The 72,089-nt window shown below is 38.2% G+C and overlaps 1 long non-coding RNA gene across 6 annotated transcripts; it reads right to left on the reverse strand.

The window, feature by feature from the left end:
* Positions 1–15,923: 15,923 nt before the first annotated feature.
* Positions 15,924–58,717, reverse strand: LOC128232608 (uncharacterized). Of its 6 annotated transcripts, XR_008260552.1 has the most exons (7): positions 57,819–58,072; positions 54,718–54,798; positions 52,641–52,764; positions 41,478–41,585; positions 39,452–39,555; positions 37,133–37,292; positions 36,512–36,735 (listed from the first exon to the last, which is right to left on the reverse strand). It is a non-coding gene; the product is annotated as an uncharacterized LOC128232608 (long non-coding RNA). The 6 variants fall into 6 exon arrangements; XR_008260558.1 differs by lacking the exons at positions 36,512–36,735; positions 37,133–37,292 and adding an exon at positions 15,924–19,025; XR_008260559.1 differs by lacking the exons at positions 36,512–36,735; positions 37,133–37,292 and adding an exon at positions 15,924–19,037.
* Between the last annotated feature and the right edge of the window lie 13,372 nt (positions 58,718–72,089).

Consider the following 72,089-nt stretch of genomic DNA (forward strand, 5'->3'; position numbering starts at 1 on the left):
CCAATCGCCGCTATATCACCTTATTTTTCTGAGTTAATTATCAATTATGGTTGTTAACCTGATTCACATATATAGACTATAGTAGTGTTTTGAAATGGATGTGTGAATTTTTGTCAAAAAATTACAACTGTTTTACGTTTTCGCAGTACAATTTACGATTGCAATGGTATTGTTTCATATCTTTCCAATTATAATTAAAAATAAAAAATATTATTATTTTTAGCCAACTTCACGCCGCTAGGCCGCTATATGCCGCTGAACTGACAACGTTTTGGAAAAATGTTGAAAATCGCTTGAGATTTATAATTTGTGCATTAAAACAATTAATTTATCATTGGTTTAGAAGAAAACGCACATAAAAAATATTCTGAATAGAAAACCATTTATTGCCGCTATGTTAATATATGAATAAAACATTGATTTATCATTGTCTTCCAAAAACAAAAAACGCATGAACAATTGCTTAAAAATAGGAAATAATTAGGCCTCTTGGCCGCTAGGCCGCTAACTTCACGGCGCTAAGCCGATTGGCCGCTAACTTCACGCTGCTAGGCCGCTAACTTCACGTACATCAATAATCATGTCTTTTTTATCCTTCATCGGAAAGGTATTTTATTTCGCTTAAATTATTGAAGGAAGCTAAGCACTTTCTGCTGGCAAATTTTCAGTACATTTAGAAAATATTTCATTTTGACGTCGAAATTTTGTTAAGCTACGAATCCCACAACATTAATCATTAAGTACTTACTTCAGGTCATCTAACTGACTTAGAATGCAACCTGATTGGCTGATACAGTGACAACGCAATATCTGACACAGGGAGTGTGTATAGTGACAACGCAATATCAGACACAGAGAGTGGGTATAGTGACAACGCAATATTCGACACAGGGAGTGTGTATAGTGACAACGCAATATCCGACACAGGGAGTGTGTATAGTGACAACGCAATATCCGACACAGGGAGTGCGTACAGTGACAACGCAATATCCGACACAGGGAGTGCGTACAGTGACAACGCAACATCCGACACAGGAAGTGTGTATCGTGACAACGCAACATCCGACACAGGGAGTGTGTATCGTGACAACGCAACATCCGACACAGGGAGTGTGTATCGTGACAACGCAGTATCCGACACAGGGAGTGTGTATCGTGACAACGCAGTATCCGACACAGGGAGTGTGTATAGTGACAACGCAATATCCGACACAGGGAGTGTGTATAGTGACAACGCAGTATCCGACACAGGGAGTGTGTATAGTGACAACGCAGTATCCGACAAAGGGAATGTGTATAGTGACAACGCAATATCCGACAAAGGGAATGTTTATAGTGACAACGCAATGTATAGTGACAACGCAATATCCGACACAGAGAGTGTGTATAGTGCCAACGCATTATCCGACACAGAGAGTGTGTATAGTAACAACGCAATATCCGACACAGGGAGTGTGTATAGTGACAAAGCAATATCCGACACAGGGAATGTGTGTAGTGACAACGCAATATCCGACACAGGGAGTGTGTATAGTGACAACGCAATATCCGACACAGAGAGTGTGTATAGAGACAAGGCAATATCCGACACAGGGAGTGTGTATAGTGACATCGCAATATGTTACACAAAGAGTGTGTATAGTGACAACGCAATATCCGACACAGGGAGTGTGTATAGTGACATCGCAATATCTTACACAGAGAGTGTGTATAGTGACAACGCAGTATCCGACACAGGGAGTGTGTATAGTGACAACGCAATATCCGACAAAGGGAATGTGTATAGTGACAACGCAATATCCGACAAAGGGAATGTGTATAGTGACAACGCAATGTATAGTGACAACGCAATATCCGACACAGAGAGTGTGTATAGTGCCAACGCATTATCCGACACAGAGAGTGTGTATAGTGACAACGCAATTTCCGACACAGGGAGTGTGTATAGGTACAACGCAGTATCCGACACAGGGAGTGTGTATAGTGACAACGCAATATCCGACACAGGGAGTGTGTATAGTGACAACGAAATATCCGACACAGGGAGTATGTATAGTGATAACACAATATCTTACACAGGGAGTGTGTATAGTGACAACGAAATATCCGACACAGGGAGTGTGTATAATGACAACGCAATATCTGACACAGGGAGTGTGTATAGTGACAACGCAATATCCGACACAGGGAGTGTGTATAGTGACAACGCAATATCCGACACAGGGAGTGTGTATAGTGACAGCGCAATATCCAACACAGGGAGTGCTTTTACTGACAACGCAATATCAGACACAGGGAGTGTGTATAGTGACAACGCAATATCCGACACAGGGAGTGTGTATAGTGACAACGCAATATCCGACACGGAATGTGTATAGTGACAACGCAATATCTGACAAACGGAGTGTGTATAGTGACAACGCAATATCCGACACAGGGAGTGTGTATAGGGACAACGCAGTATCCGACACAGGGAGTGTGTATAGTGACAACGCAGTATCCGACACAGGGAGTGTGTATAGTGACAACGCAATATCTTACACAGGGAGTGTGTATAGTGACAACGCAATATCTGACACAGGGAGTGTGTATAGTGACAACGCAATATCTGACACAGGGAGTGTGTATAGTGACAACGCAATATCCAACACAGGGAGTGTGTATAGGGACAACGCGATACCTTACACAGGGAGTGTGTATAGTGACAACGCAAAATCCGACACGGAGAATGTGTATAGTGACAACGCAATATCCGACAAAAGGAGAGTGTATAGTGACAACGCAATATCCGACACAGGGAGTTTGAATAGTGACAACGCAGTATCCAACATAGAATGTGTATAGTGACAACACAATATCCGACACAGGGAGTGTGTATAGTGACAACGCAATATCCGACACAGGGAGTGTGTATAGTGACAACGCAATATCCGACACAGGGAGTGTGTTTAGTGACAACGCAATATCCGACACAGAGAGTGTGTATAGTGACAACGCAATATCTTTCACAGGGAGTGTGTATCGTGACAACGCAACATCCGACACAGGGAGTGTGTATAGTGACAACGCAATATCCGACACAGAGAGTGTGTATAGTGACAACGCAATATCCGACACAGGGAGTGTGTATAGTGACAACGCAATATACGACACAGAGAGTGTGTATAGTGACAACGCAATATCCGACACAGGGAGTGTGTATAGTGACAACGCAATATCTTACACAGGGAATGTGTATAGTGACAACGCATTATCCGACACAGGGAGTGTGTATAGTGACAACGCAATATCCGACACAGGGAGTGTATAGTGACAACGCAGTATCCGACACAGGGAGTGTGTATAGTGACAACGTAATATCCGACACAGGGAGTGTGTATAGTGACAACGCAATATCCGACACAGGGAGTGTGTATAGTGACAACGCAATATCTTACACAGGGAATGTGTATAGTGACAACGCATTATCCGACACAGGGAGTGTGTATAGTGACATCGCAATATCTTACACAAAGAGTGTGTATAGTGACAACGCAATATCCGACACAGGGAGTGTGTATAGTGACATCGCAATATCTTACACAGAGAGTGTGTATAGTGACAACGCAATATCCGACACAGGGAGTGTGTATAGTGACAACGCAATATCCGACACAGGGAGTGTGTATAGTGACAAAGCAATAACCGACACAGGGAGTGTGTATAGTGACATCGCAATATCTTACCCAGGGAGTGTGTATAGTGACAACGCAATACCTTACACAGGGAGTGTGCATAGTGACAACGCAATATCCGACACGGGGAGTGTGTATAGTGACAACGCAAAATCCGACACGGGGAGTGTGTATAGTGACAACGCAATATCCGACAAAAGGAGAGTGTATAGTGACAACGCAATATCCGACACAGGGAGTTTGAATAGTGACAACGCAGTATCCAACATAGAATGTGTATAGTGACAACGCAATATCCGACACAGGGAGTGTGTATAGTGACAACGCAATATCCGACACAGGGAGTGTGTATAGTGACAACGCAATATCCGACACAGGGAGTGTGTATAGTGACAACGCAATATCCGACACAGAGAGTGTGTATAGTGACAACGCAATATCTTTCACAGGGAGTGTGTATCGTGGCAACGCAACATCCGACACAGGGAGTGTGTATAGTGACAACGCAATATCCGACACAGAGAGTGTGTATAGTGACAACGCAATATCCGACACAGGGAGTGTGTATAGTGACAACGCAATATACGACACAGAGAGTGTGTATAGTGACAACGCAATATCCGACACAGGGAGTGTGTATAGTGACAACACAATATCTTACACAGGGAATGTGTATAGTGACAACGCATTATCCGACACAGGGAGTGTGTATAGTGACAACGCAATATCCGACACAGGGAGTGTGTATAGTGACATCGCAATATCTTACACAGAGAGTGTGTATAGTGACAACGCAATATCCGACACAGGGAGTGTGTATAGTGACAACGCAATATCCGACACAGGGAGTGTGTATAGTGACAAAGCAATAACCGACACAGGGAGTGTGTATAGTGACATCGCAATATCTTACCCAGGGAGTGTGTATAGTGACAACGCAATACCTTACACAGGGAGTGTGTATAGTGACAACGCAATATCCGACACGGGGAGTGTGTATAGTGACAACGCAAAATCCGACACGGGGAGTGTGTATAGTGACAACGCAATATCCGACAAAAGGAGAGTATATAGTGACAACGCAATATCCGACACAGGGAGTTTGAATAGTGACAACGCAGTATCCAACATAGAATGTGTATAGTGACAACGCCATATCCGACACAGGGAGTGTGTATAGTGACAACGCAATATCCGACACAGGGAGTGTGTATAGTGACAACGCAATATCCGACACAGGGAGTGTGTATAGTGACAACGCAATATCCGACACAGAGAGTGTGTATAGTGACAACGCAATATCTTTCACAGGGAGTGTGTCGTGACAACGCAACATCCGACACAGGGAGTGTGTATAGTGACAACGCAATATCCGACACAGAGAGTGTGTATAGTGACAACGCAATATCCGACACAGGGAGTGTGTATAGTGACAACGCAATATACGACACAGAGAGTGTGTATAGTGACAACGCAATATCCGACACAGGGAGTGTGTATAGTGACAACGCAATATCTTACACAGGGAATGTGTATAGTGACAACGCATTATCCGACACAGGGAGTGTGTATAGTGACAACGTAATATCCGACACAGGGAGTGTGTATAGTGACAACGCAATATCCGACACAGGGAGTGTGTATAGTGACAACGCAATATCTTACACAGGGAGTGTGTATAGTGACAACGCATTATCCGACACAGGGAGTGTGTATAGTGACATCGCAATATCTTACACAAAGAGTGTGTATAGTGACAACGCAATATCCGACACAGGGAGTGTGTATAGTGACATCGCAATATCTTACACAGAGAGTGTGTATAGTGACAACGCAATATCCGACACAGGGAGTGTGTATAGTGACAACGCAATATCCGACACAGGGAGTGTGTATAGTGACAAAGCAATAACCGACACAGGGAGTGTGTATAGTGACATCGCAATATCTTACCCAGGGAGTGTGTATAGTGACAACGCAATACCTTACACAGGGAGTGTGTATAGTGACAACGCAATATCCGACACGGGGAGTGTGTATAGTGACAACGCAATATCCGACATAGGGAAAGTGCATAGTGACAACGCAATATCCGACACAGGGAGTTTGTATAGTGACAACGCAATATCCAACATAGAATGTGTATAGTGACAACGCAATATCCGACACAGGGAGTGTGTATAGTGACAACGCAATATCCGACACAGGGAGTGTGTATAGTGACAACGCAATATCCGACACAGGGAGTTTGTATAGTGACAACGCAATATCCGACACAGGGAGTGTGTATAGTGACAACGCAATATCCGACACAGGGAATGTGTGTAGTGACAACGCAATATCCGACACAGGGAGTGTGTATAGTGAAAACGCAATATCCGACACAGAGAGTGTGTATAGAGACAACGCAATATCTTACACAGGGAGTGTGTATCGTGACACGCAACATCCGACACAGGGAGTGTGTATAGTGACAACGCAATATCCGACACAGAGAGTGTGTATAGTGACAACGCAATATCCGACACAGGGAGTGTGTATAGTGACAAAGCAATATACGACACAGAGAGTGTGTATAGTGACAACGCAATATCCGACACAGGGAGTGTGTATAGTGACAACGCAATATCCTACACAGGGAATGTGTATAGTGACAACGCATTATCCGACAGAGGGAGTGTGTATAGTGACAACGCAATATCCGACACAGGGAGTGTATATAGTGACAACGCAATATCCGACACAGGGAGTGTGTATAGTGACAAAGCAAAAACCGACACAGGGAGTGTGCATAGTGACATCGCAATATCTTACACAGGGAGTGTGTATAGTGACAACGCAATATCTTACACAGGGAGTGTGTATAGTGACAACGCAATATCCGACACAGGGATTGTGTATAGTGACAACGCAATATCCGAAACAGGAAGTGTGTATAGTGACAACGCAATATCCGACACAGGGAGTGTGTATAGTCACAACGCAATATCCGACACAGGGAGTGTGTATAGTGACAACGCAATATCTGACAGAGGGAGTGTGTATAGTGACAACGCAATATCCGACACAGGGAGTGTGTATAAAACAACGCAATATCCTACACAGGGGGTGTGTATAGTGACAACGCAATATCCGACACAGGGAGTGCTTTTACTGACAACGCAATATCCGACACAGGGAATGTGTATAGTAACAACGCAGTATCCGACACAGGGAGTGTGTATAGTGACAACGCAATATCTTACACAGGGAGTGTGTATAGTGACAACGCAATATCTGACACAGGGAGTGTGTATAGTGACAACGCAATATCCGACACAGGGAGTGTGTATAGTGACAACGCAATTTCCGACACAGGGAGTGTGTATAGGTACAACGCAGTATCCGACACAGGGAGTGTGCATAGTGACAACGCAATATCCGACACAGGGAGTGTGTATAGTGACAACGCAATATCCGACACAGGGAGTGTGTATAGTGACAACGCAATATCTTACACAGGGAGTGTGTATAGTGACAACGCAATATCCGACACAGGGAGTGTGTATAGTGACAACGCAATATCCGACACAGGGAGTGTGTATAATGACAACGCAATAACTGACAAAGGGAGTGTGTATAGTGACAACGCAATATCCGACACAGGGAGTGTGTATAGTGACAACGCAATATCCGACACAGGGAGTGGGTATAGTGTCAACGCAATATCCAACACAGGGAGTGTGTATAGTGACAACGCAATATCCGACACAGGGAGTGTGTATAGTGACAGCGCAATATCCGACACAGGGAGTGCTTTTACTGACAACGCAATATCCGACACAGGGAGTGTGTATAGTGACAACGCAATATCTGACAAACGGAGTGTGTATAGTGACAATGCAATATCCGACACAGGGAGTGTGTATAGGGACAACGCAGTATCTGACACAGGGAGTGTGTATAGTGACAACGCAGTATCCGACACAGGGAGTGTGTATAGTGACAACGCAATATCTTACACAGGGAGTGTGTATAGTGACAACGCAATATCTGACACAGGGAGTGTGTATAGTGACAACGCAATATCCGACACAGGGAGTGTGTATAGTGACAACTCAATACCTTACACAGAGAGTGTGTATAGTGACAACGCAATATCCGACACGGGGAGTGTGTATAGTGACAACGCAATATCCGACAAAAGGAGAGTGTATAGTGACAACGCAATATCCGACACAGGGAGTTTGTATAGTGACAACGCAATATCCAACATAGAATGTGTATAGTGACAACGCAATATCCGACACAGGGAGTGTGCATAGTGACAACGCAATATCCGACACAGGGAGTGTGTATAGTGACAATGCAATATCCGACACAGGGAGTGTGTATAGTGACAACGCAATATCCGACACAGGGAGTGTGTATAGTGACAACGCATTATCCGACACAGGGAGTGTGTATAGTGACAACGCAATATCCGACACAGAGAGTGTGTATAGTGACAACGCAATATCTTACACAGGGAGTGTGTATCGTGACAACGCAACATCCGACACAGGGAGTGTGTATAGTGACAACGCAATATCCGACACAGAGAGTGTGTATAGTGACAACGCAATATCCGACACAGGGAGTGTGTATAGTGACAACGCAATATACGACACAGAGAGTGTGTATAGTGACAACGCAATATCCGACACAGGGAGTGTGTATAGTGACAACGCAATATCTTACACAGGGAATGTGTATAGTGACAACGCATTATCTGACACAGGGAGTGTGTATAGTGACAACGCAATATCCGACACAGGGAGTGTGTATAGTGACAACGCAGTATCCGACACAGGGAGTGTGTATAGTGACAACGTAATATCCGACACAGGGAGTGTGTATAGTGACATCGCAATATCTTACACAAAGAGTGTGTATAGTGACAACGCAATATCCGACACAGGGAATGTGTATAGTGACATCGCAATATCTTACACAGAGAGTGTGTATAGTGACAACGCAATATCCGACACAGGGAGTGTGTATAGTGACAACGCAATATCCGACACAGGGAGTGTGTATAGTGACAAAGCAATAACCGACACAGGGAGTGTGTATAGTGACATCGCAATATCTTACACAGGGAGTGTGTATAGTGACAACGCAATACCTTACACAGGGAGTGTGTATAGTGACAACGCAATATCCGACAAGGGGGTGTGTATAGTGACAACGCAATATCCGACAAAGGGAAAGTGTATAGTGACAACGCAATATCCGACACAGGGAGTTTGTATAGTGACAACGCAATATCCAACATAGAATGTGTATAGTGACAACGCAATATCCGACACAGGGAGTGTGTATAGTGACAACGAAATATCCGACACAGGGAGTGTGTATAGTGATAACGCAATATCCGACACAGGGAGTGTGTATAGTGACAACGCAATATCCGACACAGGGAATGTGTGTAGTGACAACGCAATATCCGACAAAGGGAGTGTGTATAGTGACAACGCAATATCCAACACAGAGAGTGTGTATAGAGACAACGCAATATCTTACACAGGGAGTGTGTATCGTGACAACGCAACATCCGACACAGGGAGTGTGTATAGTGATAACGCAATATCCGACACAGGGAGTGTGTATAGTGACAAAGCAATATACGACACAGAGAGTGTGTATAGTGACAACGCAATATCCGACACAGGGAGTGTGTATAGTGACAACGCAATATCTTACACAGGGAATGTGTATAGTGACAACGCATTATCCGACACAGGGAGTGTGTATAGTGACAACGCAATATCCGACAAAGGGAGTGTGTATAGTGACAACGCAATATCCGACACAGGGAGTGTGTATAGTGACAAAGCAATAACCGACACAGGGAGTGTGTATAGTGACATCGCAATATCCGACACAGGGAGTGTGTATAGTGACAACGCAATATCTTACACAGGGAGTGTGTATAGTGACAACGCAATATCCGACACAGGGATTGTGTATAGTGACAACGCAATATCCGACACAGGAAGTGTGTATAGTGACAGCGCAATATCCGACACAGGGAGTGTGTATAGTGACAACGCAATATCTTACACAGGGAATGTGTATAGTGACAACGCATTATCCGACACAGGGAGTGTGTATAGTTACAACGCAATATCCGACAAAGGGAGTGTGTATAGTGACAACGCAATATCCGACACAGGGAGTGTGTATAGTGACAAAGCAATAACCGACACAGGGAGTGTGTATAGTGACATCGCAATATCCGACACAGGGAGTGTGTATAGTGACAACGCAATATCTTACACAGGGAGTGTGTATAGTGACAACGCAATATCCGACACAGGGATTGTGTATAGTGACAACGCAATATCCGACACAGGAAGTGTGTATAGTGACAGCGCAATATCCGACACAGGGAGTGTGTATAGTCACAACGCAATATCCGACACAGGGAGTGTGTATAGTGACAACGCAATATCTGACACAGGGAGTGTGTATAGTGACAACGCAATATCCGACACAGGGAGTGTGTATAGTGACAACGCAATATCCGACACAGGGGGTGTGTATAGTGACAACGCAAAACCCGACACAGGGAGTGCTTTTACTGACAACGCAATATCCGACACGGGGAGTGTGTATAGTGACAACGTAATATCCGACACGGAGTGTGTACAGTGACAACGTAATATCCGACACGGAGTGTGTATAGTGACAACGCAATATCTGACAAAGGGAGTGTGTATAGTGACAACGCAATATCCGACACAGGGAGTGTGTATAGGGACAACGCAGTATCCGACACATGGAGTGTGTATAGTAACAACGCAGTATCCGACACAGGGAGTGTGTATAGTGACAACGCAATATCTTACACAGGGAGTGTGTATAGTGACAACGCAATATCTGACACAGGGAGTGTGTATAGTGACAACGCAATATCCGACACAGGTAGTGTGTATAGTGACAACGCAATATCTAACACAGGGAGTGTGTATAGTGACAACGCAATATCCGACACAGGGAGTGTGTATAGTGACAACGCAATATCCGACACAGAATCTGTATAGTGACAACGCAATATCCAACACAGGGAGTGTGTATAGTGACAACGCAATATCCGACACAGGGAGTGCGTATAGTGACAACGCAATATCCGACACAGGGAGTGTGTATAGTGACAACGCAGAATCCGACACAGGGAGTGTGTATAGTGACAACGCAATATCCGACACAGAATGTGTATAGTGACAACGCAATATCCGACACAGGGAGTGTGTATAGTGACAACGCAATGTATAGTGACAACGCAATATCCGACACAGGGAGTGTGTATAGTGACAACGCAATATCCGACACAGGGAGTGTGTATAGTGACAACGCAATATCTAACACAGGGAGTGTGTATAGTGACAACGCAATATCCGACACAGGGAGTGTGTATAGTGACAACGCAATATCTGACACAGGGAGTGTGTATAGTGACATCACAATATATTGACAACGCAATATCTTACACAGGGAGTACGTATAGTGACAACGCAATATCTGACACAGGAAGTGCGTACAGTGACAACACAATATCAGACACAGGGAGTGCGTACAGTGACAACGCAATATCTGACACAGGGAGTACGTATAGTGACCACGCAATATCTGACACAGGGAGTGCGTACAGTGACAACGCAATATCAGACACAGGGAGTGCGTACAGTGACAACGCAATATCTGACACAGGGAGTGCGTACAGTGACAACGCAATATCTGATACAGGGAGTGCGTACAGTGACAACGCAATATCAGACACAGGGAGTGTGTACAGTGACAACGCAATATCAGACCAAATGGAGTGGGTTTGAAATCATCCTCTTCTAGAATGGCTTCATTATGTTTTTACATAACAAAGGACACGTGACTTCACAAGCTGTTAGTCGAATTCTGCAAAAAGCAATAAGAATCAGATACCACCCAGATAACGAGTATGCGCAAGTCAATTGTTACTAGGTCCGGGGAATATCGGGGACTTTGATTTTCGGTCCTCCCGGATCGGCGGGGCCAACTGGAAGGTAAAAACACGTCCGATTTCCCCGGATATCCTCTCGGACCTGTTGGGGGCATGGTAACGATTGACTGGTGCATTACGACCGCAGTACTTATAACCCTTTTTGAATATAAATTATTGTTTTTAATCACAATTCCAATATTGTCGTTTTATATGACCTGATAATAATAACGCTTGAAATATCACTTCATTAAAAAAACGCTATATGACCTGTCTGTGTTAAGATCGGAAACAGGATATGTCGTCATTATATATATCATGCGCAATCGCAACAGCTCGGCTAGTATCAAACAGAAGTTTGCCGGAATTGGTCGAGTTGTTACGAAGAATAGCATGCGGTTTCATGAAATAAAACAGCTTTTGTCCCGGCCAAGGATTTCTTGGTCGATATGACATGATATTTCACAGTTAATAATTGCACATTGAACTACACCGATTAAAATTCGGTCAAAATTATCAAAAACTAAGGAATACAGTGCATGGACGTCCAAATGCGTTCGTGTTCGTGTGCTTTGAGCGACTGATATGGAAGGCATAGAAATGATGACCTTATAAAGAAATGACTACATATGGGCTGTGACAGTTCCAGGTCAACCTGGTGCATAACCTTCAAACTCATTGATGATACGGGTATTACCTTTCAGGAGAACTCTGTAAAATATTAGTCGACGTCTTTAAATCTGCAGATTCGTTCCATACACACAGATTCGTCTGTGCACATCAGGACTTCTGTTGGGGGAAGTTTGGAAGTATAATACTCCATAGAAAAGTACATTCGAGAGACTTCAAACTTTCAGTATTCATACATCCAGTTTCAAATACAAAATGGAAGCTTTGCACACATTTCCCAAGCATTTCCTTGATAACAATTGGTCGTTTAAGTCTAGACTCGGACTCTTATAATACTGTAAAAAATACTTTTTTTGAAGAATAAACAAATCTTTAATCCATTTTCTATTACATAAATATATGTAATTTATAATAACACATTCAAATAGCAACATAATTCAGCAGCCTTGAACATTAGAAAATGATTGTTCGGGTAGCACTCAAAACACGTAACATAAGGAAAGGATAAGCTAGCGAAACAAACAACATTAGAATGTGGTGCTGACTCGCAATTGAGTTCAGTCGAGCCCCGTTTGCATACATCGCGGTCTGTGATTCGAACCAAACTAGAACGCTTAAAGCACATGTACATCAGATTGGCACAAAAAAGTTTTTGTAGGGAATCTCAGGAGAATTATTAGATTAAATGTTTTACTCTTTGATATCATAATTGTAAACAAGAGGGCCATGATGGCCCTATATCGCTCACCTGAGAGAAAGTGTTTGACCTTTGTACACATGGTCCAAATTGTAGCTTAAGAATAAGAAAGTAGGTCAAAAGGTCACCTGCCGATGTCAATATTGATGTTTGCTTTCATAACAAGAGTTATGCATGGAATTCAATTCTTTGAACAATTTTCAAAGGGGACCACCCAAGGAACATTCCTGTGAAGTTTGGATGAAATTGGCTAAGCGGTTTATGAGGAGATGTCGTTTAAAGTAAAAGTTTACGGACGGACGCCGGACAAATTGTGATCACAAAAGCTCACCTTGTCACTATGTGACAGGTGAGCTTAAAACACCAAACTGATAAAAATCAAGTCGGGGACCGGGTTCAAACCGGTGTCGCCGAAATTGAAGCAAAGAGCTGTATCCACTGTGCTACGAAGGCTTACCATAAACTGTTGGAATATTTAAGCCATATACCTAACTTGGTAATCTCACGTGATAACATCGACTAACAAATCACGCATACGATATGAATTCTACTAGGTAGACATACGTAGTAATCATTTAAATGGAAAAAATATGAAAAAAAAACTGCGAAAAAAATAAAATAAATAATAAACCATGTGGTAGTTCAGTAAGTAAGTTGAATGTATTGTAAACATCGATACCAAGATTATGTCAATTTTCGACAATTTTCTTTTTTTCGCTATTTCATCAGTATGAAGATATCGGTCCTTTACACCCACTTTGATGAAACGAGGAATTCGAGTTAAGCGAGTTCGAGCAATCGGGGTTCGACTGTATTTCAAAAGAAAATTGAAACAGTGACTGTCCCAATAGTTTCTCCAAGGCCGGTCCATACATATAAATAGCCGCCGTGATGACGCGTTTTTAGAAACACTTAAAATGTTACATTAGTTAAATGTTTACCCCATACCGAATATTTCCTCACAGCACATTAAACTGAGCAAACCATTAAAGAAAGCCAGTTTCCCACATTTTTGCACAATCAAACAGGGTTGAAGTTTAGAACTTGAACGTATTGTTTTGAATAGGTCGACGTCTTTCCCATAATGCTATGTAACCTAAAAACTGTAATGCCACAGAAAGTCAATCATAGTACTGTTACTCTCAGTTAATGTTCACAGCAAAATTCTTGAACTATTTCCATGCCCACTTATAATGTATTTTAGGACACAGCAAAGGGAAGTAACGGCTATTACTACAGTATGCAGATTGCAATGTAGTTACCTTCCTCAAATAACCACTAAATAAATTGTTTTCACCTATTGACTCGAATTTTTAGGAAATATGTGTAATTATTGACAATAAATGTGGTATTAACATAGTCGGAGTCAAAATTAATCAGTTCATCCAGTTCTGATAAATATCTAAGCTTTATAATATCCAATATATATCGGTACTCTGGTTAAGTAGGAGTCACAGTTTCCCCGCGATTTTAAACCTGGGCAGACTTACCTGCTTTGCGTGGCTATATGCACTGTATTAGCAGTTTACTTAATCCTGCAGAGCCGTCTTCAGTCTTAAGTAACGATTCTTAATAAATACGAAACGAGACATTTTAAAAATCTAGCACCCTGATTGGCTGACAATGTTGGGTAAACACTATCTTTGGGTTATAAAACTAGTCTTAGCTATAATGCCCAAACACATTCTGACAAACTATGTATACTTGTTTAAAAAGCTACAAGGGGCCATAACTCCTACATTATTTAAGTTGGATTATATAACTTGTACAAAAGAGCACATTGTTACTGTTCAGAACTTGAATTAATCAAGTTTGAATTTGATATATTCAATGATTGTTAAACAATAAATGGATTGTAATTAAATTACATATAAAAAAACCTGTATGATAAGTTTTTGACCTAAGGTGACCGATATTGACAACTGTTCAGAACAACATATTGGCCCGGTTGTTGGAACATTCGTTAAATACATAACGATGAAATTTAGCGTTAAAATGACTAAAATTGCTAAAAATTCCTTAAATACCTTCGTTTAATTTATTTCGCTAAATTTCGGTTGTTGGAAATTTTAACGATAACGAAACCGTTAAATCAGTCGTTAAGTTAACGAATCAGTTAATGAAAACCAAAATGGCTGCCGTAATTGGCCGTTTAGTAAATAATATTTACACCTCAACTTCCATTCCTTAAATGAACTGCCTTTCGGCAATTGCGTTCATCAATCGATGAACGCAACATCTTCGGATATGTTCGGATCGCAATTCATCGCATAACAATATACATGGAAACTATTGATCTTGTTATTGTTTGTATCGTGTCAGCAGGCCCCGTAAAATATGAATCAACATTTTAGAAAATGTTAAGTTATTATATTTTGAACGTTTTGTTGCCAAAAGTGTTTCAATTTTACGTTTAAAGGTGATTTAAAGTGGTTGATCTTTTCCCGTTATTGTGACGTCATTTAAAAAAATGTTTCCGGTAACAGTCGGGTCGTCCTATTTACAGAATGGGTAAGAAAGGATTACCGAAAGATAATCGGAAATGAAATGAAGTACATTTTTAACGTTTCTTGAATAAAATAATGAACTATTAGTGTAAATATAAGGAATTAATTGCGGGGTTGATGTCATTATCGGGGATATGAACGCAATTGGGCTGGTCAAATTACACGTGGAGTCATTCGGACTCCACATACACATCAACTCCGCAATCCGTTCCTTAATTGGACCACTTTTATCGAAATCTGGATAAGAACCACCCAAGGAACATTCCTGCGGAGTTTAATTGATCTTGTCGTAGTGGTAAAGTTGTTGTTACGATAAAATGCTGACGACGAACAATCCCTCTATCGCAAAAGCTTAAGCTCAAGGAACTTTGCCAGATTTGCATTATATGCAATCCAGAGTGAGCAAACTGTATAAGGTTTCAAAACAATACATGGATTAGATGTTAGATTGAATTTCATATGCTAACAAGCAAAACCGTAAGCAAAATTATGACTGTTAGGGCGTCTTTTTTTATAAAGTGTAGTACATGATGTAATTGCTGAGCTATTGAATTAAATGTGATAACATGCAAAACCTAAACCAGACGGAAGAAATTGAATAAAAAAGGAACAAACACTACTTAAAAGACAGTATGGTACCTTTGTATTAAGTTTCAATGCAATTTATCAAGTATGCTATGTTTTCTTACATGCACAACTTAAACAATTTGTTTTGACGTACAAGCCATAATCAACCCAAAAGAACTATAAAATTGGCCTAATCAGAGGTTGGATAGTTGAGTACAAATGTCACAAATAAACTTGGTTATTTGATTGGGATGAACGGTTGAGTATCATTGTATAAAGTCGAAATACAATCAATGCATCAACTAATGGCTGATGTGTGTGCTTACATGCAAAACCTTAATCAGAATGTCCATGTCAAAAGAAAAATGTCCATAATTTGCTTTGTTTTCCTATACGTATAATCAAACAGAATCATTAATAATTATTAAGTTATGTTGGGAACACATATATTTTTTTTTAATCAATACAAGATATACTTGCTTAGATCTTGAATGTATTGTTGCTATTATGCAAATCCTTCAACAAACTGAGACACCAGCCGGCGCTAGGGAAACAAGTGAAGCATTCATTATTATTCTAATATTCCCTAAAAAAGAGTTGTTATTTAAATTCCATCGAGTAGTATTTAAGTTTTCCGAACAAAAAAAGTGACAAAGGGCAGTAGCTCTGCACTGAGCTGAAATAGAGTTATGCTTTTCATACAGTGCATTTCCGCTCATTGTGCTTTAAAAAAATGTTTCATAAAGTTTCATCAAGTAGTTATGTTCCGGACAGGGGAATAATGCCATCTTTATAAGGTATAATAGTGTTATGTATACTTTACTTCCTATCACTGTGCTTTACAATTGTATGTAGTTTAATTAAGTTCTAACCATCACTGTGCTTTACAATTGTATGTAGTTTAATTAAGTTCTAACAAGTATTTTTAAGTTATGGACAAGGAAAAATGTCATACATGGCAATAACTGCGAAAAGCTTAACTTGACTAATAGTTCTTATATAATATACTTACTCTCATTCAATTCTATCATTGAATGAAGCTCCACTGAATTTGATCTAGAAATGTTAAAGAAATGCTCTGGCCCCGAATTCTCGAATCTTCTGAAGTCCCTTTAAACAGGATTAAGCTAAGCTCACTATGTTTGGATTTCAATAAATTGCGTAATGTTTACTTCTTTAAGATATTTTATACTTGAGAAAGGAATTATCATCATGATTATCAGAAGAGGTTTTTATGATTTATCAAAATCTAGTTAAGTATATATTTTGGCATTTTGAAATAAGCTACTTAAGCCTGTAAAACTTAAGTAGTTTCGAGAAATCGGAGCCAGTTGGTTATGAAAAAGTTACAAAGGGCAAACGATCTGTTAGTAGCTTTAACAGTTTCTTGTACACTCTACTTATTCTCATTGTGCTTAACTGTGGTGTGTAGACAGTAGTTGAAATACATCCTGTAGTTTTCAAAAATGATTCTGATCAAGAAACGTAACACAGGACAATAACTCAATTTGCTGAAAGGTCATCAGGAATATGATATGGCTGTTTGTGTGTCACTAAATATTGAGATGTAAAGGTCTCCAGGAACATGATGTGGCTGTTGTGTGTCCCTCTATGTTGAGATGTAAAGGTCCTCAGGAATTTGATGTGGCTGTTTGTGTGTCCCTCTACGTTGAGAGGTAAAGATCTTCAGGAATACGAAGTGGCTGTTTGTGTGTCCCTCTATTTTGACTTGTAAAGGTCCTCAGGAATATGATGTGGCTGTTTATCTGTTCCTCTATGTTGAGATGTAAAGGTTTTCAGGAATATGATGTGGCTGTTTGTGTGTCCCTCTATTTTGAGATGTAAAGATCCTCAGGAATATGATGTGGCCGTTTGTGTGTCCCTCCTTGTAGAAATGTAAAGGTCCTCATGAATACGATGTGGCTGTTTGTGTGTCCCTCCTTGTAGAGATGTAAAGATCCTCAGGAATATGATGTGGCTGTTTGTGTGTCCCTCTATTTTGAGATGTAAAGGTCCTCAGGAATATGATGTGTCTGTTTGTGTGTCCCTCTATTTTGAGTTGTAAAGGTCCTCAGGAATATGACGTGATTGTTTCTGTGTCCCTCTATTTTGAGATGTAAAGGTCCTCAGGAATATGATGTGGCTGTTTGTGTGTCCCTCCTTGTAGAGATGTAAAGGTCCTCAGGAATACGATTTGGCTGTTTGTGTGACCCTTTAGGTTGAGAAGTAAAGGTCCTCAGGAATATGATGTGGCTGTTTGTGTGTTCCTCCGTGTAGAGATGTAAAGGTCCTCGGGAATATGATGCGGCTGTTTGTGTGTCCCTCTATATTGAGATGTAAAGGTCCTCAGGAATATGATGTGGCTGTTTGTGTGTCCCTCTATATTGAGATGTAAAGGTCCTCAGGAATATGATGTGGCTGTTTGTGTGTCCCTCTATATTGAGATGTAAAGGTCCTCAGGAATATGATGTGGCTGTTTGTGTGTCCCTCATTGTTGAGAAGTAAAGGTCCTCAGGAATATGATGTGGCTGTTTGTGTGTCCCTCATTGTTGAGATGTAAAGGTCCTCAGGAATATGATGTGGCTGTTTGTGTGTTCCTCCGTGTAGAGATGAAAAGGTCCTCGGGAATATGATGCGTCTGTTTGTGTGTCCCTCTATATTGAGATGTAAAGGTCCTCAGGAATATGATGTGGGTGTTTGTGTGTCCCTCATTGTTGAGATGTAAAGGTCCTCAGGAATATGATGTGGCTGTTTGTGTGACCATTTATGTTGAGATGTAAAGGTCCTCAGGAATATGATGTGTCTGTTTATGTGTCCCTCCTAGTAGATATGTAAAGGTCCTCAGGAATTTGATGTGTCTGTTTGTGTGTCCCTCCTTGTAGAGATGTAAAGGTCCTCAGGAATATGATGTGGCTGTTTGCGTGTCCCTCTATGTAGAGATGTAGGGGATCCTGAAGAATATGCTTATGCAAGTATAAAACAGATGTATTATTGAATCAAATTAAGTGTTCACTTCGAATATACATTTTATCAACACTATTTAATTAATTACTTTTAGTTTGAAACAGAAGAAGACACAGTGTTTTTCTTTATATATAGAAGAAAAAAACAACAACATATAAGTGAAGAAATTGTACCTTTTAATATTTTTTGTTAAACCAACCAAACGCCCATATTTTCCAAATGTAAGAATGAACAAGAAACGCCGCAATGCGACGAAACCAGGGTTTTAATGATTGACAGAAGAACTTTAGCCTGTGTCTGTTTTCCTATTTTTAATAACAGTGACCTTGACCCTAGGGCCCAAAATGCAATCGATTGAAAGGTATCCATAAACGCTTCCTTTATACTAAGTTGGGTCAGGATATGTCAACCCTAACTTAAGTTATTCAGTTTCAACCATTTTTCTATTTTTAGTAACAGTGACCTTGACCTTGAATCAAGGGACCCCAAACGCAATCTCATGAAAGGTCTCCATAAACTCGTCCTTTATACCTGGTTTTGGTTAAGATTAACCCTTACTAAAGTTATTCAGTTTCAACTGTTTTTCTACTTTTAGTAACAGTGATCTTGACCTTGACTCTAAGGAACCAAAACGCAATCCCATGAAAGGTATCCAAAAACTATTTCTATAGACCAAGTTTGATCTAGATATATCAACCCTTAAAATTATTCAGTTTCAAATGTTTTCCTATTTTTAGTAACAGTGACCTTGACCTTGAACCTAGGGAACCCAAACGCAATCCAATGAAAGGTTTCCATAAATTCTTCATATAGACCAAGTTTGATCAAGATATGTCATCCCTAACTAAAGTTATTCGGTTTCAACCGTTTTTCTATTTTTATTCTATTTTTAGTAACAGTGACCTTGACCTTGACCATAGGGACCCCAAATGCAATCCCATGAAAGGTCTTCATAAACTCTTCCTATAGACCAAGTTTAGTCAAGATATATCATCCCTAACTGATGTTATTCAGTTTCAACCATTTTTCTATTTTTATAACAGTGACCTTGAACCTAGGGACCCCAATCGCAATTCCATGAATGGTCTCCATAAACTCTTCCTATAGACAAAGTTTAGTCAAGATCTGTTATCCCTTACTAAAGTTATTCAGTTTCAACCGTTTTCTATTTTTAGTAACAGTGACCTTGACCGTAGGGACCCCAAACGCAATCCCATGAAAGGTATCCATAAACTCTTCCCACAGACCAAGTTTAGTCAAGATAATTATGTCATCCCTAACTAAAGTTATTCAGTTTCAACCATTTTTCTATTTTTAGTAACAGTGACCTTGACCTTGATCCTATGGACCCTAAACGCAATTTCATGAAAGGTACCCATAAACTCTTTTTATAGACTAAGTTTGGTCAAGATATGTCAACCCTTACTAAAGTTATTCAGTTTCATAGGTGAGTTTGACGCCGCCCGGATGCCGGCCCGAACAACGACGTTCGTCATTCTAATAACCAGGTTTCGCTATGTAAAAGCCCTGGCTATGACAACAGTGACACAGATTCTAGATACGTTGAAACCCAGGCTATGATAAAAGTGACACAGTACCTAGACATGTAAAAGCCTTGGCTATGATACCGGGGGTTACAGTGACACAATACCTAGACATGTAAAAACCCATGCTATGGTAACAGTGAAACAGTACATGTCTAGTTAGTTATGTTGAAACCGAGGTTATGTAAACAGTGACACAGTAAATGTCTAGTTATAGGAAAAGAAGCTCAGAATTTGTTTATACAGATTTCAGATGTCATTCATGTTTTCAATGGCTACAACTCTGTATAAAAATGTTGCAATTAAAACAAATCTTTACTGATAATGATGCCTAAATTTATATTTGTGAAGGGTCATGCAATAAAGCTACCTGTATAGTTTATTAAATTTGGAGTATGATGCAATGTAGCTTCCTGTTAAGTTCCAGTGAATATGGCCCTGTAGTTTAAGAAGAAAGATTTCTTTAAAAGCAAAACAAGAAGTTTGCCAGAATGTTGTTTGTATTTAATCAATCTCGACACCTTAAATTTTTGTAGAAGGTTATCCAAAAAGGTTACCCTAGGAAGATTCCTGTAAAGTTTCACTGAATTTGGACTGGTAGTTTTAAAGATGTTTTTTATAAAGCAAACAGGAAGTTGGTCATTTTGTTAATGTTGTTGGTGATCAATCGTGACTCTTTGTTGTATTGTTTGTAGAAGTTTTATTGAATTTGAAGTGTTAGTTTCAGGGGATATGCTTTTTTAAGCAAAACAGGAAATCAGCCATTTTGATGTTGTTGCTTTTGATGTTGTTGATAAATCATGATTCCTTGTGGTATTTTTGGGTCACCCAAGGAAACTTTCTGTAAGGTATAATTGAAATTGGAGTGTAAGTTTCAGAGGAGATGCTTTTAAAGTCAGTAATTTTGTTGTTGCTGTTGTTGTTGTTGTTGTTTATCAATCGCGATCCCTTGTTGTATTTTTGTAGAGGGACACCCAAGGAAGCTTTTTGAAAATTTTAATAAATTTGGCCTGGAAATTTCAAAGGAGATTATTTTTTAAGCAATTGTTGATTTTGGACGGACAGACCACGGACAAAGACTGATCTGTGATCACAATAGCTCACCTTGGGCACTTGTGAGCTAAAAGGACTGGTATATCAATGGTTTCTTTTGAAATAGGTCTATCAACACAGCAAGTTATATAAGTGTGTGACATTATGATCTAGGAATATGCATGCAATTACTTGAATAAAGCCACAGCAGCACAAAGAAAGGACATTTATATTTTAGGCTTTTCAGAGTGAAGTGGAAAAACATGAGTTCACTATATTGTGAACTAAATTCTGAAATTCACACGATTAAGTTTAAATATGTCGAAACTTTGTTTTGACATACATTTATTTTATAAAAAGGCTCCAATCATCTAATGGATATTTTGGCTTTTCCCTACTCTCAACTCTAGTTGTGAAGATGTAGGTAGGATTGTTATTTCACTTCCTTACTTCTTTATTTCACAATGACCAACACAATTAATATAAGCCTTGAACGTTATTTTCTGTTGGATGGTATAAGGCATACAACAAGAGCTGTCACAGAGACAGCGTGCTCGACAATTCCGCCGCTTTTCAGTGTAAGGATTGAAAAGTTTTGGCCAAACATGCATGGATCACTGTTAGATTAGATTTCAATGCAATTCATGATGTGCTGAGATAATAACATAAATGTGGTCACATTGAAAATTTCAACCACATTTTTTAAGTCTAATAATAAAGGGCAATTATTTGCAAAATACAGTTATATATCTTGGTTATTCAATGAAGTTGAGTGGTTGAATACCATTCTATAAAGTCTCAATTCAATACATCGAGTAGTTGCTTAGAAATTAACCTATGTGTGCTTACACGCAAAACCTTAACCAGAATTTCTATGTCGAATAATAAAGGGCAATCATTTGCATAAAATAAAACTAGAGTTATCTTACATGGTTAATTAAGTAGGTTGGATGGTTGAGTACCATTGTATCGAGTCTCAATGCAATACATCAAGTAGTTGCTTTGATATTGAAATAATGTGTGCTTGCACACAAAACCTTAACCAGAATTTCGAAGTCGAACAATAAAGGGCAATTATTTGCATTAAATGCAAAGTAGATTATCTAACTTGGTTAATTAATTAGGTTGGATGGTTGAGTACCATTGCATCAACTCTCAATGCAATACCACAAGTAGTTGCAGAGATATTAACCTATGTGTGCTTGCACGCAAAACCTTAACCAGAATTTCTAAGTCGAATAATAAAGGCCTATTATTTGAATTAAATGCAATGTAGAGTTATCTTACTTGGTTAATTGAATAGGTTGGATGGTTGAGTACCAATGTATCAAGTCTCAATGCAATAACTCATGTAGTTGCTGAGATATTAATCTATGTGTGCTTGCACGCAAAACCTTAACCAGATCTTTTAAGTCGAATAATAAAGGCCTATTATTTGCATTAAAGGCAAAGTAGAGTTATCTAACTTGGTTAATAAAGTAGGTTGGATGGTTGAGTACCATTGTATCAGGTCTCAATGCAATACCTCGACTAGTTGCTGAGATATTAACCTATGTGTGCTTGCACGCAAAACCTTAACCAAGGGGTGACGCCGACGCCGACACCGACGCTTTGGTGAGTAGTATAGCTCTCCATATTCTTCGAATACTCGAGCTAAAAATGAACTTTTTAGTAAGGATTATATCTTTTTCAAAACAGGGTACTTGTATGTTGGCTTTTTTCAAATGAAATATTTCGTTTTCTATTATGCTTTATGTAAAAAAGTTATTATCATTAGGTAGGAGTGTTCAAGTACCTTTAACGGTTTCAAACTATGTGTTTAAACACACTTATGAACAGGAGGCCAATAAGGGCCTATGCTCTAACGGCATGGCTCTTGTGATAATTTTTAATCCAGAGCATGTATGCAATGGGTAAAAGGCAACATACATATAGTTCACGTTATGTGTTTTGGTTACATAAAAATGTTGCACGATCAACATCTGAGGTCAGTTAGTGTTGTTAGCAGATCTCTATTTTTCTCTCTGCATAAACTATTTGAATATGTGCCAAGTAAAGGTCATCTGACAAAAAATTGCTTAATATTACTGTATTCATGGTCAAATTTTCTGTAGTTTTAAAAATAAGAAGTTGGTCAAAAGGTCAATTATTAAGGGCATTCGAGGACAACATTGGTTCTCATTTGCAAAACTGTAGACATGGTCTAAATATCATTGCTGTAGCTTTAAAAATTAAAAAATCAAAAGGGGTGGGGCCAGCTTTAGCTCAATGGGCATATTTTCAAATGCTTTGCTTGACAGTCATCATATGATGCTCCACAACAAATATCAAAGGTACGAGCTTTGTGGTTTGAAACAAGAGGATTTTGAAAATTTTCTTAAATAAGTTTCTGGAAAAATTGTGACCCCATGGGGCAGTGCCAGCTTTGACCCAATGTTCATAATTTGAACAACCCTGGTAGCAGATCACTAAATTGTGCCTTATTCAAAATAGCAAGTCCAAACCTTTGAACACGTTGGATGACCAGTTATAACCCCAGTGGCATAATTTGAACAAACATTCACAGGCAATTATGCTGAGATGGATGCGCGAAAACACGAACAGTTTTTCAACAATTCCCAAATTAAGTGTACAAACTTGTGAACACTTGGTGTGGGCAGTACTGACCCCGGGTGCATAATTTGAACAATTTGCGCGAAATACAGACAATAGAGCTAATAAATTGGCCTTATGGCTTTCAGCAAGAACAAGGCGGAGTAATTGACAAAATCAACTGCAGAACCAAAAAGCAAGTTGTCTCCCTTTGATCCTAGACTTGACTTTACATGTTAACATGGCTACAAATAGAATTCGCTCATGCAGACCTGACTAAAACTAGGTTAGCTAAACTAGCATTTTTTTAAACTATCAAGGGCAATAATCTTGGCATTGTTTTGAAAGGAACCAAGCTCAAATATATATTTAAACACTGTACAAGTTTCATAGAAATACAAGCAAAACTGAAGATTGTATCGTGTTCACAAGCAATTGTTTACAGACGCATATACTACGTACACATAACCATCTCATAAGCTCTTTGGCCAGTAGATCTAAAAACAACAAAGTATAAAAAGGGAAAGGTCAGTGCCTATTTGGTATGTTGGGTTGGGTAGGCAAAACTAATGGGTTGGGTTGCCAAAACTAAATGTTTTTTTTTGTTTTTTTTCCGAGGCCTAATTGGTCAGGAATTATTGTGGGCTTATTTGTTTTTAAATAATAAGGAGGGTTTTTTTTATATGTTTTGTGGCCAAGCTGACAGAGAATGTTCTAGTAGAAGAGAATGTGTAGTAGACATATATAGGACTGCAGGGACACACCCACTACATGGAAGACACACGTTTAATGCAATCCAATTACCTTTTAGTTCTTGAAAGAAAATCTAAATATATAAAGTGTTCTTTTCTAATGGAGAAATATAAGTTAAAGCAGAATGGTTGCAAAATCACTCAATATATGTTTCAAAACTAGGACAGAAAAACAAAAATATGGCAGTGATTAAAAATATATTAACAAATTACATAGACCATGGTTGCCAAAGACTATTAATATTAACTAATGCTTAAAAGTCACTCAACTGCAAAAATGTAAATAGATATAGCTTGTTACCTATTACATAAAACAAACAAAACATTTTATTACATAAAAAAACAAAACAATGTCATATAAATCTCCAAACCAAATAATAAGAATAGCAAAAAGAACAGGCTTCAAACAAATAGCAGAACTACCAAAAAGAGCCAAAAACAAACCTTAAAACACTGACTTCACACATTTAACATGTCATACATAAAAGAGCGTAAACCAAACTAAAAATATACCAGACTTCATCTTTACAGCATGGTTGCCATGGGGAGCCAAAAACAAACTAACAATACAACAGACTTCACATTTATAACAGGGCTGCCACGAAGGAAACAATAAAATCTAACAATACAAATGGCTTTAAAACCATATGAATTTTACAACAAAAAGAGAAAAACAAACTAACAATACACAATAATCCATACATATAGCAAGACAACCATAACAAACAGCAACCAACATACAATCTTACAATACACCAAACCATATTAATAGCAATCGAGGCTACCAAAAAACCAAAACCAAACTAACAACACAACAGTCTTCATACATATAACAAGAATTAACTAAAACAATCAAATTCCTTTAAACATATAAAAAGTTAACAAGCAGACCATTAAAACACTCTAACAATACAACAGAACGTGTGTATAAAGCATGGATTCTGTAAAGAGCAAAAAGCAAAAACAAATACTTCATAAATTATATGGCATGGCTACTTTACAATTACAAACACAAATTGTGATGCATCAGCCTACAATTCCATAAAATGACAACCATAGAAAAATAACAAAGAAACAAACAAAAACAATACAGAGCCAAAAGAAGACAAAAAGTTCAACTACATACAAATAGCATTGCTATAATTAAAGACTTAATTTCCCAGATTTCATACAACTAGAATGGCGCACTACTCTAAAACAACACTTAAAAATAGTTACAATTTCAACACACTTCATACCCATCATGGGTACCATAACAGACAAAAACAAACTAATATTACTATATGCTCTAAGCAAGGAAGCTTACCATAAAAAAAACATAATAAAAGTACCAACACATTTTACCCGACACATGTGGCCATAACAGGGGAAAAAACAAACTAAAAAATCACAATACACATACATATAAAAAGACTTCTATTTCATGATCAGATTAACAATACAGTGTCACACACAATAAGGTACAACAAACCTTATGCATGAAACATGGTTTTAATAATGTTACACCAATTAACTAACAATAAATCAGACTTCATACTATTTGCATGGCTTCTTCAAAGAAAAAAAACAGTAAAATACACACAACTTCATATATAATTGTTTTAAACAAAACATGGCAATTTAACATATCAAATACATAATTATGGTTTTGCTACTAATAAACCCCAAAACAAACTTAGATTACACACACCTTTTACATATAGAAAAGCTATCATAAAAAGACAAAGAAGCATTTCTCAAGACTTCATTCAAATAGCATGGCTGAAATAAAGAGCCAAAACAAACTTACAACACAGCATACTTCATAAATACAGCATGGATATAATAATAAGAATAAACAACAACAATACAACACAAGTCATACACAGAGGAAGGCTTTCACAAAAATAGCAACACAACATATTAAATACATGTTACATGGCTACGAAAGACACTATAACAAACTAACACTACACCAAACTCCATACACAGAAAATGGCTTTCATAAAATACAAACAATATAAAAATACAACATATTTAACCCATGTTACTATGAAGCATGGCCACCATAAAGATAAAAAGATAACAATACATAAGCCTTCATACGTTTAACATGGCCACAATGAAGAGCCAATAAGAAAACAACAATACACATATTGCAAAAATAGGGCATCCAAGAAGGAGCCAAAAATAAACAAACAACAAAATCAATACATGTAGCCTGGTTATCATAAAAAATAAAAACCTAACAATGCATCATCATCCATACATATAGCATGGCTGACATAAACTGACAATAATCAAACATACAATACACAATATTTTATACATAAAGCATGTATACAATAAAGAGCAAAACAATTCTAACAGTATTCCAGACTTCATACATATAGCCATAAAAATCAAACTAACAATACACAGGCACTTATATAAATATATAAATGTTATTATATATTAAAACACAAAATAACTAACAACACAACAGATAACAAAGCATGGCTACCATAAAGAGCCAAAACAAGCTAACAAGGCTATAATAAAGAGATAAAAAACACGAACAATATACCATACTTCATACATTTGATGTAGCATGGCTACAGTGAAAGGTCAAGCACAACCTATCAATACACCATACTTCATATATATATATATATATATATATATAACATGGTTATATATAAGAACCTAAAACAACCTAACAGTACACCAGACTTCATTCATTTAATATGGTTACAATAAAGAACCAAATACATGTACAACCTAACAATACCTCAGACTTCATACAGGTAACATGGCTACCATAAAGAGCCAAACATAATCTATCAATACAACATATTTCATACATAGAGGAAGACTATAATAAAGAGCCCAAAACAATCTCATATTACCCCAGACTGAATACATGTTGCATGGCTTTAATAAAAAGCCAAAACAAACAATACACCAGGTTTAATAAATAAAAACGATAACATTCTAATAATACAATATTATAATACTTCATACATATAGCATGGCTGCAATAACATGCCAATTGTAGTCAAACTTGCACTACAACAGACGTTATATGCATAGCATGGCTACAATTCATAGTTTTTAAAACTTAAAAAAAAACAATACACCAAACTTTAAACATGTAGGATGGCTACCATATAAAGCCCAAACAACAAACAATATGCCAGAATCTATACATAGATATTGCATGGCTACAATGATAGTACAAAAGCAAACTTACAAGACAACATACTCCATCCATTTGGTATGGTATTAAGGTAAAAAAAAAAAAAAAAACTGGGAGGGAGTTTTAAATAATCAACATAAATCAAAACATATACCATAAAATATAAAGATCTAAAACAATCAGTATGGAGCCAAATCAAACGTAAGAATAATGTGTATAAGTTGTAATGGCCTATAAGAAGATGCAAAGAAAAACTTACAGTACATCATACTAAATGCATAAAGCTTGGCTTTACAAAGAGTAAAAACAAACTTAAGAGTTCAACAGACTTCATACATATGGCATGGCTTCAACGAGTCAAGCCAAACTTACGATAAAACAGACTTCATACAAGCATCCGCTTAGCAAAGAGTAAAAACAGACCATTAATACAATAGGATTCATAAATATACATGGCTAAACAAATGGAAAAAACAACAAATTTACAAAACAGCAGATTTCATAAACACAGCATGGCTTTACAAAAGGAAAAACAAACTTACAATACAACAGACTTATACAAACAGCATGGCTTAACAAACAGTAAAAACAAACTACAATGCAAAAGATTTCATACATACAACATGGCTTTACTAAACAAACTTACAATACAACAGACTACATACAAACAACATGGCTTTACAAACAGTAAAAAACAAACTTACAATGCAAAAAAAATCATACATACAGCATGGCTTAACAAAGAATAAAGAGAGTAAACTTACAATACAAAAGACTTACAATACAAGAGCCTTAATACATACTTACCATACAACATGGCTTTACAAAGAGTAAAAACAAACTTATAATACAACATACTTCATACATACAGCATGCCTTATCAAAGACTTTACAAGGAGTAAAAACAAACTCACAATACAACAGACTTCATACATACAGCACTACATACATATATACTTCATTCATACTATTTACATTTATAATATACAATATAATTAAACGAGTACACTAAGCTAACATTACAGCATGGCATCACATACAGTAAAAACAAACTTACAATACAATAGGCTTCATAAATAAACATGGCTTTACAACAAGTAAAAACAAACTTACAATAAAACAATGTTCTAACATAGAGCATGGCTTAACAGAGTAAAAATCAATCTCACAAAAATACTACAAATGTTATACATACAGCATGGCTTAACAAAGAGTAAAAAAACAATCTTCCAAAAATACTACAAATGTTATACATACAGCATGGGTTAACAAAGAGTAAAAAAAACAATCTTCCAAAAATACTACAAATGTTATACATTCAGCATGGCTTAACAAAGAGTAAAAAACAATCTTCCAAAAATACTACAAATGTTATACATACAGCATGGCTTAACAAATTGCTAAAAAAAAATCTTACAAAAATACTACAAATGTTATACATACAGCATGGCTTAACAAAGAGTAAAAAACAATCTTACAAAAATACTACAAATGTTATACATACAGCATGGCTTCACAAAGAGTAAAAAACAATCTTACAAAAATACTACAGATGTTATACATACAGTATGGCTTAACAAAGAGTAACAAACAATCTTACAAAAATACTACAAATGTTATACATACAGCATGGCTTAACAAAGAGTAAAAACAATCTTACAAAAATACTACAAATGTTATACATACAGCATGGCTTAACAAAGAGTAAAAACAATCTTACAAAAATACTACAAATGTTATACATACAGCATGGCTTAACAAAGAGTAAAAAACAATCTTACAAAAATACTACAAATGTTATACATACAGCATGGCTTCACAAAGAGTAAAAAACAATCTTACAAAAATACTACAGATGTTATACATACAGTATGGCTTAACAAAGAGTAACAAACAATCTTACAAAAATACTACAAATGTTATACATACAGCATGGCTTAACAAAGAGTAAAAACAATCTTACAAAAATACTACAAATGTTATACATGCAGCATGGCTTAACAAAGAGTAAAAACAATCTTACAAAAATACTACAAATGTTAAACATACAGCATGGCTTAACAAAGAGTAAAAAACAATCTTACAAAAATACTACAAATGTTATACATACAGCATGGCTTAACAAAGAGTAAAAAACAATCTTACAAAAATACTACAGATGTTATACATACAGCATGGCTTAACAAAGAGTAACAAACAATCTTACAAAAATACTACAAATGTTATACATACAGCATGGCTTAACAAAGAGTAAAAAACAATCTTACAAAAATACTACAGATGTTATACATACAGCATGGCTTAACAAAGAGTAACAAACAATCTTACAAAAATACTACAAATGTTATACATACAGCATGGCTTAACAAAGAGTAAAAACAATCTTACAAAAACGACAGATGTTATACATACAGCATGGCTTAACAAAGAGTAACAAACAATCTTACAAAAATACTACAAATGTTATACATACAGCATGGCTTAACAAAGAGTAAAAAACAATCTTACAAAAATACTACAGATGTTATACATACAGCATGGCTTAACAAAGAGTAACAAACAATCTTACAAAAATACTACAAATGTTATACATACAGCATGGCTTAACAAAGAGTAAAAACAATCTTACAAAAATACTACAAATGTTATACATACAGCATTGGTTAACAAAGAGTAAAAAACAATCTTACAAAAATACTACAAATGTTATACATACAGCATTGGTTTAACAAAGAGTAAAAAACAATCTTATAAAAATACTACAAATGTTATACATACAGCATTAGTTTACATAGAGTAAAAAACAATCTTACAAAAATACTACAAATGTTATACATACAACATTGGTTTACATAGAGTAAAAAACAATCTTACAAAAATACTACAAATGTTATACATACAGCATTGGTTTACAAAGAGTAAAGACAAACTTACAGTAAAAGTTATGCAAAGGACTTCTTATATATACCATGGCTTTAAATATAGGAAAATCAACCTTACAATACAACATTTTCTTTACTTACAGCATGGCTTTACTAACAGTAAAAACAAACTTACAATACAACATATTACATACATACAGCATTGCTTTACAAACAGTAAAAACAAATTACAATTCAATAAGCCTCATACATACAACATGGCTTTACAAAAAGTAGAAACAATCTTACAACACAACATACTTCATAAATACAGCAGTTCTTTGAAAGCAGTAAAAACAAACTAACAATAAAACAGACATCATACAAACATACATCATGCCTTTATAAACAATAAGAAACAACTTTACAATGCAACAGACTTCATATGTACAGCATGACTTCACAAACAATAAAAACATTTTACAATATAAAGGACTACATAAATATAGAATAGCTTCACAAACAGTAAAATCAAACTTACAATACAACAAACTACATACATACAGCATGGCTTTTCAAAGAGTAAAAACAAACTTACAATACAATAGGCCTTATGCATACAGCATAGCTTCCAAACAGTAAACACAAACGTACAATACAACAGACTCCTTAAATACAGCATGGCTTTACAAACAGTCAAAATAAACTTACAATACAACCAACTTCATAAATACAGCATTGATTTACAAACAGTGTATCATCCATGCAATACAACAGACAACATGCGTGAAGCATGGATTCACAAACAGTAAAACAAACTTACAATACAAATGACTAACAATACAAAAGCCTTCATGCATACTTAACACACATCATGGCTTCACATGAGTAAAAACAAATTTACAATACAACAGACTTCTTACATACAGCATGGCTTTACAAACAGTAAAAACAAACCTACAACACAAAAGACGTATATCATATAGCATGGCTTTACAAACAGAAAAAACAACAAATTACAATACAACATAATGCACACATGCAGCATGGCTTTACAAACAGTAAAAACAAATAATGATACAACAGACTTCTTACATGGTTTACAAACTGAAAAACACTTACAATACAAAATACTTCATACATATAGCAGTGCTTTACAAACAGTTAAAACAAACTAGCATTATAACATACTTCATACCTATAGCATGGTTAAACAAACAGTAAAAACAAACTTACAATACAACATACTTCTTACATATAGCATGGCTTTACCAACTGTAAACAAGAGGCCCAAAAGGGCATATGCTCTACTGACATGGCTCTTGTGGTCATTTCAATCCACAGCATGTATGTATGGGTAAAAGGCAACAGACATATAGTTCACATTTTGTGTTTGGGTTACCTGAAAACATTGCACGTTCAACATCTGAGCCCAGAAAGAATTGTAAGCAGAATAGTTGCATGAACTATTTTAATATGTGCCAAGTAAAAGTCATCTGACAAAAAAAATGCTTTCAAAACTGTACTCATGGTATTTTTTTGGTAGTTTTATAAATTTAAATGAGTTGGTCAAAAGGTCAAAGTCAAGGGCATCCGAGGACAACATTGATCGTTTGAACAAAGATTCACAAGCAATTCTGCTGAAATGGATGCAAAAACACACAAAAAGATTTTCAAACCTATCCCAATTTAATTTTACCAAAACTGTGAACCCTGGGTGCGGCCAGTAATGACCCCAGGTGCATAACTTGAACAAACATTCACAACCAATTTTGTTAAGATGAATGTGCAAACTACAGACACTTAGAGCTAAAAAACTGGCCTTTTGGCTTTCAACAAGAACAGGGCAGAGTAATTGACAAAATCAACTGCAGTACAAAAAGCAAATTCTCTCCCTTAGTCCTAAACTTGAGTTTTCACATGTTAACTTGGTTAAAAATAGAATTCGCTCATGCAGACCTGGCTAAAACTAGGTTAGCTAAAAATAGCATTTCTTTAATTTAAAACTTTCAAGGCCCTTTATCTAGGCATGCATATCCGGATATAGCCGATTTTCGAAAGGAACCAAGCTCTAATTGATATCTAAATACTGTACAAGTTTCATCGAGATACAATCAAAACTGAAGACTGTATCGCGTTAACAAAAAAATGTTTACAAGAAATTGTTTACAGACGCACTAACACACGGACGCACGCACGGATGCACATACTACGTACACATTACCATCACATAAGCTCTTCTTGCCTTTGGCCAGTAGAGCTAAAAGCTAACGTACAACAGACTTCATACATACAGCGAGGCTTTATAAACAGTTAAAAGAAACTTACAATACAACAGACTGCATACACACAGCACGGCTTCACAAACAGTTAAAACAAACTAACAATACAACAGACTTCATTCATACAGCGCGGCTTCACACACAGTTAAAACAAACTAACAATACAACAGACTTAATTAACCAAGCTGATATTAAAATGCAATTCACTGCATAAGCCAAAAACAAATTTACAATATACTTCCTCAGATAATAGAACATAGACTATTGCTGCCTAAATGAGCCAAAGCATTCAATATCACTTGATACATGGCTTCTTGATGCAGGAATTATGGCTTTAAAGAAACCAAAAACAAACCAACAACACTAACACAAAGATTTCAAGTTTAACACAAAACACTGGAAAAACAAGACAATATATGACACAAACTAACTTATATACACCAAAGTGCTATTTAGAGGAGCCAAAACAACCTGACGTAACATTAACAACATAAGCTTAAAGCTTCATTTAATGTGGCTATTATAAATAAACAAAAAATAAATAAAGCCAAAACACCACACTAAAAATCATGATATAAAGAAACTGAGGCTTCCAAAACAGAACTTAGAATACATAAAAAACTTAAGACACTTGAGCACAATCATGTCATACACTAACATTGGCTACCATAAAAATAGCTAAAAACACAGCAAATATAAAACATTTTTTTCCGATATAGATCTTGCTATAAAATGAGCATTAAAACACAATTAAGACAACATCATTCAAGTCACTCAATACAAGTACTGTGGCTACAATACAGGCACAAGTTTAAAAATAAACAACACTACTCTAATAGTATGCATAGCATAAACCAAAGTTGAGCAAAAATATTTTTCATCAAAGCATAATACATTTACCATGACTAACATTAAAATTACAATAAAATCCTGAAAAACATATATCATGGCTCAAATCAGAAAGGCAAAGTAGTTCTAACAATACAAAGAAGAGTAGAATGTTACTTTGCATGTTTATGAATGTTGTTGCACCTACTTTTTGAACAAACACAATCCCCATGAAAAAAGAATGTGAGTGAACAATAATATATTTATAAGTCTGTTGATTGTGAAGTTTTTGGCCTTTGATAATGAAATATATTTAGATTTAGTTTCAAAGAACTTACTTTATAATTTGTAAGATTGAGATTTTCTGTACACCTTTTGAGAATACAAACAGGACGTTATGCACTAATAATGTACCTCGTAATAATATACCTCGTAATGAAAGATATTGTTTATGTTGTAATCGTAGGGACATAGAGGATGAATATCACCTCATAAGTATTTGTCCATGATATCATCAGTTACATGTAACTTATATAAAACAATGCTGTATATAATGTATATATTCCATCTGTATTCAAATTCCATCAGTTATTGGAATCATGTAATAAAAGGATGCTATGAATGTTTGTAAATATATTAAAGAATCAAGTGTTATACTCAACTCACTTAATAATTTAACTTGATATAGTAGCTCTGAAACATACCCTCACTGCCAAAGTTAACATATTACTTATTTGGTATTCAATTTACATAGTATGTTTGCTTATTTCATATTTCATTATATTCTGTTTGTAAGTTTAGACATGTGGCATGTTTATATGTATAACTATATGTATTATGACATTTACACTTGTAAAAGTCAAATAAACTGTCTGTTCTATTTTGTTCTTCTAGGTCCTTTCGTTAATGAAGTTTATGGCTTCTTGTAGATCCTTCTTTGAATAAAGTTTTAGACTTCTTGTAGATCCTTTCTTGAATGAAGATCTTTAATACTTTGAGGTCATTTCAAAATGAAGATCTTTGCTTCTTAAAGGTTCTTTCTTGAATGAAGTTCTTGACTTCTTGTTATGGTTTCTTTCCTGAATGAAGTTAATCGTTTCTTGTACATGTAGTACCTTTCTTGATTAAAGTTCTTGACTACTTGAAAGTCTTTCCTTGAATTAAGTTCTTGACTTCTTGTATGTATGTCCTTGAATAAAGTTCTTTCAAGAATTAGGTTATTACATACTTTAAATTCCTTTCTTAAAAGAAGGTAGTCACTACCTGCTTGTGATCTTTTGTTATTTTAATTGTTTCAACTCTAATCCCAACCAGGGGTTTGACTATGGTCTCAAAGAAATATTAAATTACTGCAAACATTAATGTATACACAAATTTATTAATACAGACTCACCTTAAGACCACAATAAACAATACACCAAAGGCTACCAATTAAAGAATAAGGTTTTAGTGGCAGGTTTGCGGTTTGGTACTGGGCTTGTCCATGCAGTTTTCAGCATTAGAAGAAGAGAAGAAATGGTGCCAGAAGAAAGCGGATGATTGAAATATCCTTTGATTGATGTATAGTGACTTTGTAACATCGGGAAGGACACACACACACATATGTTGAATGTGGTTATATTTGGAAGGACAACGAAATAAAAAAGGACACAGTCATATTGAGACTGTGGATTTGTCTTGAAAGACACAGACATAAGGTGACTGTGGTTATATCTTTAAGGACATAGACATATGGTGACTATGGTTACATCTGGAAGGACACAGCACTATATATTCAAATGAAACTACTAATGGCCAGACATGATTTTTGCTAGAAAATAAAAAATAGGGCTAAAAATTAAAAAAAGGGCTAAAACACTAACCCAAATTACTTTATCTATGATATACTAATACATCTATTTTATGCATCATCTATGATTCTTTTAAAATGTATACAAAAATTACCTATGGTCATTCACGGCAGGGTATCACAACTTGATGGTTAATGAAGCTTATTTGCGGGGTTTCTGAGCAATTGATACTATTCATTATGTTTCATTTTTGTTAGTCTATTTTAGTTCTTAATACATTTCTATTGATTCTAAAATTTCAAATTCCATCAAGTTAACAGAGCCCTGAAGGCCCTGTATCGCTCACCTGATCCAGATTCGAACTTGGCCTAAAGCTAAGCAATATAAACATTCTGACTAAGTTTCATGAACATACAGTCACGAATGTCACCTCTAGAGTGCTAACAAGGTTTTCCTATAACTTGACATAATGAACTAGTTTTTAACCACACATAACCCGGATTAAATATTGGCTTAGAAATTATTAATATAAACATTCTGACCAACTTTCATGAAGATACAGTTATAAATGTGATCTCTAGAGTGTTATCAAGCTTTTCCTTTTCCTATTAACGTGACTGGTGCCTCCTTCCTTGAACTCGTTCCTGCATTATTTACTGCCTTTGGTCAATTCTTCAATTCTTTCACTGCCCATGGTAAGTTATGATATTGTCCAATGTTGGTTATATCGGCTTATACAGTAGGTTCTATCAGCATCCATGGTTGTTTCTATCAACATCCAGGGTTGGATTTACCAGTGTCCATGCTTGGTTCTATCAGCCTCAAGTATCCATGGTTAGTTTTCAGTACGCATGAAAGACTAAAAACAGAACATTTTGGTCATGCCATCTAGTTTTCCATATACCATGCTATGTCCTATCTAATCATACAAGTTCCTTTCTACATTATGCAACTAAAAGTCAACCTTTTAAGTTTAAACCACTTGTCCCCTAAGTACTTCCATGAAAGGCCAAGTTAAAAACAAAACACATGGCCTGAAAGAGTTTTATAAGGCCACCTTAGGAGCACTTCTGTTAAACAATCTGGCCTGTTGTTAGTGGAGAGTAGATTCCATTGATTTATCGTTATATAGTGAATCTAGCCCTGCATAATGTTGGCAAAGGTTAAGCAATCCAACATAGCTTGAACAAAAAATATAAAGGACCTTTAAGTTGTAATTTATATATAAACTGTATACAATTACTGCATTGATTTACCTTTATCTTTTACTTAAGTGTATGCTGACCATCCCTGACTGTCACTGCCACCTATGGCCATCCAACCACAATTATTCTAAACCTTTCAAAACCTAAGGTTATTCTAACTAAAGATTGCTTTTTTGAAAATGCGCTTGTCCCCGCTATTGTGTGTTGGTATCTGAGAAAAAATAAATGATGAACATGAAATTTGTAATTTTGGACTGGAGATGAACCAAAGTGAAGTTTATTCAACCGTATTATATATTTAAGCGAAAAAGAGTTGTTGATTAATCCTGGAAAATGTAAACAAATTTTGCATTGTTTGAAGTTCCTGGGCGCAAGCGTTATTCAATTATTGAATGGAAACCATTTTTTCAGCTCAATATAATCATGACCGTGACCTTTGACCTACTGATCATAACATCAATAGGGGTTAAAGTGTTCTCGAGTTACTGAGCGGTAATCGTTTCTTCACATCAATGTCACAGCAACCTTGACCTTTGGCCTATTGATCTCAAAATCAATAGGGGTCATCTACTAGTCATGACCGACTAGCATACCAAGTATGAATTTCCTGGGTGCAAGCATTTTTTATTTATTGAGCGGAAACAAAGTGTGATTTTCAGACTGACGGTATTAAGTCAAGTATTAAGTTCCTGGGTACAAGAGTTCTTTAGTTATTGAGCATAAATCATTTTTAAGCTAAATGTCACCACCAAAATATCATTTTTTACTTGAAGATAATCTTGAACTTTAAACTTTTGATCTCAAAATCACTAGGGTTCACCTTCTAGTCATGATCAACTAGCATACCAAGTATGAAATTCCTGGTTGCCAGTGTTTTTTAGTTATTGAGTGGGAACCGTTTCTTCAACTGAAGGTCATGGTGACCTTGACCTTTGACCTACTGATCTCAAAGTCAAAAGGAGTCATCTACTAGTCGTGAACAACTAGCATACCAAGTATGAAGTCCCTTGGTACAAGCTTTTTTTTAGTTATTGAGCAGAAACCATGTTTAAGCTTAAGGTCACTGCCAACATATCCTTTTTTCCTGAAAGTAACATTGACCTTTGACCTTTCCATCTCAAAATCATGCACAACTAGCATACCAAGAATGCATTTCCTTGACTCGAAGGATATAAAGTTATAGAGCGGAAACCATTTCTTCACCTCAAGGTCACGGAGACCTTAACCTTTGACTTTGTGACCCCAAAATCAATAGTGGACGTCTTCTAGTCACGACCAATTAGCATAACAAGCGTTCTATAGTTCTTGAGTGGAAACAAAGTGTGATGTACTGACTGACCTACGGACCGATGGACTGACATTCTGACTGATGGACAGGGCAAAAACAATTTGTCTCCACATGAATGGGGGAGACATAAATATTAACTGTGAGCTTGATGAGGTTATTTGGCACATTTTATTGTCACTGTTGAAATGGGAGGTCAATATGGGGGTTTCTCTCAAATGCACAATGATATAAAACCACTTACTTCTTGCAATGCCTTAAGAGCTAATGCTACATAAGGTCATTAATTGGTTCTATAAACTTATTTATCTATAGGTTCACACATGCATTCTGGAAATTAAAGACACATTTGTGCTAAATGATAAAAAATAATGTTGTTTTCCATTGGCAATCACATTTATGACAAATTTGCAAAAGTGGTACCAATCTGAAAAAAGGCTATATTTCGGAGATAATTTTTTAAAACATTTTCTTAATTTGATATTAGCAGAGCACTAAAACTTTTAGGCTGATTTGGTATGTCAATTTTAAATTCAAACTTTTATAAGAGTTTGAAATGATACAGTCATATTGCTGGCTATTTACCAACAATTCTGTGTAACCGAGTAATTGCAATTATCACAATAAACTATAGTTTTTGAAACATCAGAATACAAATAATTATTGTCTTATTGCCTTTTCTTCGACTTAACCATCTTTATTAATCCGCTGACCGTTTTCAAGCCATTCCCTAACAAATCAGCTAGATATGACCTGATGATCTCTTTATTTCATATCGTGTTAGACTTGTATTGATCTTTATGCGCGTAGCTTTATTAAAAAAACGATTATTAGGAAAATTGCTATCAAATATTCGCGACACCTTTGCCGTTTCTAGCCAGAATATTGGGTCGCGGTCGCCCCCGCTCCTACATGACTACAATGGCACGATGGTATATAATCACTAGTAAAAATGTCAACTTGCCTTGTCAACGTTTACCAAAGTACATCAGTTATTATTTTGGAAAAGTCTTGCATCCTTTTGTAAAACAAACAAAACGAAGCTTAGGCAAAGGAAGTCTGGAAATTAATATGCAAAAGCTTACCATGCTGCTCAGGAAAATTATTTCTGGCTAGAGATGTTGCATTCACAGCTCTGCTGGTAAATCAGACTGATGCTTCAGAAGTCCATGTACACCCACAGCAGTATCTGCAAGAGGAGCGTAAAAATCTAGATAACTGCATACAGGGTAATTTATTTCAGAAGGTTTTATCTAGCATTGAGACATTCACAGTTTTGGTAAAGAAGAGGCCGATAAGGGCCTATGCTCTACTGGCATGGCTCTTGTGGTCATTTTTAATCAAGAGCATGTATGTATGGGTAAAAGGCAACAGACATAAATATTACATTTTGTGTTTGGGTTACCTGAAAACGTTGCACGTTCAACATCTCAGGACAGAAAGTATTGTAAGTAGATCTCTCTGCATAAACTATTTTACTATGTGCCAAGTAAAGGTCATCAAAAAATGCTTTAAAACTGTACTCATGGTCGAAATTTATGTAGTTTAAAAAAAAGAAGTTGGTCAAAGACACGGGTATCAGAGGACAGCAATCAAAATCAATGTTTAACATTAATGCTCATTTTGAACTGTGTTGCTTGTCATTGCATTTTAGTAACAGTTACTTTGACCTTAGGGACCCTAAACGCAATCTCATGAAAGGTATCAATAATATCTTCCTTCATACCAAGATTGATTAAGATATGTCAACCTTTTAATGTAATACTAATGTTATTCAGCTTCAACTTTTTTCTATTTTTAGAAACAGCGACCCTGACCTTGTATCTAAGGACCCCAAACGCAAACCTATGAAAGGTGTCCATAAACATTTCCTTAATACCAAGTTTGGTATGTCAACCTTAACTAATACTTTAGTTTCAACCGTTTTACTATTTTAGTAACAGTGACTTTGACTCTAATTAGGACCCCAAACACAAGCCATGAAAGATATCCATTAACTCTTCCTTCATTTCAAGCTGGTTCAAGATATGTCAACCTTTACTAAAGTTATTTAGTTAAAACTTTATTTTTTATTTTTAGAACCAGTGACCTTGACCTTTGAAACCCAAAACGCAATCCAATGAAAGGCATCTTTAAAGTCTTCCTTTATATCAAGTTTACTCAAGGTATGTCAACCCTAACAAAAGTAAATCTGTTTTAACTGTTTTTTTAAGTAACAATGACCTTGACCTTGACTCTAGCAACACCAAATACAACCCCATGAAAGGTATACATGAAATCTTCCTAAAGGTCAAGATATGTCTACTATTACTGAAATCGTTCAGTTTCATATGTGAGTTTGACGCCGCCTTTCTGCCCGCCCCAATACCGTCATTTGTCGTCACATAGTGAAACCTAGTTAAAAAGGATATATTTTCAACGTTTACAATTTATTAATTTGACGTTTAATAATCAGTGCATGACAATATTCTGTAAAACATGCATTTAAAATAAATGTGTATTTAAATTGGCCAGCACACATGCATTTGAAATATAAATGCAGTAAAAAACACTTTAACTTTGATGATTAGTTGAATATTTCCATATTTAAAAACAAAGTTTAGTTATTATTCAAACACAAATGATTTCTTGCTAATTGTCTATTTTTATTGTAAGGTGATTAGACACTCATAAATGTTTGTGGCCGAATGAATCAGATATTATCATCACTTACAAAATATGCACAAAAGGGCATGTTTACCTAGATAAATGTCTTAGGCCTAGAAAATATGCAATGAAAACGGTAGAATTGTATATTTTTTTGACAATGCCGATATACAGACATGTTTGTGTTCTCAATACGGAATTTAAATTACTTTCACGTAATCGGACAATTTATTTTTTATGTGGCTGCCAAATACATGGACTTTTGCATTAAAATAGTATTGTTTCACGTATCTTTGTTTTGAATATGAAATGCAAGAGTGATATTACCTGAAGGTGAATGTGAAATTTTAGCAAAATGTTCTTCTTGATATGCTTTTTTATTATGACTACGGTTACAATATTGAAAAGAAACCTCACTCAGGTAGAGATACATGTACATGTGGGTTGAATACATCTTCAATGTACCTTTAACATATCGAAGACTACCGCTGTTGAAACTTCTTTCTGTGTTATCATCTGTGTTTTAATATATCAGTCTACCCTGTCAGCTCCTTTCGATTCCATATTGTGAATCTGCAATGAAGGACAGCATGCATGGTTAGACTATGCATAGAAGTAAAAGAATCATATACTCTAGGGGAACTAGCTTGTGCATCTTAAATCACACTGTCTTATGGGAGAGTGGGTACATCTATGCAGCATTATTGCAATTGTATTAGTATTGGAGGATAGATCATGCCAACTCGAGTATGTGTTTACCACCATTTTGGTGGTAGTTTTTGGATATTTGAAGCAAAATGAACACAACAGAACTACCAAGAAAGATTCATAATTATATGGATTGAAATTTTATGATACTGGCACAATTTAAGAAATACAGTGTTTCTTTTACGCTATATAAATGTATATAGAAATCTTGTTTTTGTTTAACAAAGGTTGTAAGGCTAATTTCTCCACGTGAAAGGAAGTGATTAACAATACCCCTTTGAATACTCTTTTTTTCATACTTATGAAGTGCTGTCCAGATTTTCTTTTTTCCTGAAATCACACCTTTCACCACGGTTTTTCTTATGGGTAAACTCAAAACGGAAGTATTTTAACTGAATTCCTGTTATTTGACCTTTTAAGTGTACCCAGTTATTAAAAATAACAAGAGCTGTCACAATATGTGACGAATGCCCCCGATTGTGACATTGACCTATGAACAAGGTCAGTACATGAAAAGTTGATCTTGCCTTTACATGTCAAACACATATGGCAAGTTATTTTAAATTGCCTCTAGACATAAAAAATACCACCCATACTTGACAACCGACACTGTTATGTTCTTATATATGCAGCATTCCATTGTGAATAAACACCCAAGTGTGACCCTGACCTTAGAGATAGGGACACGGGTCTGTCATGCGACACATCGTCTTGGTATGTGGAACACATGTGGCAAGTTATTTTAAAATCTGTCCATACAAGGGAAAGTTACAGCCCCGACACGACAACTTATACTCTATGTCCTTATATGCAACACTCCGTTGTGAATAAACACCTAAGTGTGACCTTGACCTTAGAGGTAGGGACACAGGTCTTGCACGCGACACGTCATCTTGGTATGTGGAACACATGTAGCAAGTTATTTTAAAATCTGTCCATACAAGGGAAAGTTACAGCCCGGACATGACAACCTATACACTAAATCTTTATATGCAGCACTCCGTTGTGAATAAGCACTTAAGTGTGACCTTGACCTAAGAGGTAGGGACACGGGTCGTGCACGCGACACGTCGTCTTGGTATGTGGAACACATGTGGCAAGTTATTTTAAAATCTGTCCATACAAGGGAAAGTTACAGCCCGGACAAAACAACTTATAATCTATGTCCTTATATGCAGCACTCCGTTGTGAATAAACACTAAGTGTGACCTTGACCTTAGAGGTAGGGACACGGTTCTTGCACCCGACACGTCGTCTTGGTATGTGGAACACATGTGGCAAGTTATTTTAAAATCTGTCCATACAAGGGAAAGTGACAGCCCGGACACGACAACCTATACTCTATGTCCTAATATGCAGCACTCCATTGTGAATAAACACTCAAGTGTGACCTTGACCTTAGAGGTAGGGACACGGGTCGTGCACGCGACACGTCATCTTGGTATGTGGAACACATGTGGCAAGTTTTTTTAAAATCTGTCCATACATGGGAAAGTTACAGCCCGGACACGACAACCTATACTCTATGTCCTAAATGCAGCACTCCATTGTGAATAAACTCTAAGTGTGACCTTGACCTAAGAGGTAGAGGCATGGTTCTTGCACGCGACACGTCGTCTTGGTATGTGGAACACATGTGGCAAGTTATTTTAAAATCTGTCCATACAAGGGAATGTTACAGCCCGGACACGACAACCTATATTCTATGTCCTATATGCAGCACTCCATTGTGAATAAAGACTAAGTGTGACCTTGACCTTTGAGGTAGGGACACGGGTCTTGCACATGACACGTTGTCTTGGTATGTGGAACACATGTGGCAAGTTATTTTAAAATCTGTCAATACATGGGAAAGTAACAGCCCGGACACGACAACCTATACTCTATGTCATTATATGCAGCACTCCATCGTGAATAAACACTAAGTGTGACATTGACCTTAGAGGTAGGGGCACGGGTCTTGCACGCGACACGTCGTCTTGGTACGTGGAACACATGTGGCAAGTTATTTAAAATCTGTCCATACAAGGGAAAGTGACAGCCCGGACACGACAACCTATACTCTATGTCCTATATGCAGCACTCCATTGTGAATAAACCCCCAAGTGTGACCTTGACCTTTGAGGTAGGGGCACGGGTCTTGCACGCGACACGTCGTCTTTGTATGTGGAACAAATGTGGCAAGTTTTTTTAAAATCTGTCCATACAAGGGAAAGTTACAGCCCGGACACGAGTTATTGAGCCGGACACACGGACGGACGGACGGTGCGATTTTAATATGCCCACCTTCGGGGGCATAAAATGATTTTAAATAAACAAGAGGGCCCTGAAAGCCCTGTATCGCTCACCTGATCCAATAAAGATCATAAAGAATAACATTCAGATCAAGTTCCATCAATATATGGTCATAAATGTGACCTTAAGAGTGTTAACATGCTTTTCCTCAATTTGGCCTGGTGACCTAGTTTTTGACCGCACATGACCCAGATTCGAACCTGAGCCAGAGATTATTAATATTAACATTCTCACTAAGTTTACTGACGATACAGTCATAAATGTGACCTCTCTAGTGTTAACAAGCTTTTCCTTTAATTTGACCTGGTGACCTAGATTTTAACCCCAGATGACCCCATATCAAACTCGTCCAAGATTTTATTGAGGATAACATTCTGACAAAGTTTCATTAAGATTGTGCCAAAATTGTGACCTCTAGAGTGTTAACAGTTAAATTGTTGACGATGGACGATTGACGGCAGACGACGACGGACGACGGACACAGGGCGATCACAATAGCTCACCTTAAGCACTTCGTGCTCAGGTGAGCTAACAATCATCCTGCACACTGAGAGGACTTGTCGATCGCCTGCTTACTCGCAGTATTTCATTCAGTTGCCTGCACACTGACAGGACTTGATGATTGACTGTAAACTGACTGAATTTGATTCTCATACCTGCACACTGACAGGACTTGGATGATTTACTGCACACTGACAGAATTTGATTCTCATATTTGCACACTGACGGGACTAAGGTTTGGAATCGTACAGAAGAAATACTATCGATAATCGTTCAATGATCGATTATTACAGTGGCGGATCTACCGGGGTCACATAGGGCCCGTGCCCCCCCCCCCCAGCGGCCGGCAAGTTATGTTTTTTGAGGGCACACATTTATTGAATTAACTGTACAAACAAGTTGTTTTGCCACAATTTAAATTTTATGTAAGCATTTGAGCAAATAAACAGTATGATTATGGAGTGTATTTTTGGATTATGATTATGGAAAAAGTCTTTTTAAAAATGACATCGGGGCCCGATCATTTTATAAAAAGAATCAGCGCCATTTTACACAGACAGCTGATCAAAAGTAGACAATTATTGCTGCAGTTATACGGGTAAGTTGCTTTTCATAATGGCATTGTGTGCCAATAAGATGTGTGTGCATGACGTGCATTTAACAAAGTTTAAATTCAAAAAGTTTCCGCTTTGAAACTTTCTATTTCGTCCTTTATTATCGTATAGTTATCTAAAAAATATGCTAGAGCCCTTGTAAGTAAATACATAACAATTTATTTGAAACAACTTTTTTGAATTTGTTGTCAAGTTGTTTTTACTTCAGATACCTTAAATTTATAATAATGACATTCAAAGTACCTACAGTACCGTTGAGTGCAATCAATATACTTTGTGAAGGTTTATATAGCACTAATTTTAAAGCATAAGTATGGGTGTCTGAGGTGGACGAGTGGTTAATGACTTAGCCTGTTATTCCGTCAACCCTGGTTCGATTCCCCAGAACGGTTAGATATCTTTGTTGTTTTTTGAAAGGTTTATCTCAGTAAATGATATCTTTTTAATTCAATTTATCTGCCAAACATCATTGACAGAAAAGACAAATGTTTATTCCATGTCATTATACGATTAAACTAATACATTCAAAAAAAGTTTGATATGTTTATAATTAATTGTGCCCCCCCCCCCCATTTAGAGAGTCCTGGAGGCGCCCCTGTATTAATCGATTAAATTATAATTTGAATCTTCATATTAAGGTCAATGTGAGGTCTTGGCTGCAAATTAACTTGTGCCTAACATAGCCTAAATCGCAGTGATGATATAAACACCATGTGCAACAATAATGTTGTGACATACAACCATGTGCTTTAAAAGGTTTTCCATGTTTCGTTACAATGTTCGAGCATTGAAATACAAATGTATATATATATATAATATAGCGTTTTAGGATACATTTTCTATAACGTTGTTCATAAGATGAGTCAAATCAATCTTTGTTTTCATATTATTATTTTACTTAGTTCCCGAGTTAGTTTGGGTTTTCCATAGTTATATTTAGTTAATTAAGAGGTCAATCTCAGAACGAGGCTGCTAATCCTAAGTAAGGCCCTTCTTTGGTGCAAACACTATTTGACTAGTAATCCATCTAATTTCACATTGTTTAAAAATATAAAGGCTACGGAATTGAAATTATTCCGTATTCGTTTATAATGTATTGCTTTTTTCTTATGTTTTGTGTGGTCAACATCACTGTTTTTGAAAAAGAACCAACCCCTTATGGGTAACTGATACTCAAAACTGAAGACTGTATCATGTTCGCAAGCATTGATTACACAATAGCATTTTTATACTATCAAGGTCTAATCATTTCAAGGCCCATAATCTAGGCATGCATGGGCAGATCCAGCTGGTTTTCAAAAGGAACCGAGCTCTAATGGATATGTAGATACTGTACAAGTTTCATCGAGAAACAATCAAAACTAAAGGCTGTATCATGTTAATGAGCAATTGTTTACTGACATACTGATTTTTTTATACCATCAAGGGCCATAATCTAGGCATACATGGGCGGATCTGGCTTGTTTTCGAAAGGAACCGAGCTCTTATGGATATGTAGATACTGTACAAGTTTCATCGAGATACAATCAAAACTGAAGTCTGTATTGTGTTAACGAGCAATTGTTAACATGATTTTTATACTATCAAGGCCCATAATCTTGGCATGCATGGGCGGATCTGGCTGGTTTTCGAAAGGAACCAAGCTCTAATGGATATATGATCATGATCAGGTTTCATCAAGATACAATCAAAACTGAAGACTGTATCGTATGAACATGAATTGTTTACAGACGCACGGATGCACATACTACGTACAAATAACTATCGCGTAAGCTCTTCTGACCTTTGGCCAATAGAGCAAAAATCAAAAGCTCATTTGGGGAAATCGGTATCTGCAGCGCTTACTCCGGGCTATGACAAACTAGGGTAAAAATGTCCCAGCTAACACTTTAGCGAATAATCAAAGTAGTTTTAAAACAACATCTTCTAAAATATGTACTTTGGTAATCGAATATTCGATCGAAAGAATTACTGAATATTCGAATATCAGTTTTGCCATTCGTTTGCATCCCTTATAGATACACAAACAATAAACAGTGTACCATCCAATCAAATCAATAAACTGCCTTAAACTCTAAATATCAAACATCAGAACACCTTCAGCACCTTCCACTAATATCATCACTTCTCTACAATCTAGGTCAACATCACCTTCCTTCACATGTTCAAACTCAAATGTTTCTTTTAATAAATTCATTAAGGCTTATTCACTATCCACAAATAAGATAAGATTGTAGCTTAAAATAATCTACATGAATCTTCAATGGAAAAGTCAAATTATTTAATTTATCATTAATAAAAAAAAAAATTCTTCTAAAGAATAAAGTGTATTAGAATTATTTGAATCTATGAACCTAAAAAAAGAACAATAATTACCTTAAAAGGATTATGTTGAAGACTTAATTTGTTTAAATCTATTCCCTTGTTCCAAAAAAAATAGAAAGTAGAGAAATCTCCAACAAAAAGGGAGACCATGAAGCAATACTTGCTGCCCTTGCTTCAAGAGTTACTGTTACATATCATACAGATTTTAACATTTTATCAATTTTGTTGTTTTTGTTGTTGTTGTTGTTGATCAATCATGTTCTTTGGTGTATTTTTGTAGAGGGTCACCCAAAGAAGCTTACTGTAAAGTTTAATGGAAATTGGAGTAGTAGTTTTAGAGGAGAAAGTAAAATAGGAAGTTGGCCATTTTGTTGTTGTTGCTATTGTTGTTGTTGTTGTTGTTGTTGATCAATCGTGACCCCTTAATGTATTTTTGTAGAGGGTCACCCATTGACAATAATGAGTTTTGGCGCTTAATTAACAAACGTCGCAAGTCAACAACTAACCAAAAAGTGTTTGAAATGACATTTGGCGACCGTAGATGTAATAATTCTCAAGATATAAACAATGGTTGGGAAGAACATTTTTCTGATCTATACAGAACTGACATTGATCCGAGTTTTGATGATGAACACCTTTTAACGTGTGAAGAAAGGTTGAACATCATCAAATCTAATCTGGCAGTAGGAACTTATGTTGACTTCCATCTAACAGAAAAAGTAATTTTACAATGTTTGAAAACTTGCAAAAAAGGAAAAGCAAGTGGCTATGACAAAATTAATTATGAACACTTAATATACGGCGGACAAAAAACAATTCTGTTATTATTACGTCTGTTTTACAATATTACAAAATTTGCTCATTTCCCTATTGACATGAAAAGAGGCATAATCACGACTTTATACAAAGGCGGGAACAAAAAGAAAAGCGACCCGAATAGCTATCGTGCTATATCATTGTGCTCTACAGTACTGAAACTTTATGAAAAGGTAATTCTATTTGACATGAAAGGTGAAGACTGGCTTACGTGCAATAACCTCCAAGGTGGCTTTCAAAAACATTTTAGTTGTATTATGACGTCATTTCTTGTTCGTGAAAGCATATATTTCACAAGGGAAAACAATAGTAAGCTGTATACATGCTCACTTGATGTTCGTCAGGCGTTTGATCATGTTAATTTTACAATTCTGCTTACAAAGTTATACGATGCCGGTGTTAACCCATATTTGTTAAAAGTTTGCATTAATATGTTCGAAAACGTTTATAGTTGCGTACGAACACAAGGATTGGTATCCAAATGGTTCCCTATACAACAAGGAACGAGACAGGGCCAGTGCTGGAGTCCATTTTTGTATCTCCTCTACATTAATAATCTTATGCACACAATTGAGAAATCAAGGAACTCGTTGACTATATTAGACGCCAGTGTAGGTTGTCCAACGCATGCCGACGACATGGTACTACTCTCGCTCAGCAAAAATGGCCTGAGCGAACTAATGAACATTTGTTATTCTAATTCAATCAAAGAACGATATCAGTATAATGCTAGTAAAACAAAAGTAGTTGTATTTAACGAATCAAAGTCGATGTTCACACGTAGTGAACGATCGTGGTATTTAGGAAGAGACTGTGTAGAAGAGACAGTTAGTTACGTGCATCTCGGGGTACTATGCGACAAGTATATGAACATAAATAAGAGTATAGAAGATGCATGCAGTAAATTAAGAAAAACCTATTTCGGTCTTACAGATTGTGGGGCATCAGATGACCAAAGTCTACACCCCCTAACCATGAAACATTTGTACGAAACGATAGTACTTCCAAAGGCTTTATACGGTTGCGAGGTTTGGTATAATATCTCAGTAACACAATTAAACTCCCTTAATCGTGTCCATAAACAATGTATTAAGTCGATTCAAGGATTTTCACGCGCATGTAGATCAGAAGTAGCACTAGGCTCTATCGGTATTTTATCTATTAACTACATAACAGACAAAAGAAAACTTTTGTTCTTCGGACAACTTTGCAAACTGGACCCCGCGAAAACCGTTAAACGAATATTCATATACAAACTTCTTGAATTCCTCGAGAATCCAAGTCAAATAACAGGATTTTTCCCCGACATATACAAAATATCATGCAAATACAATTTTTTGGTTTATGTAAACCAGTATCTAGAAAATGGCACGTTTCCAGAAATGTGTACGTGGAAAAACCTAGTTAAGAAATCTATCTACGAAGTTGCTAACGCAGAATATCAATCAAGGCTATTGAGTGAAGACAGTTTGCGTGGTTTTCTGTCTATAAATAATGAAATATCACCATGCATTATATGGAGGTTCAGTCAAATATATCGCGAGCAACTCAAATATTGCAGGACGGTGGCTCTAGCTTTAAGTAAAATTTTCAGTAGACCCTACGTTACTAAGTGCACACTATGTTCTGATCGATATGACCTAACATAAACACAATGAAACTTACAGGTATGTGGAACCAAATGTCCTATAAATATCTCGAAACGTCTCCTATCTCACCCCATAACCGTGTTGTCAGTGTACTGTTAATCTGTAAATCAACATATTATAAACATGTGCAAAATGTGCAACAAAGACAAGAAAGAGACATCACTGCTATCTTGAACTAGTATTTCACAAGAACCACGAAAATACATGAATTGCTCCGAAAATACAAACAAAGCATCCAATACAACTCATTGCACCAAATGCAGAATTAAACAATGAAGGGCCAATACATACCACATATCATAATGCTAAAACTCCTAACTTTAAAAAGTACAATACAAGATGTCTCCCAAAAGTAATGTTTGAAGTGAGAACATCTCACGAAAATCTCCGTGCGTGAAAACGCTAATTCCACAACATAATATTCTATCAAGGAAATAGTAAAAACGGCAAATTAGCACCGGGTTACACGTATTTCATTTCAGAACATGTTTTGTTATTTTGTCGTTCGAACGATACTACTAGGCAGTGCCTTTGGCGAAAATTAAGTTTAATGTTCACAGTAAATCAGTACGACGAATTTTGTCAAATGCATTATTCCGAACAATTATTAGAAATGATGTCCGGTTTCGGATCTTTTACGCTCAGCGACCACAGTCGAGTACATATTTTCAAGACGGTACTACGATACTTACATTTTCTCAGCAAGCCACTGGCTCATTTTTTACCGCATATGTAATTACATGTACAATGTGTGTAAACATACCCTCTTTTGAAGTCTCGTTCATTTGGGTTGTTTTTTTGTTCTTGTTTTTTTTGTAAAAGTAACTATCTATTTTACTATGTTTACTTTACTTATAAATATCACTCCTTTTATATCATTGTCATAACTCTATCTAAAATGCAGGACAATGTGTAATGTAGGGACATGTCATTTATTTCCCATACTTTGTATTGTTGTGTACCCTGAAATTGATGTCATGCATATCATGTTCCTATTCTTTTCTATGTTATGATTATATATCAACTGTATATTCATGTATTGTATGTTATAAATATGTAATGCTCTCCATTGTTGGAGGAATAAAAGAATCTATCTATCTATCTATCTGTTGTTGATTGTTTTAGTATAAACCCAGTCTCAGGAGATAAATTAATTTTCTGTTTTATTTCAGGTTGTAATAGACAAGTTTATCTATAATGAATTTATTTCAGTGCTCATATTTTATTTATTTGATCTTATATATATAAACTGTACGTTTAGTTTTCTGAACTTGTAATTGCATTCAATGGTGTTTAAAAAAGATTCTTGTTTTGCGACTCAGATATGTGCACATGCATATATTTGTCACATTGTTTAGTATTTGTATGTTTCTTCCTTTTTGATGAGGCATTTAACATTTTATACGGTGCTAGGGAGACAACTTAAATAACAAACTTTCCCTTATGGGGGAAGTGTAATGGGGTGTTTTATTCATATGTTCATGTTAATTTATCATTGCCTGCTTGCGTTTAGATTGCGCGTACATTATTATATAGTGTGTGAGAGGGTGGTCAGTGTGTATGTATTTAAGTGGTCATTTTAACAACTATCATTTGGATAATATTAGAATTCATTCATACATGTAATTACCCGTAACATTCTATCTCTCAGGCATTGCTGTCCTGACACTTATTGAATTCGCATCTGAAAAATGTTTTCTACTTTTTTGCATTGTTGTTAAATAATACTTATTACACTGCTGGCCTTTTTCTTTTTTTAATTGGAAATAAAGAATATAAACGGACTGACCCATAATACTTGTATACCCAGACTACAGTTAAAATATACATCAGCTATTAAAGGAATCCTTTGAACTGAGTGGTGAAGGCATCAGTTTTCTTTTTTTCTTGCCTGTTCTGCAGTGGGTTTGCACCCCAATACAGCCAGCTTATTTTAAATACTTTAATTGTTGCTGTTTTTCTGCAATTTTGGTTTCAAAGAGTCAAATAATTATAAAATAAGTCTTCAGGTACATTTAAATTGATCCAAAAGCATAAGTGAGTCCCTTAAAGTACTTTAAGTACTTTAATACTACAAAAACTTTGTTTTATAAAAGTTTGAAAAAAAAAACAAATTAAGAAAATGTAATCAAATTGGAATTTTAAACGTAACATTAATGGACAAAATTTAAAATATTTCTCACACATTAAAGTTTTCTTGTCTTAATACACTAACCATACAGGCATATTTGCTACCAATAGACAGAGCTTCAACTAAGCAATAACTAACTATTCAATTATTTGTATGGTTGGTTTGATTTCTTCGGCACATTTGAGTTTGGTTGGCCCTCAACTACAGACTCTCTCTCAACATCATTCCAAGAGAGCAAACTTGTAACTACAGACTCTCTCTCAACATCATTCCAAGAGAGCAAACTTGTAACTACAGACTCTCTCTCAACATCATTCCAAGAGAGCAAACTTGTAACTACAGACTCTCTCTCAACATCATTCCAAGAGAGCGAACTTGTACAATTTAATAAAACTTCCTTCACAATTATTGTAGAATAAATAAATTTTAACTTGTGCTCAGTCTTCTAACATTGTGCACAAAACAGTTATTTCACCGAAAATCCTTGTTATTGAGATAATCTTCTGTGCAGTGTTTTATTTCAATAGCTCAGAGACAGGTTACAAACAGTGACAAAAAACCCGATAAGAATTATAAAACAAGAATGTACCTTGTTGTGTTCTTTGACTTTGGTCTTGCATGCTGGTCTCAATCTCAGTGGAAGTTTTGTGAAACTCAAGTAGGCCACTGCCATCATAATTTCCATTTTAATTTGCCGCAGCTGTAGCTCCAGCCTGTAATACATTTTAAAACAAATTAATAAAATCCTAAAACAAATAAAAATGGAGGTGCATTTAACCTAAAGGTAAGTGATCAAGGAGCTTGAGTGAAAAATACTCATATTTAAAGCTGCAGTCTCACAGGTTGACAACATATTTCACTTTTTGTCTTGGAATGAGCCAATTTCCGCACATTGTCTGAAAACCAGTGATACAGAGCTGCTGACAAAAAAAAAAGTTGGTACATTGTAAGTAGTGTAAGTATTATGTACGAGGAATGTCGTATAGTGTAAGTATTATGTACGAGGAATGTCGTATAGTGTAAGTATTATGTACGAGGAATGTCGTATAGTGTAAGTATTATGTACGAGGAATGTCGTATAGTGTAAGTATTATGTACGAGGAATGTTGTATAGTGTAAGTATTGTGTACGAGGAATGTCGGTACAGTGTAAGTATTATGTACGAGGAATGTCGGTACAGTGTAAGTATTATGTACCAGGTTTGTTGATTAACTGTGTAGACAATTTAGAAGTTTAAAAGCTGCACTCTCACAGATTGATTTTTTTGACAACTTTGATTATATTTGGTCATTAACATAAATAGGGACATACATCAATATTGTCTAAGTTTAATATAGTTTTAAATTAGTTTTGTTCAACAAAAAGAAAATGATTTACCATGAACAGACCCATGTGAGTGGGGCAGGTCATATTCATGCATCTGAAGAGGATGACCTTTTAATATTTGGCAATTAAAGTGTCTGCTATTTAATAAAAGCTAAAGTGACATCCCTCAAAAATTAAACATTCAAGACATGTTGTAAAAACTGCACAAGCCTATAAGCCTTGCACTGGTGAACTGCTTTCTTGTTTTTATTAAATTCTAGATTTTATATAGACAGGCTTGTTCAAATAATGTGATGCCAAGCACAGGTGTACACATAATAATTTGGTATTGTTTCATGAAGGAAAGAGCTTCTGGCAAAAATCATTATCTGCATGTTTTGGAGAGTGTAAAGGCTTCCGTTAAAGTTTAAAGTATATTACTCCCTAGATTAGATATTGGCTCATACTTCCAAAATTGATTCTTTGGATGTACAGAAACTTCCATAATTTTGAAGAAAACTTCCACAGTTGAGAGCTTGGAATTTAAAAATATCAACACCTGGTGTCAATATTACTTTGATGGTCACAATTTGAATCAGGCTTCAAGAAGTATGTATTTTAATAATATAAATCTCTGATTATGGCAACTTGCAAATTATTTGATTTTTTACTACAAGCTGAAAACTGCGAGAGACCTAAACTTCCAAATTTCAGTAACAACTTCAAGTAATGATTGACAGGAAGTTAATACTTCCAGTTTCAAAGTCTTAAATATACACTCTTTAATACTCCCAAATTAGATTTACTACAATTAATTCTTTGTTTTAATATCCACTAAGGATGAATAAATGTTGAAAACAATTGTTCTTAAGAAGGATACGGAGTTTAATTTGTAATAAATGTGCATAAAATTAAAAGACTGTATTTCTACCCTATGCCACTATAGTAGATCACAGTAAATCTTTTAACTATCACCAATCATTTAATATTTTTGCAATTTTCTTTTTTAAAATACAGGGTTACAAACTTACTTATCAGTATTAAATATTGTACATAAATGCATTTTTTAGTAAGTCGTTAAAGGTTTATCAGTAAAAATATATGTTTGTTTACATGTGTATATATTGATTTTGATTAAGAGTGTCACTTTAATGAAAGCCCTGGAGCGTTATCTAGAGAAATCACAGGAGTGGTAAGGATCATGCATGTCAGAAAACAAAAACATAATTTAAAAATATTCAAAAGTGGGTGTTATTTACTTGGCACTTAATATCACTATTTTCAATTCTAGCTTATCAACATATACTGCAGAATGAAAAAGAGAAGATAAATCATAAAGAATCACAATAATCGTTACATACTTTTGAATATCGAGTTCTCTGCATCTGTATCCCAATAGGAGGGAGCATCAGTTTTCTCCTCCACCAATACAGGAAATGGTCCTGTTAAAAAGGAAAAAAAAGTGTTAACATAATTATATATCAAACTGACTGAAAAAAGTTGACTTAAAACAAGCACAGCACACAGGAGCTTGTAATGTTATACAGTCATTCGGTCTTAGTCAGCAATATACAACCAGGTTTCTGTTACAAAATCAAGCTTCTTTATTGTGGTTTTGCTCTGAAAACACATATACAAGACAACTAGATTTAGCCACTCAGATATATTTTTTTACATTTAGTAAATATTTTCAATACCTTTTTTCAAATATAATTATGTGGAAAGTGTCGGTCGGGTCAAGAAGCTTAAAATTCCAGTTGTAATGAAGTATGATGGCACAGGAAAAGTCCGGAAACAGACAGTGATATATCGGACAACTCATTTTTTATACAACGGCTGACATGGCGTTATTTGTACTTAACACTTAAATTTTGGTGTTGTTATAAATATTCCTTTTCAAAAAAAATCCGAAAAGAAAAATGCAAGAATCTGTTGATGGAGAATATATTGCGCCATATATATTTGACAGTTTTAATGCTTTCTACACAAGGATAGTCCATTTTGCAACCAAACACTCACAATTAATAAATATGACTTAATAAAAATGAAAAAACCAATATACACTTAAAAATGTCAATACGACAAAACAAACATGAATAATCCGATATACTCTTTAAAAATTGTCATCCAGCACCACATTCATGAACTCATTTCTACAATGAAAGCTTTGCTAACAATCAATCATTTTAAGCTTTAGGGCCATGGGTGCAGGCATTGTCAAGTTATCACACAGACAAGCTTTTTGCGTTCAAGGTAACTGTGACATTGAACTTTGACCCGATGACCCCTTCCACATATATTAAAAGGTGTCATCTACAGTTAAGGCCCAACCCCCAAGTCAAATGTGATGATCATAGGTCCAGGCTTTGTTGAGATATCTCTGGGAGAAGCTTTGTTAACCTTTTTGTGATCTTTGACCCAATGAAATCAAAATCAAGAGGAATCATGAGACTGCTGGTCAGGCCCAACCTTCATGCCAATTTGATGGTCCATGAATTGTTGTGTTTGACTTCAAGGTCACTGTGACCTTTGACCTTTGACTTGAAGACCCCCAAAATCAATAGGGGTCATCTACTGGTCAGACCCCACCTCCAAGTCAAGATTGAAGGCCATGGGTGCAGGCATTGTCAAATTGCCAATCGGACAACCATGTATCATTAAAGGTCACTGTGACCTTAACCTTTGACCCGATGACCCCAGCCTCCATGTAAATTTTGACGACCATAGGTCTAGGCATTGTTGATTAATCACTCGGACAAGCTTTAAAATCCTTTTACCATTTAAGGTCACTGTGACCTTGACCTTTGACCCGATGACCTCATATTCCTCTACTGGTCATGCCCTATCTCCATGTCAAGTTTGATGACCATATGTCAAGGAATTGTTGAGTTATCACCCCGACAAGCTTTGGTCTACCGACGGACGGACGGACGGATCGACCGACCGACATGTTCAAAGCAATATATATATACCCCTCTTATTCGAAGGGGGGCATAAATATCAATGAGTAGGTGTGCAAACTAAATTGTTTGAAGTCAGTTATTAAGCTAAGTGTGAACTGACTTTAATATTGTGCAAACTTAATTATTTGAAGTCAGTAATTAAGCTAAGTGTGAACCCTTTGAAGTCAGTTATTAAGATAAGTATGAACCCACTTTAATCTTTCTACGAAGGATTATTGCACAATGTGATAATTTAGATGCCCTATCATCTCTAATTAATAAGTCTTTAATATGTGCAAATTATATTTTATATTTTAAAACATTTTAATTATCAACAAATGCTGTTGTTTGATTAGCAATTACTGGGTATGTAAATTTCATACAAATATCTTAAAAATATTATAACTTACCTTCAAATATACATTTAAATAAAAAGGAGTGGTGGCTATTTGACCAAATTGGGGCGTTTTGACCAAATTGGGGGCGTTTTAACCATTTTTTTCCAAGTGAGGGCTATTGACCAAAATGGGGCCTATTTGGCTCAATGGTCCAAGTAATTGTATGACGGAATTTTTTTACGATTTTTGATATGGCAAATCCTTCACGTACAAATTCTTTTGTATGTATGAAAAGTGGGTAGTTATTTGGGATTCCGGGTTAAGGCATATTGCGTCTATAAATTATCATAAAAACAAGAAATATTACCAGATAATGTTAATTTAAATTAGTTCCGTACACAAAAAATATCCAACGAATAATTATGAGTTTGAACGGTTTTCTTCATTTCATTCTGTCAAAACATAGCAATATATACATGAAGGGCACCTGCAAGGCTTTAGGGCACAATTTTAAAACAATCGGATTCCGATGGCCAAGTTGTTATGATTGTACATGTATTTGTGAGGTCTATTTGAAGCTTGTCGGTGGTGGCAGCGTTATTACGATTGGGTTAAGTTGTTCCGCTTGGCATAATTGTTGTGTGTGTCAGTCAACCTACGTTTTATTTGAAAGGTAAATAATGTGTTAAAATCATGACATTTGTGTTTTAATGCATCAAATGCTTGTTTTGTGCAAAATAACTCTTCACTTACATGGTAAAATATGAATATAAACCTTTATGATCAATTTCAGCCATAAAACTCCACTTAATACACTTTCAGTATTTTTCAAAACACCCTTGTTTTTTTTGTACCAACCAGTTTAGACGTACGGGATTGGAAGAATCCTGTATAACATGTCTATTATTTTAGACTATTTGCCTTAAAATGGCTAGTTGACCAGGTAGCTACAATAATGAGCGATCAGGGATACTTTTTTATTATTTTGACATTTCATGTGTATCCCTGTTGACCAGGTTGCTACAATAATGAGCGATCAGGGATACTTTTTTTATTATTTTGACATTTCATGTGTATCCCTGTAACGCTACAACTCTCTACCATTTAACACTGGGCGAAACAATATATAGTAATATTATGCATCGATGTTGAATAATAATGATATAATTGTTCGAAATGTACCTGACAGTGATCTTAACTGGGTTGGATTTGTCGTTAGAGTCGTTATTTTCACATAAATATACTCTGGGTCACGAAATGAGCGTAGCAGTCCACCATTTTTATACATGTTGATTTTTATCGAATAAATTTGTACCCATCCGTCAATGATTGTTAACCCTGTGCGCAGTCACAGTTATCCTCGCTTTTCTATGTATTGTGCAGAGCAACGCAACAGTGTTCAAAAATGGTGATACCTAATCATCATCATCATCATCATCATCATCATCATCATCACGAACATCATCATCATCATCATCATCATCATCATCCTCATTCTGCAGTAGCATCAACAATATAACAATGTACATGAAAAGTTCCTATGCTGTATGAACTCTTTCTTTTTAACGTGTCCTTATATATACTTCAACTATAACAATAACTTGAAAGATGTTTTAATAGTTATAAGATAAGTCTCAATGAAAAACGTACATACAAAAAAGTAATGGTTATCAGTCTGCCATAGTCTAAAAATCGTCAAAAATTGGTTGCCGGCCATTTAGGTGGACTAGTTGACCAGGTACCGTTTTAATACAATGATTTTAATTCAGTTAGGGTTAGGGTTGAGGTTTTTATTTTTACGCATGTATAGAATTGAGATGTCAATATATTGTTTTGCATTAATTTGAGACGCGACACTATCACAAGATCATGATATCCGAATCTTTGTTCATCCGATCTCTAGGTACCTCTGCTCATGGTGTTTAAATAGGCAAGGTTTTGCTAAACATGATCATTGAACCGAATGTTTGTTGATGCCTTTTAAATCACGTTCATCCACCCATGCGATATATTAGTAAGGGCTGCACACGCCAACAATTATTCTTCGTCTTTTGCTGTTTTTGTTGTGTTTGGCATATGTTGCAGGCAACTACTTAGTAGTCCCGTGGTAGCAGTCAACAGTTTACGGCGTTGGAAATGATCGTTTTACAATAAAAATATTTTGTATGCCCAGGTCGGGGATCCCAAATTTATTTATATACCATTTTCATACAAACTATTTTGACACCTGTGCTTCTTGAGTGACAATGTACTTACTTATGTAATAAACGCCAGAAAACGTTAACGATACAAACGGTTATAGAATACTACAAAACAAGATATGCCACCCCGCAGATCCTGATAAATCGGAGACCACTATCTTAGACATTCAATACGGAAGGCATCTTGAAGGGTTTAGCGTCCCCTACATGGAAAAATTGGTCCCAGCCTGATCACGTGTAGGGATGCTGAGATATCTTCGAGATTGCCAACCCCATTTTACGGCATTTTGTGCTGCATTTTAGTGTATAAAATAACGTTATAGGCGAATGGAAACGGTCACGTAATAACGACAGCGACGCACCGACGTGCGCGTGACGTAGGGTATGGTGAGACGTAAATTTCAATACCAGAACCAAGCTCCTATCACTCTTGGTTCCGAAGATACCTTCGAGATTAGCTCCCCCTTAGTAGCTATATGGGAGCGCGTTTTGTGTACGAAATGTCGCGAATTTGCGCGTACTTTGACGCTGTTGAAACCAGTCAAAAACTATCATCCCGCACACCCCAAGGGGTGCATCTTGAAGGGTTTAGCGTCCCCTACATGGAAAAATTGGTCCCAGCCTGATCACGTGTAGGGATGCTGAGATATCTTCGAGATTGCCAACCCCATTTTACGGCATTTTGTGCTGCATTTTAGTGTATAAAATAACGTTATAGGCGAATGGAAACGGTCACGTAATAACGACAGCGACGCACCGACGTGCGCGTGACGTAGGGTATGGTGAGACGTAAATTTCAATACCAGAACCAAGCTCCTATCACTCTTGGTTCCGAAGATACCTTCGAGATTAGCTCCCCCTTAGTAGCTATATGGGAGCGCGTTTTGTGTACGAAATGTCGCGAATTTGCGCGTACTTTGACGCTGTTGAAACCAGTCAAAAACTATCATCCCGCACACCCCAAGGGGTGCATCTTGAAGGGTTTAGCGTCCCCTACATGGAAAAATTGGTCCCAGCCTGATCACGTGTAGGGATGCTGAGATATCTTCGAGATTGCCAACCCCATTTTACGGCATTTTGTGCTGCATTTTAGTGTATAAAATAACGTTATAGGCGAATGGAAACGGTCACGTAATAACGACAGCGACGCACCGACGTGCGCGTGACGTAGGGTATGGTGAGACGTAAATTTCAATACCAGAACCAAGCTCCTATCACTCTTGGTTCCGAAGATACCTTCGAGATTAGCTCCCCCTTAGTAGCTATATGGGAGCGCGTTTTGTGTACGAAATGTCGCGAATTTGCGCGTACTTTGACGCTGTTGAAACCAGTCAAAAACTATCATCCCGCACACCCCAAGGGGTGCATCTTGAAGGGTTTAGCGTCCCCTACATGGAAAAATTGGTCCCAGCCTGATCACGTGTAGGGATGCTGAGATATCTTCGAGATTGCCAACCCCATTTTACGGCATTTTGTGCTGCATTTTAGTGTATAAAATAACGTTATAGGCGAATGGAAACGGTCACGTAATAACGACAGCGACGCACCGACGTGCGCGTGACGTAGGGTATGGTGAGACGTAAATTTCAATACCAGAACCAAGCTCCTATCACTCTTGGTTCCGAAGATACCTTCGAGATTAGCTCCCCCTTAGTAGCTATATGGGAGCGCGTTTTGTGTACGAAATGTCGCGAATTTGCGCGTACTTTGACGCTGTTGAAACCAGTCAAAAACTATCATCCCGCACACCCCAAGGGGTGCATCTTGAAGGGTTTAGCGTCCCCTACATGGAAAAATTGGTCCCAGCCTGATCACGTGTAGGGATGCTGAGATATCTTCGAGATTGCCAACCCCATTTTACGGCATTTTGTGCTGCATTTTAGTGTATAAAATAACGTTATAGGCGAATGGAAACGGTCACGTAATAACGACAGCGACGCACCGACGTGCGCGTGACGTAGGGTATGGTGAGACGTAAATTTCAATACCAGAACCAAGCTCCTATCACTCTTGGTTCCGAAGATACCTTCGAGATTAGCTCCCCCTTAGTAGCTATATGGGAGCGCGTTTTGTGTACGAAATGTCGCGAATTTGCGCGTACTTTGACGCTGTTGAAACCAGTCAAAAACTATCATCCCGCACACCCCAAGGGGTGCATCTTGAAGGGTTTAGCGTCCCCTACATGGAAAAATTGGTCCCAGCCTGATCACGTGTAGGGATGCTGAGATATCTTCGAGATTGCCAACCCCATTTTACGGCATTTTGTGCTGCATTTTAGTGTATAAAATAACGTTATAGGCGAATGGAAACGGTCACGTAATAACGACAGCGACGCACCGACGTGCGCGTGACGTAGGGTATGGTGAGACGTAAATTTCAATACCAGAACCAAGCTCCTATCACTCTTGGTTCCGAAGATACCTTCGAGATTAGCTCCCCCTTAGTAGCTATATGGGAGCGCGTTTTGTGTACGAAATGTCGCGAATTTGCGCGTACTTTGACGCTGTTGAAACCAGTCAAAAACTATCATCCCGCACACCCCAAGGGGTGCATCTTGAAGGGTTTAGCGTCCCCTACATGGAAAAATTGGTCCCAGCCTGATCACGTGTAGGGATGCTGAGATATCTTCGAGATTGCCAACCCCATTTTACGGCATTTTGTGCTGCATTTTAGTGTATAAAATAACGTTATAGGCGAATGGAAACGGTCACGTAATAACGACAGCGACGCACCGACGTGCGCGTGACGTAGGGTATGGTGAGACGTAAATTTCAATACCAGAACCAAGCTCCTATCACTCTTGGTTCCGAAGATACCTTCGAGATTAGCTCCCCCTTAGTAGCTATATGGGAGCGCGTTTTGTGTACGAAATGTCGCGAATTTGCGCGTACTTTGACGCTGTTGAAACCAGTCAAAAACTATCATCCCGCACACCCCAAGGGGTGCATCTTGAAGGGTTTAGCGTCCCCTACATGGAAAAATTGGTCCCAGCCTGATCACGTGTAGGGATGCTGAGATATCTTCGAGATTGCCAACCCCATTTTACGGCATTTTGTGCTGCATTTTAGTGTATAAAATAACGTTATAGGCGAATGGAAACGGTCACGTAATAACGACAGCGACGCACCGACGTGCGCGTGACGTAGGGTATGGTGAGACGTAAATTTCAATACCAGAACCAAGCTCCTATCACTCTTGGTTCCGAAGATACCTTCGAGATTAGCTCCCCCTTAGTAGCTATATGGGAGCGCGTTTTGTGTACGAAATGTCGCGAATTTGCGCGTACTTTGACGCTGTTGAAACCAGTCAAAAACTATCATCCCGCACACCCCAAGGGGTGCATCTTGAAGGGTTTAGCGTCCCCTACATGGAAAAATTGGTCCCAGCCTGATCACGTGTAGGGATGCTGAGATATCTTCGAGATTGCCAACCCCATTTTACGGCATTTTGTGCTGCATTTTAGTGTATAAAATAACGTTATAGGCGAATGGAAACGGTCACGTAATAACGACAGCGACGCACCGACGTGCGCGTGACGTAGGGTATGGTGAGACGTAAATTTCAATACCAGAACCAAGCTCCTATCACTCTTGGTTCCGAAGATACCTTCGAGATTAGCTCCCCCTTAGTAGCTATATGGGAGCGCGTTTTGTGTACGAAATGTCGCGAATTTGCGCGTACTTTGACGCTGTTGAAACCAGTCAAAAACTATCATCCCGCACACCCCAAGGGGTGCATCTTGAAGGGTTTAGCGTCCCCTACATGGAAAAATTGGTCCCAGCCTGATCACGTGTAGGGATGCTGAGATATCTTCGAGATTGCCAACCCCATTTTACGGCATTTTGTGCTGCATTTTAGTGTATAAAATAACGTTATAGGCGAATGGAAACGGTCACGTAATAACGACAGCGACGCACCGACGTGCGCGTGACGTAGGGTATGGTGAGACGTAAATTTCAATACCAGAACCAAGCTCCTATCACTCTTGGTTCCGAAGATACCTTCGAGATTAGCTCCCCCTTAGTAGCTATATGGGAGCGCGTTTTGTGTACGAAATGTCGCGAATTTGCGCGTACTTTGACGCTGTTGAAACCAGTCAAAAACTATCATCCCGCACACCCCAAGGGGTGCATCTTGAAGGGTTTAGCGTCCCCTACATGGAAAAATTGGTCCCAGCCTGATCACGTGTAGGGATGCTGAGATATCTTCGAGATTGCCAACCCCATTTTACGGCATTTTGTGCTGCATTTTAGTGTATAAAATAACGTTATAGGCGAATGGAAACGGTCACGTAATAACGACAGCGACGCACCGACGTGCGCGTGACGTAGGGTATGGTGAGACGTAAATTTCAATACCAGAACCAAGCTCCTATCACTCTTGGTTCCGAAGATACCTTCGAGATTAGCTCCCCCTTAGTAGCTATATGGGAGCGCGTTTTGTGTACGAAATGTCGCGAATTTGCGCGTACTTTGACGCTGTTGAAACCAGTCAAAAACTATCATCCCGCACACCCCAAGGGGTGCATCTTGAAGGGTTTAGCGTCCCCTACATGGAAAAATTGGTCCCAGCCTGATCACGTGTAGGGATGCTGAGATATCTTCGAGATTGCCAACCCCATTTTACGGCATTTTGTGCTGCATTTTAGTGTATAAAATAACGTTATAGGCGAATGGAAACGGTCACGTAATAACGACAGCGACGCACCGACGTGCGCGTGACGTAGGGTATGGTGAGACGTAAATTTCAATACCAGAACCAAGCTCCTATCACTCTTGGTTCCGAAGATACCTTCGAGATTAGCTCCCCCTTAGTAGCTATATGGGAGCGCGTTTTGTGTACGAAATGTCGCGAATTTGCGCGTACTTTGACGCTGTTGAAACCAGTCAAAAACTATCATCCCGCACACCCCAAGGGGTGCATCTTGAAGGGTTTAGCGTCCCCTACATGGAAAAATTGGTCCCAGCCTGATCACGTGTAGGGATGCTGAGATATCTTCGAGATTGCCAACCCCATTTTACGGCATTTTGTGCTGCATTTTAGTGTATAAAATAACGTTATAGGCGAATGGAAACGGTCACGTAATAACGACAGCGACGCACCGACGTGCGCGTGACGTAGGGTATGGTGAGACGTAAATTTCAATACCAGAACCAAGCTCCTATCACTCTTGGTTCCGAAGATACCTTCGAGATTAGCTCCCCCTTAGTAGCTATATGGGAGCGCGTTTTGTGTACGAAATGTCGCGAATTTGCGCGTACTTTGACGCTGTTGAAACCAGTCAAAAACTATCATCCCGCACACCCCAAGGGGTGCATCTTGAAGGGTTTAGCGTCCCCTACATGGAAAAATTGGTCCCAGCCTGATCACGTGTAGGGATGCTGAGATATCTTCGAGATTGCCAACCCCATTTTACGGCATTTTGTGCTGCATTTTAGTGTATAAAATAACGTTATAGGCGAATGGAAACGGTCACGTAATAACGACAGCGACGCACCGACGTGCGCGTGACGTAGGGTATGGTGAGACGTAAATTTCAATACCAGAACCAAGCTCCTATCACTCTTGGTTCCGAAGATACCTTCGAGATTAGCTCCCCCTTAGTAGCTATATGGGAGCGCGTTTTGTGTACGAAATGTCGCGAATTTGCGCGTACTTTGACGCTGTTGAAACCAGTCAAAAACTATCATCCCGCACACCCCAAGGGGTGCATCTTGAAGGGTTTAGCGTCCCCTACATGGAAAAATTGGTCCCAGCCTGATCACGTGTAGGGATGCTGAGATATCTTCGAGATTGCCAACCCCATTTTACGGCATTTTGTGCTGCATTTTAGTGTATAAAATAACGTTATAGGCGAATGGAAACGGTCACGTAATAACGACAGCGACGCACCGACGTGCGCGTGACGTAGGGTATGGTGAGACGTAAATTTCAATACCAGAACCAAGCTCCTATCACTCTTGGTTCCGAAGATACCTTCGAGATTAGCTCCCCCTTAGTAGCTATATGGGAGCGCGTTTTGTGTACGAAATGTCGCGAATTTGCGCGTACTTTGACGCTGTTGAAACCAGTCAAAAACTATCATCCCGCACACCCCAAGGGGTGCATCTTGAAGGGTTTAGCGTCCCCTACATGGAAAAATTGGTCCCAGCCTGATCACGTGTAGGGATGCTGAGATATCTTCGAGATTGCCAACCCCATTTTACGGCATTTTGTGCTGCATTTTAGTGTATAAAATAACGTTATAGGCGAATGGAAACGGTCACGTAATAACGACAGCGACGCACCGACGTGCGCGTGACGTAGGGTATGGTGAGACGTAAATTTCAATACCAGAACCAAGCTCCTATCACTCTTGGTTCCGAAGATACCTTCGAGATTAGCTCCCCCTTAGTAGCTATATGGGAGCGCGTTTTGTGTACGAAATGTCGCGAATTTGCGCGTACTTTGACGCTGTTGAAACCAGTCAAAAACTATCATCCCGCACACCCCAAGGGGTGCATCTTGAAGGGTTTAGCGTCCCCTACATGGAAAAATTGGTCCCAGCCTGATCACGTGTAGGGATGCTGAGATATCTTCGAGATTGCCAACCCCATTTTACGGCATTTTGTGCTGCATTTTAGTGTATAAAATAACGTTATAGGCGAATGGAAACGGTCACGTAATAACGACAGCGACGCACCGACGTGCGCGTGACGTAGGGTATGGTGAGACGTAAATTTCAATACCAGAACCAAGCTCCTATCACTCTTGGTTCCGAAGATACCTTCGAGATTAGCTCCCCCTTAGTAGCTATATGGGAGCGCGTTTTGTGTACGAAATGTCGCGAATTTGCGCGTACTTTGACGCTGTTGAAACCAGTCAAAAACTATCATCCCGCACACCCCAAGGGGTGCATCTTGAAGGGTTTAGCGTCCCCTACATGGAAAAATTGGTCCCAGCCTGATCACGTGTAGGGATGCTGAGATATCTTCGAGATTGCCAACCCCATTTTACGGCATTTTGTGCTGCATTTTAGTGTATAAAATAACGTTATAGGCGAATGGAAACGGTCACGTAATAACGACAGCGACGCACCGACGTGCGCGTGACGTAGGGTATGGTGAGACGTAAATTTCAATACCAGAACCAAGCTCCTATCACTCTTGGTTCCGAAGATACCTTCGAGATTAGCTCCCCCTTAGTAGCTATATGGGAGCGCGTTTTGTGTACGAAATGTCGCGAATTTGCGCGTACTTTGACGCTGTTGAAACCAGTCAAAAACTATCATCCCGCACACCCCAAGGGGTGCATCTTGAAGGGTTTAGCGTCCCCTACATGGAAAAATTGGTCCCAGCCTGATCACGTGTAGGGATGCTGAGATATCTTCGAGATTGCCAACCCCATTTTACGGCATTTTGTGCTGCATTTTAGTGTATAAAATAACGTTATAGGCGAATGGAAACGGTCACGTAATAACGACAGCGACGCACCGACGTGCGCGTGACGTAGGGTATGGTGAGACGTAAATTTCAATACCAGAACCAAGCTCCTATCACTCTTGGTTCCGAAGATACCTTCGAGATTAGCTCCCCCTTAGTAGCTATATGGGAGCGCGTTTTGTGTACGAAATGTCGCGAATTTGCGCGTACTTTGACGCTGTTGAAACCAGTCAAAAACTATCATCCCGCACACCCCAAGGGGTGCATCTTGAAGGGTTTAGCGTCCCCTACATGGAAAAATTGGTCCCAGCCTGATCACGTGTAGGGATGCTGAGATATCTTCGAGATTGCCAACCCCATTTTACGGCATTTTGTGCTGCATTTTAGTGTATAAAATAACGTTATAGGCGAATGGAAACGGTCACGTAATAACGACAGCGACGCACCGACGTGCGCGTGACGTAGGGTATGGTGAGACGTAAATTTCAATACCAGAACCAAGCTCCTATCACTCTTGGTTCCGAAGATACCTTCGAGATTAGCTCCCCCTTAGTAGCTATATGGGAGCGCGTTTTGTGTACGAAATGTCGCGAATTTGCGCGTACTTTGACGCTGTTGAAACCAGTCAAAAACTATCATCCCGCACACCCCAAGGGGTGCATCTTGAAGGGTTTAGCGTCCCCTACATGGAAAAATTGGTCCCAGCCTGATCACGTGTAGGGATGCTGAGATATCTTCGAGATTGCCAACCCCATTTTACGGCATTTTGTGCTGCATTTTAGTGTATAAAATAACGTTATAGGCGAATGGAAACGGTCACGTAATAACGACAGCGACGCACCGACGTGCGCGTGACGTAGGGTATGGTGAGACGTAAATTTCAATACCAGAACCAAGCTCCTATCACTCTTGGTTCCGAAGATACCTTCGAGATTAGCTCCCCCTTAGTAGCTATATGGGAGCGCGTTTTGTGTACGAAATGTCGCGAATTTGCGCGTACTTTGACGCTGTTGAAACCAGTCAAAAACTATCATCCCGCACACCCCAAGGGGTGCATCTTGAAGGGTTTAGCGTCCCCTACATGGAAAAATTGGTCCCAGCCTGATCACGTGTAGGGATGCTGAGATATCTTCGAGATTGCCAACCCCATTTTACGGCATTTTGTGCTGCATTTTAGTGTATAAAATAACGTTATAGGCGAATGGAAACGGTCACGTAATAACGACAGCGACGCACCGACGTGCGCGTGACGTAGGGTATGGTGAGACGTAAATTTCAATACCAGAACCAAGCTCCTATCACTCTTGGTTCCGAAGATACCTTCGAGATTAGCTCCCCCTTAGTAGCTATATGGGAGCGCGTTTTGTGTACGAAATGTCGCGAATTTGCGCGTACTTTGACGCTGTTGAAACCAGTCAAAAACTATCATCCCGCACACCCCAAGGGGTGCATCTTGAAGGGTTTAGCGTCCCCTACATGGAAAAATTGGTCCCAGCCTGATCACGTGTAGGGATGCTGAGATATCTTCGAGATTGCCAACCCCATTTTACGGCATTTTGTGCTGCATTTTAGTGTATAAAATAACGTTATAGGCGAATGGAAACGGTCACGTAATAACGACAGCGACGCACCGACGTGCGCGTGACGTAGGGTATGGTGAGACGTAAATTTCAATACCAGAACCAAGCTCCTATCACTCTTGGTTCCGAAGATACCTTCGAGATTAGCTCCCCCTTAGTAGCTATATGGGAGCGCGTTTTGTGTACGAAATGTCGCGAATTTGCGCGTACTTTGACGCTGTTGAAACCAGTCAAAAACTATCATCCCGCACACCCCAAGGGGTGCATCTTGAAGGGTTTAGCGTCCCCTACATGGAAAAATTGGTCCCAGCCTGATCACGTGTAGGGATGCTGAGATATCTTCGAGATTGCCAACCCCATTTTACGGCATTTTGTGCTGCATTTTAGTGTATAAAATAACGTTATAGGCGAATGGAAACGGTCACGTAATAACGACAGCGACGCACCGACGTGCGCGTGACGTAGGGTATGGTGAGACGTAAATTTCAATACCAGAACCAAGCTCCTATCACTCTTGGTTCCGAAGATACCTTCGAGATTAGCTCCCCCTTAGTAGCTATATGGGAGCGCGTTTTGTGTACGAAATGTCGCGAATTTGCGCGTACTTTGACGCTGTTGAAACCAGTCAAAAACTATCATCCCGCACACCCCAAGGGGTGCATCTTGAAGGGTTTAGCGTCCCCTACATGGAAAAATTGGTCCCAGCCTGATCACGTGTAGGGATGCTGAGATATCTTCGAGATTGCCAACCCCATTTTACGGCATTTTGTGCTGCATTTTAGTGTATAAAATAACGTTATAGGCGAATGGAAACGGTCACGTAATAACGACAGCGACGCACCGACGTGCGCGTGACGTAGGGTATGGTGAGACGTAAATTTCAATACCAGAACCAAGCTCCTATCACTCTTGGTTCCGAAGATACCTTCGAGATTAGCTCCCCCTTAGTAGCTATATGGGAGCGCGTTTTGTGTACGAAATGTCGCGAATTTGCGCGTACTTTGACGCTGTTGAAACCAGTCAAAAACTATCATCCCGCACACCCCAAGGGGTGCATCTTGAAGGGTTTAGCGTCCCCTACATGGAAAAATTGGTCCCAGCCTGATCACGTGTAGGGATGCTGAGATATCTTCGAGATTGCCAACCCCATTTTACGGCATTTTGTGCTGCATTTTAGTGTATAAAATAACGTTATAGGCGAATGGAAACGGTCACGTAATAACGACAGCGACGCACCGACGTGCGCGTGACGTAGGGTATGGTGAGACGTAAATTTCAATACCAGAACCAAGCTCCTATCACTCTTGGTTCCGAAGATACCTTCGAGATTAGCTCCCCCTTAGTAGCTATATGGGAGCGCGTTTTGTGTACGAAATGTCGCGAATTTGCGCGTACTTTGACGCTGTTGAAACCAGTCAAAAACTATCATCCCGCACACCCCAAGGGGTGCATCTTGAAGGGTTTAGCGTCCCCTACATGGAAAAATTGGTCCCAGCCTGATCACGTGTAGGGATGCTGAGATATCTTCGAGATTGCCAACCCCATTTTACGGCATTTTGTGCTGCATTTTAGTGTATAAAATAACGTTATAGGCGAATGGAAACGGTCACGTAATAACGACAGCGACGCACCGACGTGCGCGTGACGTAGGGTATGGTGAGACGTAAATTTCAATACCAGAACCAAGCTCCTATCACTCTTGGTTCCGAAGATACCTTCGAGATTAGCTCCCCCTTAGTAGCTATATGGGAGCGCGTTTTGTGTACGAAATGTCGCGAATTTGCGCGTACTTTGACGCTGTTGAAACCAGTCAAAAACTATCATCCCGCACACCCCAAGGGGTGCATCTTGAAGGGTTTAGCGTCCCCTACATGGAAAAATTGGTCCCAGCCTGATCACGTGTAGGGATGCTGAGATATCTTCGAGATTGCCAACCCCATTTTACGGCATTTTGTGCTGCATTTTAGTGTATAAAATAACGTTATAGGCGAATGGAAACGGTCACGTAATAACGACAGCGACGCACCGACGTGCGCGTGACGTAGGGTATGGTGAGACGTAAATTTCAATACCAGAACCAAGCTCCTATCACTCTTGGTTCCGAAGATACCTTCGAGATTAGCTCCCCCTTAGTAGCTATATGGGAGCGCGTTTTGTGTACGAAATGTCGCGAATTTGCGCGTACTTTGACGCTGTTGAAACCAGTCAAAAACTATCATCCCGCACACCCCAAGGGGTGCATCTTGAAGGGTTTAGCGTCCCCTACATGGAAAAATTGGTCCCAGCCTGATCACGTGTAGGGATGCTGAGATATCTTCGAGATTGCCAACCCCATTTTACGGCATTTTGTGCTGCATTTTAGTGTATAAAATAACGTTATAGGCGAATGGAAACGGTCACGTAATAACGACAGCGACGCACCGACGTGCGCGTGACGTAGGGTATGGTGAGACGTAAATTTCAATACCAGAACCAAGCTCCTATCACTCTTGGTTCCGAAGATACCTTCGAGATTAGCTCCCCCTTAGTAGCTATATGGGAGCGCGTTTTGTGTACGAAATGTCGCGAATTTGCGCGTACTTTGACGCTGTTGAAACCAGTCAAAAACTATCATCCCGCACACCCCAAGGGGTGCATCTTGAAGGGTTTAGCGTCCCCTACATGGAAAAATTGGTCCCAGCCTGATCACGTGTAGGGATGCTGAGATATCTTCGAGATTGCCAACCCCATTTTACGGCATTTTGTGCTGCATTTTAGTGTATAAAATAACGTTATAGGCGAATGGAAACGGTCACGTAATAACGACAGCGACGCACCGACGTGCGCGTGACGTAGGGTATGGTGAGACGTAAATTTCAATACCAGAACCAAGCTCCTATCACTCTTGGTTCCGAAGATACCTTCGAGATTAGCTCCCCCTTAGTAGCTATATGGGAGCGCGTTTTGTGTACGAAATGTCGCGAATTTGCGCGTACTTTGACGCTGTTGAAACCAGTCAAAAACTATCATCCCGCACACCCCAAGGGGTGCATCTTGAAGGGTTTAGCGTCCCCTACATGGAAAAATTGGTCCCAGCCTGATCACGTGTAGGGATGCTGAGATATCTTCGAGATTGCCAACCCCATTTTACGGCATTTTGTGCTGCATTTTAGTGTATAAAATAACGTTATAGGCGAATGGAAACGGTCACGTAATAACGACAGCGACGCACCGACGTGCGCGTGACGTAGGGTATGGTGAGACGTAAATTTCAATACCAGAACCAAGCTCCTATCACTCTTGGTTCCGAAGATACCTTCGAGATTAGCTCCCCCTTAGTAGCTATATGGGAGCGCGTTTTGTGTACGAAATGTCGCGAATTTGCGCGTACTTTGACGCTGTTGAAACCAGTCAAAAACTATCATCCCGCACACCCCAAGGGGTGCATCTTGAAGGGTTTAGCGTCCCCTACATGGAAAAATTGGTCCCAGCCTGATCACGTGTAGGGATGCTGAGATATCTTCGAGATTGCCAACCCCATTTTACGGCATTTTGTGCTGCATTTTAGTGTATAAAATAACGTTATAGGCGAATGGAAACGGTCACGTAATAACGACAGCGACGCACCGACGTGCGCGTGACGTAGGGTATGGTGAGACGTAAATTTCAATACCAGAACCAAGCTCCTATCACTCTTGGTTCCGAAGATACCTTCGAGATTAGCTCCCCCTTAGTAGCTATATGGGAGCGCGTTTTGTGTACGAAATGTCGCGAATTTGCGCGTACTTTGACGCTGTTGAAACCAGTCAAAAACTATCATCCCGCACACCCCAAGGGGTGCATCTTGAAGGGTTTAGCGTCCCCTACATGGAAAAATTGGTCCCAGCCTGATCACGTGTAGGGATGCTGAGATATCTTCGAGATTGCCAACCCCATTTTACGGCATTTTGTGCTGCATTTTAGTGTATAAAATAACGTTATAGGCGAATGGAAACGGTCACGTAATAACGACAGCGACGCACCGACGTGCGCGTGACGTAGGGTATGGTGAGACGTAAATTTCAATACCAGAACCAAGCTCCTATCACTCTTGGTTCCGAAGATACCTTCGAGATTAGCTCCCCCTTAGTAGCTATATGGGAGCGCGTTTTGTGTACGAAATGTCGCGAATTTGCGCGTACTTTGACGCTGTTGAAACCAGTCAAAAACTATCATCCCGCACACCCCAAGGGGTGCATCTTGAAGGGTTTAGCGTCCCCTACATGGAAAAAT

This window comes from Mya arenaria, chromosome 1 (assembly GCF_026914265.1).
Source record: "Mya arenaria isolate MELC-2E11 chromosome 1, ASM2691426v1".
Classification (NCBI taxonomy): domain Eukaryota; kingdom Metazoa; phylum Mollusca; class Bivalvia; order Myida; family Myidae; genus Mya; species Mya arenaria.